General features: G+C 47.3%; 1 protein-coding gene across 3 annotated transcripts; it reads right to left on the reverse strand.

The window, feature by feature from the left end:
* Positions 1-26,512: 26,512 nt before the first annotated feature.
* LOC119973749 lies at positions 26,513-58,408 on the reverse strand. 3 transcript variants are annotated; one of them, XM_038812169.1, is made up of 7 exons: positions 58,314-58,408; positions 53,500-53,778; positions 51,320-51,382; positions 48,561-48,596; positions 44,351-44,752; positions 32,772-33,069; positions 26,513-27,164 (listed from the first exon to the last, which is right to left on the reverse strand). In XM_038812169.1, exons 2-6 carry the CDS (start codon positions 53,750-53,752, stop codon positions 33,008-33,010), a joined length of 816 nt encoding a protein of 271 aa, XP_038668097.1. In that variant the 5' UTR covers positions 53,753-53,778; positions 58,314-58,408; the 3' UTR covers positions 26,513-27,164; positions 32,772-33,007. The 3 variants fall into 3 exon arrangements, with proteins under 3 accessions (XP_038668097.1, XP_038668095.1, XP_038668096.1); XM_038812167.1 differs by lacking the exon at positions 58,314-58,408 and adding an exon at positions 54,022-54,094; XM_038812168.1 differs by lacking the exons at positions 26,513-27,164; positions 58,314-58,408 and adding exons at positions 30,457-30,520; positions 54,022-54,094.
* Positions 58,409-69,878: the final 11,470 nt, after the last annotated feature.

Genomic DNA, 69,878 nt, shown 5'->3' on the forward strand with positions numbered 1-69,878 from the left:
CTCTTCACTAAGCCTGTGAAGAAATATAGTGGCTAGGAAATCATTATTGTTTATACTGTCATTGCCATTTCATTTCTCTGTTCTACACATTTTGCCTCAGGGAGCCCTGCCCACGACCCAGGACCCCCGAAATGGCGGAGACCCCCGCGTGAGGACCCAAACGCGCCGCAAGGTATTCACGTGCCCGCAGAACGCCAGGACCCATCCGGGTCGCAAACATGCCCCTCCTAGCAACCTCTCCACCTCAACCAGCGCCCGGGACCCTACCATACGCAACCCCGGAAACGTAATCAGCACCCTGGTCCCCATCAGCACCCTGGGCCCCACCAGACGCAACCACCTACCTTTCACAAGGTCAGACTTCTCCCATCAGATCCCGGGACCATCCAGCCGCAGCCGCCGACCGAGGTAGCGAGGGAAACACAGCGGTCTGCAGGTTAGACTGAAGCAACGCGGTTTCAAGACCCCTCTCCCCAGCATACTCCTGGCAAACGTCCAAGCGATTGAAAACAAGCTGGATGAACTTAGTACCAGACTTACCTCTCAGAGGGTAGTAAGAGACTGCAGTGTGCTCTGTTTCACAGAGACATGGCTCACCCCTGCCTCACCGGACTGTGCCATACAACCTGAAGGCTTCTCTATTCACCGGGCGGACCGCACGGCATCTTCAGGCAAAGCGAAGGGTGGAGGGGTTTGCCTCCTCATCAACTCCTCCTGGTGCTTGGATGTGTCGACCGTGGCAACCTACTGCTCCCCAGACCTGGAATACTTGATGTGAAGTGCCGCCCATACTATCGTCCACGTGAGTTCACTTCAGCCATTATCACAGCGGTCTACATCCCACCCCAGGCAGAAGTGAGGAAGGCGCTGGATGAACTGTACACAGTTATAAACAACTACAAACAGAACACCCGGAGGCCTTGTTCATCATGGCCGGAGACTTCAACAAGGCCAACCTCAAGAGTGTACTGCCAAAATTCCACCAGCACATCTCCTATCCCACCAGGGGCAACAACACTCTTGACCACTGCTACTCAAAAATCTGGCTACCGTTCCATCCCACAACCGCACTTTGGGAAATCAGACCATAAGACGGTGCTCCTTCTCCTGGCTTACAAGCAGAAACTCAAACGGGAGAATCCGGCTAAGAGGGTCGTGCAGTGCTGGTCCGAGGAAACAGAAGGGTCGTGCAGTGCTGGTCCGAGGAAACAGAAGAGCTCTTATGTGACTGCTCAGAGACAGTGGACTGGTCCATATTTAAGAACTCAGCGACCAACTTAAATGAGTATGCCACCACTGTCACAGACTTCATTAGCAAATGTGTGGACGACTGCGTGCCAAAGAAAGCAGTACGTTTGGGGCCTCACGGTAGCATGGTGGTTAGCATCAATGCTTCACAGCTCCAGGGTCCCAGGTTCGATTCCCGGCTGGGTCACTGTCTGTGTGGAGTTTGCACGTCCTCCCCGTGTGTGCGTGGGTTTCCTCCGGGTGCTCCGGTTTCCTCCCACAGTCCAAAGATGTGCGGGTTAGGTGGATTGGCCATGCTAAATTGCCCGTAGTGTAAGGTTAATGGGGGGATTGTTGGGTTATGGGTATACGGGTTACATGGGTTTAAGTAGGGTGATCATTGTTCGGCACAACATTGAGGGCCGAAGGGCCTGTTCTGTGCTGTACTGTTCTATGTTCTATGTTCTATGTACGTTCCCCAACCGGAAACCATGGCTCATACCCGAGATTGACTCCCTACTGAAGGACAGATCTGAGGCGTTCAAGTCAGACGACCCTGACCTATACAAGAAATCCAGGTACGCCCTCCGCAAAGCGATCCGAGATGCCAAGAGAGAATATCAAACCAAGCCAGAGTCACAGACAGACACTCGGAGGTTGTGGCAAGGACTAAACAACATAACGGGCTACAAAGCGAAGCTGAGCAGTATCTCTGGCAGCAGCGCACCCCTCCCTGATGAACTCAATGCATTCTATGCTCAGTTCGAGCAGGTAACCAACAATCCGCTGTCGAGTGCCCCAGCAGCCCATAATTCACCCATTCCCACCATCACAGCTTCCAAAATCAGATCGGCCTTCCTGAAAGTGAACCCTCGGAAGGCGACGGGCCCGGACGGGATCGCTGGTCGTGCACTCAGAGCCTGCGCGGACCAGCTGGCAGAGGTGTTCGCGAACATCTTTAACCTAGCCCTACTCCACTCCGAGGTCCCTACCTGCTTCAAGAAGACCACACCATACCGGTGCCAAAGAAAAACCAGGCAACGTGCCTCAATGACTACTGCCTGGTGGCCCTAACTTCAGTCGTAATGAAGTGCTTCGAGAAGTTGATCATGAAGCGCTTCACCTCCATACTCCCAGAACGCCTTGACTCACTGCAATTCCCATACCGTCGCAACCAGTCCACAGCAGACACCATCTCCCTGGCCCTACACTCTTCCCTAGAGCATCTCGACAACAAGGACTCCTACATCAGACTCCTATTTATTGACTACAGCTCTGCCTTCAACACCATAATCCCAGCCAAGCTCATATCAAAGCTCCAAAACCTACGACTTGGCTCCCCACTCTGCAACTGGATCCTCGATTTTCTGACCAACAGACCACAATCAGTAAAAATGAATAACAACACCTCCTCCACAATAGTCCTCAATACTGGGGCCCCACAAGCCTGCGTACTTAGCCCCTACTCTACTCCCTGTACACACACGACTGCGTGGCAAAATATGGTTCCAACTCCATCTACAAGTTTGCTGACGATACGATCATAGTGGGCCGGATCTCGAATAACGACGAGTCCGAATACAGGAGGGAGATAGAGAACCTAGTGGAGTGGTGTAACAACAACAATCTCTCCCTCAATGCCAGCAAAACTAAAGAGCTGGTCATTGACTTCAGGAAGCAAAGTACTGTACACACCCCTGTCAACATCAACGGGGCCGAGGTGGAGATGGTGAGCAGTTTCAAATTCCTCCGGGTGCACATCTCCAGAAATCTGTCCTGGTCCACCCACGTCGATGCTACCACCAAGAAAGCACAAAAGCACGTATACTTCCTCAGGAAACTAAGGAAATTTGGCATGTCCACATTAGCTCATACCAACTTTTACAGATGCACCACAGAAAGCATCCTATCGGGCTGCATCACAGACTGGTATGGCAACTGCTCAGCCCAGGACCGCAAGAAGCATCAGAGAGTCGTGAACACCGCCCAGTCCATCACACAAACCTGCCTCCCATCCATTGACTCCATCTACACCTCCTGCTGCCTGGGGAAAGCGGGCAGCATAATCAAGGATCCCTCCCACCCGGCTTACTCACTCTTCCAACTTCTTCCATCGTGCAGGAGATACAGGAGTCTGAGAACACGCCGAACAGACTCAAAAACAGCTTCTTCCCCGCTGTTACCAGACTCCTAAATGACCCTCTTATGGACTGACCTCATTAACACTACACCCCTGTATGCTTCATCCGATGCCGGTGCTTATGTAGTTACATTGTATACCTTGTGTTGCCCTATTATGTATTTTCTTTTATTCCCTTTTCTTCCCATGTACTTAATGATCTGTTGAGCTGCTCGCAGAAAAATACTTTTCACTGTACCTCGGTACACGTGACAATAATCCAATCCAATCCAATTTTGGGCAAAGCGATTCTCCCAATTTAACTGTTAATTCGTTCTTAAAGTAGGACAATTCCTTTCCGCGAACTGAGCGGCACTGAATCCCCTTTATTCTTTCCATCTTTTGTATCCACTTTACACTGCCGTGCTTATCACTGCATCCACCAAGAGCATCTTATTTTTCTCCTACAGTGCTGGCTTTTCGTTGCCTTCACTCAATCTGTCTGCTTGTGACTGTGACGGTGCGCGTCATACCATCTATTTGAAGCTCGGGCCTCTTTGGGGAAGAAAACTCGAGTGAAACTGCGTTATCGTTTGTATCCAGCGCGCAGTCCAATCCCACTTGGGGTTCCAAACACACATTTATTTTTCAAGACGATGACATATTCATTAAAAGGCTCACCCCAGCCTTGTTGTCTTGCGTTAAAGATGCAGCCTTCATAGATTCGCCTCGTTCCTGGTGTGGACAGCCGTCATTCAATCTAATCCTGTCTGCTTCGTATTCTGAGATTTGCCCACTTGCCTCCAAATGTCATTTCTCAGATTGTATGGAGGATTATGAGAGTCTGGATTATGACTTCTTGGCTGTTCTTGTGCTGTGTGAAACTCAAACCCATGTTTGGAATCACTCCAGTTCTCTGACGGGCTACCTTCTGGACGTAGTAGAGTTGATAGTTTCAGCTGATTCATTCCTGCGGTATTTGCAACAATTCCTTCTCACGCCTTGTAATCTTCACAGGTTCCATCTGCTTCCAGTTTCAATCCAAGTTTGTTGCATTGGTTACAGTACTCATTAAATTTTAAACAGTTACGTTCATTACTCTTGATAAGACGATGTGACATTACAAATTCTGCTTATTATGTAGAGGTCTCAATGCTGGACTAGAAACCCAATGGTCATGAATTCAAATGCCACCACGGCAAATTGGTTATCTATAGAATCCCTACAGTGCAGAAGGAGGTCATTTGGCCCATCGGGTCTATACTGGCACTCTAAAAGAGCACCCTCCCGAGGCCCAATCCCCTGCCCTATACCCTTAACCCCACCTAAACCTCACATCTTTGGACACTAAGGGGGCAATTTAGCACAGGCTCTCCACCTAACCTGCACACAGGGGCTGGTTTAGCACAGTGGGCTAAACAGCTGGCTTGTAAAGCAGAACAGGTCCAGCAGCACGGGTTCAATTCCCGTACCAGCCTCCCCGAACAGGCGCTGGAATGTGGCGACTAGGGGCTTTTCACAGTAACTTCATTTGAAGCCTACTTGTGACAATAAGCGATTTTCATTTTCACCTTTGGAGTGTGGGAGGAAACCGGAGCACCCGGAGGAAACCCACACATGCACAGGGAGGAAGCACAAACTCCACACAGACAACCACCCAAGGCCGGGATTGACCCCGGGTCCTTGGCACTGTGAGGCAGCAGTGCTAACCGCTCTACCATCATGCCGCCTGTTGAAGTCAACATATTTGATTACTTGTGGGCGCGAACTAAAAAGGACCAACACCGCTGTGAGATTGTAAAAAGTTCACAACTAGTTCACTGATGTTGCTCAGGGAAGGGAATGTACCCCTAGCACATGCTCTAACTCCATTTGCAAACCACAAAGTTCATGCTTACTGGCCTGGAAGCCACTACGTTGCCTTGCCCATGCCACTCATACCCTGAGAACACATTCTGAAAAGAACATTGGCTCGGAGTCAAATTGATCATTTGGATAGACTATAGGGTAAAATCGGTTGGAACAATGTCCTTTACAGAGCTGGGTTGAAACAGGCAGGATAAAAGCCCTTTCTTTCTCATTAACGTCAATCTGACAATGGAATATTGGTTTGGCCATTCTTAATTGGACTTCTAATGAGCATTAAGGAATAAGAACAGAACCATTCTTAATTTGACTTCATTTTGAGAAAAGCTACCGACAGATCTGGTCTCAGAAATGGATATATCAAACTGAGGCAGTGAAAACAAGAGGTGCAGCACATTGACCAGGTAATACACAGATAACTCTGAAGTACATTTAGATGGTGCTATACCTGGCATGAGAGCGATAAACACTTGCATCCGACCAAAAGCATTCCATTCTCTTAACACTGGCAGTTAATTAGCAGAAAATCCATTTCAGACTATGGAAAAATCGGGAGATATAATTAACGGGGTGAAATATTTCCAGTAATGGAGTGTAAAAGTGCACCGATATTTATAATTGCAGAATCCTTCCCAACACAAGGGCTGGTTGTTATATTTCATATGTGATGTATTTTCTGCTCAGTTAACTTTAGTTAACTCCTGCCATTTAAGAGCAAGTCTAATGATTGCAGAGAGAAAGATCTTGCAGCGAAATCCGGAGCCATTGCTGTTGCTGAGCAAGGTTTTCCGCAGAGTGACAAAAGTTTGAAGACGCCCCATTTCCTCCCCTTTGGCTTCACCAAAATAAGAAGAAGATGCAGCTATTCATTGATACACTCCCTCCCTGCTTAACCATAACCTCTTTGTTGCTGCTTTATTCAGATTATCAGCTGTTAGGAACCACAGACTTGATGGGCGTGACACCAGCAAGTGTGATGGACATGCAAACTGCTAGGTTCTTATTATCAGATCAACCAAACATTTATAATAGATATTTTCTGTTGTAATTTTCTCAGTGAGAGGTTGAGCTTTGGAGGAGGCACGATAGAATTTGAAAGTGATGCTGTAATGTATGTTATATATTGGCCAAGTTGCTTTATATCTTAAATGTATAATTTATCCTCGAATAATGCAGAAATTACTCTAGCCCTATGTCCAAACAGTGCATTTACACTACTTTCACATATCTCAGACTTATAGGATTTGTGCATACACATGGTCTACACCCAGAGCTCAGGCACCTTCTGGAACATTGCCCATGTGGTATCAATACTTAGCTCTTGATCTTCATCCACGGGCTTACATAATCAAGAAGAGTTACAAGGATCAGTTACCAAAGTAACATGATCAAACACAGATCAATCAAACCATTGAATAATACCATGCACATTTCTATTGAAGAGATTTAAGTTTCAACAAATCTATGTATTTCACAGAAACAATTTGATTGGGTCCTGGAGAAATAAATAAATAAACACGTTATGGAAGAGATTTGGTAAGGAGGTCACAATTATGAATATGTTAGTGGAGCAAATAAGGAGAAGGTTTTTCCAGTGGTAGAAGGGGTTTAGGTCGGGCGGGAGGAATCAAAAGACTCCAATTTGTGGTAATTGCCAAAAGAGCTCGAGAGGACCCGAAGAGGCATCATATTACATAGTGAGTTGTGATCTCAAATGGATTGCCTGAAAGAGCAGGAGAAGCAGCTTCAAAGGTATCAGTGAAAGTAGAATTGGACGGGCGGCACAGTGGTGCAGTGGTTAGCACTGCAGTCTCACGGAGATGAGGACCCACGTTCAATCCCCGCCCCGGGTCACTGTCCGCGTGGAGTTCGCACATTCTCCCCGTGTCTGCGTGGGTCTTGCCCCCACAAACCCAAAGATATGCAGAGTAGGTGGATTGGCCATGCTAAATTACCCCTTAATTGGGGGGTGGGGGGAAAGAATTGGGTACTCCAAATTATTTTAAAAAGAAAGTAGAATTGGATAAACACTTAAAAGGGAAATCATTTTGAGGGATTTGGTGAAAGGGGAGGACAATACAGTTAAGACCTTATTAGAAGCAGTAAGGCCATATGAAAATGAAAAGAATTACACACCTATCGATCTTCCACATAATTTAAGTCAGGAGGCATCGTAAGAAAACTGAAAAAAATTGATGAGGAGAAAACTGATGACGAGGGAAAGATGTGGTCATGATAACTTGCAAATTGCTCTAAATATTTACAGCACTTACCTTTATGCTTAATTTATGCTTATTCCACAAAGAAAAACAAACAATGCTAGTTCACACAAATATTTAGACAGGTTTGAGACAGACTGTGATGAAGTTGCCAACAAAAGGTCTGATTTAAATGTACATACAAGCAGAGAATATTTTGATAACAACACCTGCTGTTACTGAGATATATGGCAAAGCAGGGAAGATGAAAACTGGTTTGTTTCTTACGTTTTGTGACGTTTACTATAAAAATCCTTACCCTGAAGCAATGGCCATTATGAAAATCAACAGCTGCTTGTACATATTGGGCAGCACGGTAGCATGGTGGTTAGCATAAATGCTTCACAGCTCCAGGGTCCCAGGTTCGATTCCCGGCTGGGTCACTGTCTGTGCGGAGTCTGCACGTCCTGCCCGTGTCTGCGTGGGTTTCCTCCGGGTGCTCCGGTTTCCTCCCACAGTCCAAAGATGTGCGGGTTAGGTGGATTGGCCATGCTAAATTGCCCGTAGTGTTCTAAAAAGTAAGGTTAAGGGGGGGTTGTTGGGTTACGGGTATAGGGTGGATACGTGGGTTTGAGTAGGGTGATCATTGCTCGGCACAACATTGAGGGCCGAAGGGCCTGTTCTGTGCTGAACTGTTCTATGTCTATGTCAATAATATAAGATATTCATAAATTGCACAAAACAGACCTAGATCTATTTGGCCAATTCTGCCTACGCTGATTCTCTGGAAGTGCTGTCTTCAATGGAAGAAAGGGAGGGGCCAACTTGCAAACAGTAATCTACCTATTGATGGAAGGGCTGACAGAGTCAAGCAAGGTCTCTGAATTCCCAAACACTGTAAACGTAGGTTTGCTCATTTCATATTTATTATTTGTTTGGGATGACGAGTGGCAAGTAACCTTCGTGCCACATGGGTGGCAGGCAATGGCCCACCTCCAACGAGAGAAAGACTAACCACCTCACTGTGGCATTCCATGGCATCCTGGATTTCCGATGTAATGTTCTTATCGGATGGCCTGATTTATATTACAAGAACACATGTAGCTAAAGCTATAAACAATTTAATAACATTAACTGTGGTTCAAATATATACAAAACAAACAGTGTGAACGTGCACAAGCAACCTCTCTCTTCCAGCTCCCTAGTCAGTCTGAGGTCACCCGACTCTAGCATTCACTTATCTACTAGTGAGACTCCTAGTGGTCAGTCGGTAAATTACAACACAACCATGATATCACTACGCTCGACAGCATAGCATCCCTGCAGCGCAGAAGGAGGCTATTCGGCTCATCGAGTCTATACCAACCCTTCAAAAGAACACGCTATCTCGGTCCAATCTCCAGCCCTATCCCCGTAACACCCAACCTACAGACACTGAGGCACATTTTAGCATGGCTGATCCACCTAGCCTGCACATGTTTGGACTACGTACCTTCAACGTCCTGGAGGTCACCCAAACCAGCCACGTAAAGAATAAAATTAGAAATGCCAGAAATAGCTATCATGTCAGGCAGGCAATGTGGAGAGAGCGAAACACACCAGAAAAACTTGGGAGTGAGGAAATTAATAAATAACATTGCTGAGAAGCTGCACTCTTGTTCATGTGCAAACTTGATAGACATTGGTGTCATAATATACATCCATGTATATAATGGAGTGCAGACAGGCTGTGATTGACACACAAGATGACCAGTAAGCACACAGAACAGAGCAGCCAATCACCAGACAGGACACTACCACTATAAAGCCAGAGGGCACCAGGTTTCCCGCTCTCTCTGGACCCAGCCACTGAGACAGTCAGAGTCCACGAGCTAGCCAGTGCAAACACCATGTGGTAGTCAGTAAGTCTGGTCAGGCTAGCACTAGGTCTCCAGTCAAGTCAGCATAGTGTCACCCCACAGTTGAACATGTATAATAGTTAAGACGTTAAATAAAATCGTGTTGCATCTCATCAAGTGTTGGAGGTCTGTCTCTCACTACACTGTATCAAGTGCAGTCCACATCGACCCAGCCTGCCCGACACATCAGTTGGCAGATAAACAGATGTTACACCTGGAAATTTAACATCCTTAAAAGTGAGGGGTTTAATGCACTGAGGAAGTGAACAATATCCTACTTTCGACATCCATTTCCCCCACAACAAAAGGACCAGTTTTGAATACCATATTCTCTTTGATGTCATATTGCATACCAAACACTCATAGAATATTATACTAGGGCAGCACGGTGGCCTAGTGGTTAGCACAACTGCCTCACGGCGCTGAGGTCCCAGGTTCGATCCCGGCTCTGGGTCACTGTCCGTGTGGAGTTTGCACATTCTCCCCGTGTCTGCGTGGGTTTCGCCCCCACAACCCAAAAATGTGCAGAGTAGGTGGATTGGCCACACTAAATTGCCCCTTAATTAGAAAAAATAATTGGGTAATCTAAATTTATATTTAAAAAAATAGAATATTATACTAACACAGCAAGATAACAAAATTCCTTCCAATATTAATTAAAAATGCAAAATTATTAAAGTACCAAATCTGAATTATAATACAACAAAAATATACAACTCCTGTAAGAGATTTTTCCGCAGATTGTTTGGGATCAATAGATATGTTTGTGCATAACACCTCCGTAAAAAAAATCCGATTTCATCCCTATCAGCCTGACTCCATTCCAGTTCAATGGATCAGCCTGCCGTGGTTTTTTTTCAGCTGTATCAATGTGATGGCCATTTTGAGTTTTGAAAATAACAGGATCATGTTTGAGTCTTGTTTGACCGTGATAAGATTTCAATTTTCGTCGTGAAAACAATACCCCTTCTAACCTATGATGAATACCACCAAATCGGATATCAGAGAATGCAAGTTCACAATATGATCGAACGTGCCAAAATGTTAATATTTTAAAATTTGGAATAGAGTCCCTTCGGTGCAGAAGGGGGCCATTCGGCCCATCAGGTCTGCACCGACCCTTCAAATGAACACTCTGCCCATTTACGAGGGTTCACCCTGCCCTATCCCCATACTCCCAAAACCCAACTACACGTCCCAGGACACTAAGGGGCAATTTAGCACGGCCAATCCGCCAAACCCACATGTCTTTGGACTGCAGGATGAAACCGGAGCGCATGGCGGAAATCCATGCAGATAGTCACCCGAGGCCGGAATTGAACCTGGGTCTCTGGCGCTGTGAGACAGTAGTATTTCTGGCAGAGAAAAATGCACATAATGCTATATCCACTAAATCATAGCAAAGGATGATTCATCAGGATGTAGGTTAAAAGTTTAAAAATAGGGATCTGAGGCAATGCACTAAAAATAGCCAGAGGAGCAGGTATTATTAATAATTCACAGATGTAGAGAAACAGTAATTAACCACTGATACATTTGTCTCAAACTTGAATACAGGCATTTAAAGGTGTCCTTCTGCATTAGTGAGTTCCAATATAATTTTTTATCATTCCCCATCACAATCCTCTGGTGATATTTGGAAGAACCTCCTTCCTTTGTGGATCACAACTTAACGTGTTGTGCTCTTGTGTGCTCTGATAATCCTTTCGGCGATGTGGTAGGGAGCTTCATTAGGAACACCTGACTCCTGCCATGGCAACGAGGTTGTGGAGTGGCGCCAGATGAATTGCAGTCCAAGAGACCTCAATGGCAAGATCGTGTGTGGGCGATGACAACACTCCAAGCTCCCCACGTTAATCAAAGTCACTTCTGCCAGCGCCCATTTACCAAGTTATTTGGAATTGGCGACAGGGCCAGGGCTGTGAATCTGGGAGTCTCTCGTCAAGAATCTGCACACAGGCATCGGACGATTGAAGGTCATTGGGCATCTGTGTTGGCGTCTTTGGGCAACAGCACTTATGTCTGAGAAGTCCTGCTCAGGATACCCTCCCGCTGTACACCCGAAATGGGGAGGGGCGAGAAAAGATGCCCTAAAAATGTGCTATCCTACTTTCTCCCAGCAGGGGGCACCGCACTCGGTGGGGTAACATCCCTAAATTTCGCAACTTGGAATGTTAGAACATTCATAAACAATCTCAAATCTGACCATACGGTAAGAAGAACCGCGGTCGTATAGCGCGAGCTCTCCAGACTCCGAATTGACATCGCTGCCCTCGGTGAGGGAGGGGCAGCTGAAGGAACAAGTCGGGGAATACACCTTCTACTGAGAAGGAAAGGCTGTTAGCAACACTGGTGCCCAAGGAGGTGGTTCTGTCTGAAGTGGTGCATGGGGTACACATGGCTGGGGCTCGGATGAGTGGGTTCTTCCCGGGTCCTACGGATGGATGTGAGAAGTGCAGGCGGGGGCCGGCAAATCATGTTGACATATTTTGGGGTTGCCAGAAGTTGGAGAGCTTCTGGGAGGACGTTATTTGAGACCTTAGCTAGGATAGTGGGGAGTGAGGTGAAGCCGGATCCCATGGTGGGAATCTTTGGGGTTTCAGAGGTGCCGGAGCTGTTGGAGAGGAAGGGGGCTGATGTCATGGCCTTTACCTCTCTGATTGCCTGCCGATGGATCCTTTTGAATTGGAGGTCGGATACGCCACCGGGGGAAGGGGGAGGGGGGGGGGGGGGGGGGGGGGGGGGGGGGGGGGGGGGGGGGGGGGGGTTTGTGGCCTGCTTGGGAGACCAGTATGAGTTTCTCAATAGAGTCAATGGATGGGAGGCGGGTTTGCGTGATGGATTGGGCTGTGTTCATGACTCTCTGTTGTTTCTAATGGTGGGGCTGAGCAGTTGCCATACCAGGCTGTGATACACCCAGATAGGATGCTTTCTATGGTCCATCTGTAAAAATTGGAAGTCAAGTGGACCTGCTGACTTTCCTTAGTTTCCTGAGGACTTATAGGCACTGTTGTGCTTCCTTGGTCATAGTGTCAACGTGGGTGGACCAGGACAGATTGTTGGTGATGTGCGCAACTAGGAATTTGAAGCTGTCAACTACCTCCACCTTGGCACCATTGATGCAGACAGGGGGGTGGGTGTATGACTCTTCGCTTCCTGAAGTTGATAACTAGCTCCTTAGTTTCGCTGGCATTGAGGGAGAGATTGTTGTCATTGCACCATGCCACTAGGTTCTCTATGAGTTGAAAAAGATTAAGTTTGCCTCAAGAAGGTCCGAAGACGGCTTCAAGATACAGTGCAGGCCGTTCATGACAATATTTGAGGAGTTGTTTGTCTCGGGGGTGGGGGATGGGGAGGGAAAGGATTAAAAAGGGAAAATTGTACAAACTCTTAACTCTGTTTTGTGGAAATGTGGTTTTGTTGTTATTGTTTACGTTTGGAATAAAGTATCGCTTTTTTTAAAAAAGGAGTTGGTTTTGTCATCGAGAGGAGGATCTTGGATGTGCTGCCAGAGTTCAGCAATTGTATAAATGAAAACTCATAACACTTCACCCACATCTCAGCCATAACCAATGTGCTACATTGGTAGCACGTTGGCTAGCACAGTTGCTTCACAGCTCCAAGGTTCGATTCCCAGCTTGGGTCACTGTCTTGTGGAGTCTGCACGTTCTCCCCGTGTGTGCGTGGGTTTCTTTCGGGTGCTCCGATTTCCTCTCACAGTCCAAAGATGTGCAGGTTTGGTGGATTGTCCATGCTAAATTGCGCTTAGTGTCCGAAACGGTTAGGTGGGGTTACTGGGTTACGGGGATAAAGGGGAGGGGATAGGGTGGAGATGTGGGGCTTAAGTGGGATGCTCTTTCCTAGGGCCGGTGCAGACTCGATGGGCTGAATGGGCTCCTTCTGCACTCTAAGTTCTATGATTCTATGATCAGTGCTTCAACCCCTTAACTCTGGTTAAGGTGGAAAGGAAAAGTTCCATTCTGACCTTTTTGAAGTCTTCACTGCCATCCCAAAAGGAGAAAAAATCGTTCGTCTGGGAGATTTTAATGTCAGTGTTGACTGTAACACTGATGTTTGGATGTAATCATTGGGGGAAAAAGCAGGGTGGGAAAAGCCAATGCAAAATGCATCCTCCAACTGCCAAAATGTGCTCAGCATGGCCTCATTGCAACAAGCATCCTCTTTCGCCAGAAGGACAAAGACAAAACCACATGGATGAATCCGGAGGAATCCCAGATCAAAGCACTGGCTTCTACTGGAATGGTCAGGATCTAAGTGATGCATCACTCAACCCATGCGCTGGCCTGATGTCTTCTGGGCAGATCATCAACTTGTTCGATCGGTGATGAACTGAACGATGACCGAGCACTAAGACTAAGATGAGACATGAAGGTTCAGTTAGGGCGCTCGAGAGTTACAAGTTAGCTAGGAAGGACCTAAAGAGAGAGCTAAGAAGAGCCAGGAGGGGACATGAGAAGTCTTTGGCAGGCAGGATCAAGGATAACCCTAAAGCTTTCTATAGATATGTCAGGAATAAAAGAATGACTAGGGTAAGAGTAGGGCCAGTCAAAGGCAGTAGTGGGAAGTTGTGTGTGGAGTCAGAGGAGATAGGAGAGGTGCTAAATGAATATTTTTCTTCAGTATTCACACAGGAGAATACTGAGATACAGGCCACTAGACTAGAAGGGCTTGAGGTTCATAAGGAGGAGGTGTTAGCAATTCTGGAAAGTGTGAAAATAGATAAGTCCCCTGGGCCGGATGGGATTTATCCTAGGATTCTCTGGGAAGCTAGGGAGGAGATTGCTGAGCCTTTGGCTTTGATCTTTAAGTCATCTTTGTCTACAGGAATAGTGCCAGAAGACTGGAGGATAGCAAATGCTGTCCCCTTGTTCAAGAAGGGGAGTAGAGATAACCCCGATAACTATAGACCAGTGAGCCTTACTTCTGTTGTGGACAAAGTCTTGGAAAGGTTTATAAGAGATAGGATGTATAATCATCTGGAAAGGAATAATTTGATTAGAGATAGTCAACACGGTTTTGTGAAGGGTAGATCGTGCCTCACAAACCTTATTGAGTTCTTTGAGAAGGTGACCAAACAGGTGGATGAGGGTAAAGCAGTTGATGTGGCATATATGGATTTCAGTAAAGCGTTTGATAAGGTTCCCCACGGTAGTCTATTGCAGAAAATACGGAGGCATGGGATTCAGCAGTTTGGATCAGAAATTGGCTCGCTGGAAGAAGACAAAGGGTGGTGGTTGATGGGAAATGTTCAGACTGGAGTCCAGTTATTAGTGGTTTACCACAAGGATCTGTTTTGGGGTTACTGCTGTTTGTCATTTTTGTAAATGACTTGGAGGTGGGTGTAGAAGGATGGGTGAGTAAATTTGCAAATGACACTAAAGTCGGTGGAGTTGTGTACAGTGCGGAAGGATGTTACAAGTTACAGAGGGACATAGATAAGCTGCAGAGCTGGGCTGAGAAGTGGCAAATGGAGTTTAATGCAGAAAAGTGTGAGGTGATTCATTTTGGAAGGAATAACAGGAAGACAGAGTACTGGGCTAATGGTAACATTTTTGGTAGTGTGGATGAGCAGAGAGATCTCGGTGTCCATGTACATAGATCCCTGAAAGTTGCCACCCAGGTTGAGAGGGTTGTTAAGAAGGCGTACGGTGTGTTAGCTTTTATTGGTAGAGGGATTGAGTTTCGGAGCCATGAGGTCATGTTGCAGCTGTACAAAACTCTGGTGCGGCCGCATTTGGAGTATTGTGTGCAGTTCTGGTCGCCACATTATAGGAAGGATGTGGAAGCATTGGAAAGGGTACAGAGGAGATTTACAAGAATGTTGCCTGGTATGGAGGGAAGATCATATCAGGAAAGGCTGAAGACTTGAGGCTGTTTTCATTAGAGAGAAGAAGGTTAAGAGGGGACTTAATTGAGGCATACAAGACGATCAGAGGATTAGATAGGGTGGACATCGAGAGCCTTTTCCCTCGGATGGTGATGTCCAGCACGAGAGGACATAGCTTTAAATTGAGGGGAGATAGATATAGGACAGATGTCAGAGGTAGGTTGTTTACTCAGAGAGTAGTAAGGGCGTGGAATGCCCTGCTTGCAACAGTAGTGGACTCGCCAACACTAAACGCATTCAAATGGTCATTGGATAGGCATATGGACGATAAGGGAATAGTGTAGAGGGACTTTAGAAGGGTTTCACAGGACGGTGCAACATGGTGGGCCGAAGGGCCTGTACTGCGCTGTAATGTTCTATGTTCTATCACAAGGCCCAAAACGTCCAGAGGAAGAAGATTAATGTGTCGGTCCCAAAGCAACTTGACCAGAGATAAGAATATAAGAGCAGAAGTGGACGATTCAGCCCCTTGAGCCAGCCTCACCATTCAATACGATCATGGCTGAACTCCTCTTGTCCTCTGCTCCACTTGCCTCCCCATTCTCCATAACCCTTCAACCCATTACTAATTAAAAAATCTGTCTATCTCCTCCTTAAATTTACTCTACGTCCCAGCATCCACCGCACGCTGGGGGACCGAATTCCACAGATTCACGATGCTTTCAGAAAAGTAATTTCTCCTCATCTCTGTTTTAAATCTACTGCCCCTTATCTTAAAAATATGACCTCTCGTTCGAGATTGCCCCACAAGAGGAAGCATCAAATCTATGTCTACTTTGAAAATATCTTTTATCATCTTATTGTTATGGGCCAGGGTTTAGAGGACATCAAAATATGTCATGGTGTTCACCTGACCCACAACTTTTAATAGATTTTTGTTACGAAGAGCACAAGGGCCCACTTTACCGGTGTGGTGTAACAGAGATCTTCAGTATTTTTAAACAAAACACAATGTTTATTCTATGAATCCAGTTAAAATTTTATAAACACACTGTAATCAACTACCAACACAAATATACAGTACTCTATAGACAACCCGCAATAACTTTCCTAACAACATCCATAAGCCAAACATCCTTTTCCACCAAATAGTAGGTTTGCATTCCTTACAGAAAACAGGTATTACTTTTAAGTTATCAAGTGGTCTGGAGACATTCTTTAGCATGCAGAGAAAGAGAGAGACCAAAAATACACCTTCTTTGTTTGAATGCAGATCCCAACAGAAAACAAAATCAAAAAACCCAGAGCCACAAAGCAGCTTCCAGCTCAAAACGAAAGTAAAAGACAGAATCACAGCCCAGCTCCACTCACACAGTGACATCAGTGCAGCCATTTGATAAAACACACTTTTCTTAACGGGACCCTCACATGACATTATATACCTCAGTTAGATCTCCCCTCATTCTTCTCAACTCGAGAGAGTATAGGCCTAAACTGCTCAAGCTCTCTTCATAAGACAAACCCCTCGGGTGGGTTCTCCATCCCGTTAGACACGTTTTGAGGTGTGGCGCGCCCCCACTGGCAGCAGGACTTTCAATCAACAGCCAGCCAATGGGGTCCTGCATTGTGGCCATGCTCATACATCGGGAAATCTGCTGGTGTGAGTGCGCTGCCAGCAAAGCAGAGTTTCCCCGGGCAGCACGGTGGCGCAGTGGGTTAGCACTGCGGCCTCACATCGCCAAGGTCCCAGGTTCGATCCCGGCTCTGGGTCACTGTCTGTGTGGAGTTTGCACATTCTCCCCGTGTCTGCGTGGGTTTCACCCCCACAACCCAAAAGATGTGCAGGGTAGGTGGATTGGCCACGCTAAATTGCCCCTTAATTGGAAAAAAATGAATTGGGTACTCTAAATTTTTTTTAAAAGCAGAGAATCCTGCCAACAGAGAATCCAAACCCTCATCTCTGGAATCAATCTTTTGTGAACCTCCTCTGAACTTCCTCTGATGCAACTACATCCCTCCTCAAATAAGGGGCCCAAAACTGTGCACAGTGCTCCAGGTGCGGACTCACCAATGCCTTGTACAATTGCAGGAACACTTCCCTAATTTTATACTCTATCCCTTTAGCTATAAAGGTCGACATTTTAGATTTAGATTTATTGTCATGTGGACAAAGGTTCAGCAAAAAGTATTGTTCTGCGTACAGTGCAGACATACATACAGAAAAACATAGGACATACTATAGATGTAAACACATAGACATCGGGTGAAGAATGTGGAGTGTAGAGCTACACAGTTAAGAAAATGTGTGGAGAGATCAGTTGAGTCCATAAGAGGGCTATTCAGGAGTCTGGTAACAGCGGGGAAGGAGCTGTTTTTGAATCTGTTAGTGCGTGTTCTCAGACCTTTGTGTCCCCGATGGAAGAGATTGGAAGAGAGGTTCCCCCGGATGGGAGAGGTCTTTCATTATGCGGCTCGCTTTCCCAAGGAAGCAGAAGATATAGATAGAGTCAATGGATGGGAGGCGGGTTTGCATGATGGATTGGACTGTGTTCACGACTCCCTGTTGTTTCTAATGGGGCTGAGCAGTTGCCATACCAGGCTGTGATACATCCAGATAGTATGCTTTCTATGGTCCATCTGTAAAAATTGGAAGTCACTGTGGACCTGCTGACTTTCCTTAGTTTCCTGAGCTCTTATAGGCACTGTTGTGCTTCCTTGGTCATAGTGTCGACATGGGAGGACTGGGACAGATTGTTGGTGATGTGCACAACTAGGAATTTGAAGCTGTCAACTATCTCCACCTTGGCACCATTGATGCAGACAGGGGGGTGGGTGATGACTCTTCGCTTCCTGAAGTCGATAACTAGCTCCTTAGTTTTGCTGGCATTGAGGGAGAGATTGTTGTCCTTGCACCATGCCACTAGGTTCTCTATCTCCCTCCTGTATTCTGACTCATCGCTGGGGAGACGGTCACCTCTGGTGTTTTCTCCCCAAAGCCGGGGGGGGGGAGGGGGGGGTCATTATAAAGAAACAAAAAGTGGGCAGCACGGTAGCATGGTGGTTAGCATAAATGCTTCACAGCTCCAGGGTCCCAGGTTCGATTCCCGGCTGGGCCACTGTCTGTGCGGAGTCTGCACGTCCTCCCCGTGTGTGCGTGGGTTTCCTCCGGGTGCTCCGGTTTCCTCCCACAGTCCAAAGATGTGCGGGTTAGGTGGATTGGCCATGCTAAATTGCCCGTAGTGTCCTAAAAAGTAAGGTTAAGGGGGGAGTTGTTGGGTTACGGGTATAGGGTGGATACGTGGGTTTGAGTAGGGTGATCATGGCTCGGCACAACATCGAGGGCTGAAGGGCCTGTTCTGTGCTGTACTGTTCTTTGTTCTATGTTTGAGATTCAGCGCACTATGGTCGTGCATCAGCAAACCTGTAGATGGAGTTGGAGCCACATTTTGCCCCACAGTCGTGTGTGTATAGGGAGTATGGAAGGGGAATAAGTACGAAGCCTAGCCGGGCCCCGGCATTGAGGACTATCATGGAGGAGGTGTTGTTGTTTATTCTTACTGATTGTGGTCTGTGGGTCAGGAAGTCTAGGATCCAGTTGCAGAGTGAAGAGCCAAGTCCTAGGTTTTGGAGCTTTGATATGAGCTTGGCTGGGATTATGGAGCTGTAGTCAATGAATAGGAGTCCAATGTAGGAGTCATTGCTGTCGAGATGCTACAGGAATGAGTGTAGGGTCAGGGAGATGGCGTCTGCTGTGGACCGGCTGTGACAGTATGCGAATTGCAGTGGATCAAGGCATTCTGGGAGTATTGAGTTGATGTGCCTCATGACCAACCTCTCGAAGCACTTCATAACGACTGAAGTCAGGACCACCGTACATTCCATTTGCCTTCCTTATTACCTGCTGTACCTGCTTGTTGGACTTCTGTGATTCATGCATTAGGAAACCCAGATCCCTCCAGGCACCGAAGCACTCTGTAAGGTTTCTCTCCATTGCGATGTTACCTTTCCATTTTTCCGGCCAAATTAGATAGCCTCACACTTATGCACTGGACACTTTATCCAGATGGCCAAAACCATCTTCCCTGCAAGTCCCGTTTTCCCAACTCTCACACATTCCAGGGGAGGACACAGAAAATGTCTCAACGACACTCTGAAGCTCTTCTTGAAGCAGAGCAGCATTGACATTAATGACTTGGCAGAGCTTGGTTGCATCTCACGTCGAGTCACGTGGTCTTAATAATGAGGAAGAGCGTTGGCAGAAAAGGAACGAAAAGGAGGCACATCGTTCAGTCAGGATCCCATGATCTTGTGGGACATCCTATCCCATCTACCCAAATATCTGTGGGTCGTGAGTCAGTCTGTTCAGTCACATGACGACCCAAGGCAGAAAACCATGACCCTGGGTGGATGTCAACCTCGAATGAAGAGACAGTTGATGATGACAACAATTTTGAAGAAGACAAGTGAATTAATTCAAAATGAATGAATCCAAAATGTTCCTGCATAACGTCAAGCCTCATATCACTCTCGTGAATCCTCATTACCCTTTCCATGGCTTTTCGCAATTACAAAATTAACCAAACTCAAACACGATTGGAGATTACAAGAGCTTTCCCCGAGCACATAGTGGATATGTGCAATAGACGTCCAACAAAAGCACACTAATTAATATATTCTAGCAAAAAATATGAGCTGGATAAATGTATGAGCAAGGTTGAAGGTTATTTGGATAGGAACAAGTAATGATGAACAAATACTCATGTAAAGCTGTGGTTGTCATATTGCTGGGATAATGGAGATTTTTTCTTTGGAAGGGATCAACCAGTTGGGTTATAAATAGTTTGGTTATAAAGTTCAAAGGAATGGATATATTTGTCCATGTGGGGGCAGACAATACAGGCAACTTATAACAGAAAGTTAATAATAATAATCTTTATTGTCACAAATAGGCTTACATCAACACTGCAATGAAGTTATTGTGAAAATCCCCTGGTGGCCACATTCCGACGCCTGTTTGGGTACACAGAGGGAGAATTCAGAATGTCCAAATGATCTGATAGCACGTCTTTCGGGACTTATGGGAGGAAACTGGAGCATCCGGAGGAAACCCACGCAGACGCGGGTGCAACATGCCATCTCTGCACAGACAGTGACCCAAGCCAGGAATCAAACCTGGTAGCCCTGGCGCTGCGAAGCCATAGTGTTAACCACTGTGCTACTCACTAAGTAAACAAATGCAAAACCTAAATGCAAGACTCATTATTGGATCCTTGAAAAATAATGCATTACTGTAGAGGAACACTTGAACAATTATCCAGCTACAGGTGCGATAACTTCTATTAATCTAGAGTCTTTGGGATAGTGAAACATCCCAGCCTGTTGAGGCCTTTGTTACAAGAGTACAAGAATAAAGAGTTCTTGTTATGGCTGTGCCAGGTTTTGGTGAGACCACATCTGGTGTACTGGGCACAGTTTTGGTTTCCATGGGCGAAATTCTCCGCGGACCGACATGACGCCCATTTCCGGCGGGCAAAAGCGGTGCGGATGACACCGGCGTCGGGGCCTTCTTTTAAGCCGGTAATCTCCGTTCCCGAAAGGGCCAGCAGCGGACTGACGCGATACGCGTCAGTTTCACTCGCTGCTGAAGTGGCGAGTCCCGGCGTTTGTGTGGTGGGGAGAGAGAGACCCGGCGTTTGGGGGGGGGGGGAGAGAGAGAGTCCCGGCGTTTTGGGGGGGGGGGGAAGAGAGAGAGACCCGGCGTTTTGGGGGGGGGGGGGGAGAGACCCGGCATTTTGGGGGGGGGGAAGAGAGAGACCTGCCGTTTTGAGTGGGGGGGGGGGAGAGAGACCCAGCGTTTTGGGGGGGGGGAAAGAGACCCGGCGTTTGGGGGGGGGAGAGAGAGACCCGGCGTTTTTGGGGGGGGGGGAGAGAGAGACCCGGCGTTTTGGGGGGGGGGGGAGAGAGAGAGAGACCCGGCGTTTTGGGGGGGGGGGGGGAGAGAGAGAGACCCGGTGTTTTGGGGTGGGGGAAGAGAGAGAGACCCGGCGTTTTGAGTGGGGGGGGGGAGAGAGACCCAGCGTTTTGGGGGGTGGGGAGAGAGAGACCCGGCATTTTTGGGGGGGGGGGGAGAGAGAGACCCGGCGTTTTGGGGGGGGGGAGAGAGAGAGACCGGCGTTTTGGGGGGGGGGGAAAGAGAGAGACCCGGCGTTTTGGGGGGGGGAGAGAGAGAGACCCGGCGTTTTGAGTGGGGGGGGGGGGAGAGAGACCCAGCGTGTTTGGGGGGGGGAGAGAGGACCCGGCGTTTTGGGGGGGGAGAGAGAGACCCGGCGTTTTGGGGGGGGGAGAGAGAGAGACCCGGCATTTTGGGGGGGGGGGGAAAGAGAGAGACCGGCGTTTTGGGGGGGGGAGAGAGAGAGACCCGGCGTTTTGAGTGGGGGGGGGGAGAGAGACCCAGCGTTTTGGGGGGGGAGAGAGAGACCCGGCGTTTTGGGGGGGGAGAGAGAGACCCGGCGTTTTGAGTGGGGGGGGGAGAGAGAACAACGTTTTGGGTGGGGGGAAAGAGACCCATCGTTTTGGGCGGGGGGAAAGAGACCCGGCGTTTGGGGGGGTGGGAGAGAGAGACCTGGCGTTTGGGGGGGTGGGAGAGAGAGACCCGGCGTTTAGGGGGGGGGGAGAGACCCGGTGTTTGGGGGGGGGAGAGAGAGACCCGGCGTTTGGGGGGGCGGAGAGGGAGAGAGAGAGAGAATGTCCCGGCGTATGGGGGGGGGGGGGAGAGAGAGAGTGTCCCGGCGTTTGGGGGGGGGGGGCGGTTGCAGCGTTGAGTTGAGAGGAGAGGGGGGGGGGTTGCGGCATTGAGTTGAGAGGAGAGGAGAGAGGGGAGGGGTACCTGCGTTGAGAGGAGAGGGGGGTTACCGGCGTTGAGAGAGAGGGAGGGTACCGGCGTTGAGAGAGAGGGGGGGTACCGGCATTGAGAGAGAGGGGACGGGTACCGCCGTTGAGAGAGAGTGGGGGGCGGCATTGGAGGGGGGTAGGGGTGTTGGAGGGGGGTAGGGGTGGTGAGGGGGTAGGGGCATTGGAGGGGGTAGGGGTGGTGAGGGAGGTAGGGGCGTTGGAGGGGGTAGGGGCATTGGAGGGGGTAGGGGTGGTGAGGGGGTAGGGGCGTTGGAGGGGGGTAGGGGCGTTGGAGGGGGTAGGTGTGGTGAGGGGGGTAGGGGCATTGGAGGGGGGTAGGGGCATTGGAGGGGGTAGGTGTGGTGAGGGGGGTAGGGGCGTTGGAGGGGGGTAGGGGTGGTGAGGGGGGTTGGGGTAGGGGGCAGCGGCGTGCAGGGGGGGGGCGACGGTGCGTTGGCCCCGGGAATCCGTCGCCCCCCCTCTGCACGCTGCTGCCCCCTACCCCAACCCCCCTCACCACCCCTACCCCCCTCCAACGCCCCTACCCCCCCTCCAATGCCACCCCCCTCTCTCTCAACGCAGGTACCCCCCTCTCTCCTCAGGTACCCCCCTCTCTCCTCTCAACTCAACGCCGCAACCCCCCCTCTCCTCTCCTCTCAATTCACGCCGTAACCCCCCCCTCCTCTCCTCTCCTCTCAACTCACGCCGCAACCCCCCCCTCTCCTCGCCTCTCCTCTCAACTCAACGCCGTGACCCCCCCCTCTCCTCTCAACTCAACGCCGCGACCACCCCTCTCCTCTCAACTCACGCCGCAACCCTCCCTCCTCTCCTCTCCTCTCAACTCACGCCGCAACCCCCCCTCTCCTCTCCTCTCAACTCAACGCCGCAACCCCCCTCTCTCCTCTCCTCTCAACTCAACGCCGCAACCCCCCCAAACGCCGCAACCCCCCCAAACGCCGCAACCCCCCCAAACGCCACAACCCCCCCAAACACCGCAACCGCCCAAATGCCGCAACCCCCCCAAACGCCGCAACCACCCCCCCCAAACGCCGCAACCCCCCCAAACGCCGCACCCCTCCCCCAATCCACCCCTCTCCAACATTGCTACCCCCGCACTCGCCCTAGGTCATTGAACGGCGTCAACCATCATCAATGGTTGACGCCGTTTTAAAGCTACTCTGTTTTTCGCCGACGTGACCCGTGGCCACGTCGGCGGGAATTTGGCCCATCCGGCACGGAGAATGTCTGTCTGTTAAAAATCAATGACATCCCGCCGGCGCCAGCTGTTTTCAGAGGCTGCCGGCGGGATTTGCACAACGCCGGTTTTTGGCCGCTCAGAGAATTAAAAACCCGGCAGGAGCGGGAATATCGCCGCCGCCGGCCGATTCTCCGACCCTGCGTGGGGTCGGAGAATTTCACCCCATATTTCAGAAAGGATATATTCACATTGGAGATGGTAACAGCAAAGGCTCACCAGATTGGTCCCTGTGATGAGAGGCTGAGTAAATTGGGTTTATATTCTCTGGGATTTGGAAGAACGAGAGGCGATCTCATTGAAATCTACAAAATTCTGAAGCGGCTTGATTGGGCGGGCACTGAGAAATAGTCTCCACTGGTTGGGCAATCTAGAAAGTGGGGGTGGGAACGTACTTCACAAGTGAGGGGCTGGGAAGATCAGAAAACAAGATTTCACTGGCGAGAATCTCGTTTTCCAACTCCCGCGATATTTTGGGGGAGCCGGAAACGTTGCATACACCCATGGCTAACACAAGCTCAAAATCGCCCCCAGTGTGTGATGCATTAGTCCCCTGACATAGCAGCAGCTGTCCAGGTCAGACAGATTCATAAAACTTCCCAGTTAACTTGATCTGTGTATAGCCTCATCTTCAAATAAAGAACTCACATTATTATTTTACCAATCCTTGTCATATGATTGGCACATTTGAGACAAGTAGGTGACTGTAGCACGTTGGCAGTGCTGGTTGCGAATACGACAAGCCCCAACCTTTCACATGCAGCTGAGGAACTGGGTGGAAGTGAAACAGCTGTCACAGGCTAGGCGGATTGGCCACACTAAATTGCCCCTTAATTGGAAAAAATGAATTGGGTCCTCTAAATTTATATTAAAGTAAAGAAACAGCTGCCAAGTACTCACCGGGTATATGCTCTGGTCTTCCCGCTGGCGAGATTTCCCGGTCCCAGCGAGGGTGACCCTCGTGACGGATTCCCTGGCGGGCAGAGCCGGCAAGCCACGCAAAATGCCCTGGACCTCGGTGGGATGGGAAGATGCTGCTGGTGGCCTCTGCCTTCGGAAAACACGCCGCAGGGAGGTCGGAGAATCCCGGCCACAGTGTGAAAGGGATTCTGCAGCAGTGTAGCCATCCGATACACCCCGCATTCATTCTGGGACTTTGCACTTTGCCCCTACCAGAGGGCCTCGGGTCCTGGTAGGATTGTTCAAATTCGGGGAGAGCATGAGTTGTATAAGTTTACCAGCTGCAAAGTTTGATACAGGGACAGATATTAAATAGCCGACTCTTCAGGAGATTGGGGGGGGGGGGGGGGGGGGACTGAGTAAACACTGGGCCAAGAAAGAAGAGTCCATCCAGTAAGAGCTCCTGACAGTTTCGAATATTGAGAAGAGGGCCGTAGACAAAAAATGCCTTTTCAAGTCTGCAGCTCATTTTTGTGCCAAAATTATTGCTTTGTTGGGGAAGCCAGGGACTGAAACATCTCAACAACGCCACCCACTGCAAATCAATTAGCACGTTGTGGCCAGGAGAGGTACTGCAAGTCAGGAAGCCATAAGTCCTGACAGGCTGCAGAACATTGAACATATAATAATACGTATAGAACATATAATCTGTTCCTCAGATTAAAAAGGTAAAGATTTAAATTGCTAAAGGCGATGAAGGCCTCCAACAAACTGAACACTTTAGATCTATTGGATGATGTCCTTAAAAATTTGGATAAAATATGTTCAACACTCGAAGATCAATTGCGAGTGAAGCTTAACTTCTGAATACGTCGTCTGGATTTCTCCGGCCACTGGGATTTCCTTTTCCCGCCGGCAGCGCGCCCCCGCCCGCTGATTTCCTGGCAGTGTGGGATGGCTTCAATGGGAAATCCCATTGACAAGCAGCGGGAGTAGAGGTCCCACCACCAGCGAATGGCACGTTGCCAAGAAACGCGTGGCCGGGGGATTGGAGAATCCCTCCCACCGTCTGGAATTCTTGCTCTTTTAGGCAACAGCCGATGGGGAGCATTGAACAATTCATAAATAGATGCAGAGGCGAGGGACATGATTTTAAATTTACAGCATCAGAGCTAGCCGACAGAATAATCGAGTTTGTGATACCATCTACACCAATAGAACTGTTGCAAAAAGGCCTCTTGGGCCAACCCAAAGATTATAGTATGTGAGAACTATGATAAAGCAAGTATCAAACCAAACTGGATGGACAGAGTCTGTACCACGATGCAGGTGTGCAGTCTCTCTTGCAGTCAGCTAGGAATTGCCCAGCTCCCCACCATGCAAGGCGTGTGGCGCCAGAGGAGACTGAAAGCGGCAATGCAGAGAAAAGGCTGGAATAAGGGTTCAACATCATAAGAAGTTATCAATAAAGGACCGAACAGGCACAGCATTCCAGTTAGCCGGGAACACGTAACAAACATTGCCCAAATAAGATCCATGAGATGTCTAGCCAAGGACAGTGGTATCGACAGAAGCCTTTGCCACCATTCAGATTATCTGCTCACAGATGCAAGGTCGGCAATAATGATATACAAAACTGCATTCCGATGCTGTGCAACCATCCTTGCACATTGCCCACCGAAATGAACAAACTGGCAAACGATGGTGGAAATTGACAGCACGGTAGCACAGTGGTTAGCACGGTTGCTTCACAGCTCCAGGGCCCCAGGTTTTGATGTGTTGGGTACTCAGGATCCGTGGAGACTGCGTTTACCTCAGCAGTAACACATACAGGCTACCAACACTTGAAATAGTACAACACTATTTTATTAAGCTGAACATACTTTCACTGTGGGTTTACACAATGTTAGATTAAAGACCTATGCCTATCCTAACCAGTCTATGAACTCATCACATGGTGAGGATCTGTGCTACAAGCTGTGAGCTCTGTCCTTCTGAGAGGCTGCATCCCGAATGAGCGGGAAAACTGATGCCCTCTGTCTTTATAGTGAGTGTGCTCTAACTGGTGATTGGCTGCGGTGTTGTGTGTGCTGATTGGTCTTGCTGCGTGTCAATCAGTGTGTGTGTCTGCACCATGATATACTGATGTATATTATGACAGGTTTGATTCCCGGCATGGGTCACTGTCTGTGCGTTGTCTGCGTGAGTTTCCTCCGGGTGCTCCGGTTTCCTCCCACAAGTCTAAAGATGTTCAGGTGAGGTGGATTGGCCATGATAAATTGCCCTTAATGTCCAAAAAAGGTGAGGTGGGTTTACTGGTTACGGGAATAGGGTGGAGGTGTGGGCTTAAGTAGGGTGCTCTTTCCCAAGGCCCGGTGCCGACTCGATGGGTCGAATGGCCTCCTTCTGCACTGTAAATTCCAGGATTCTAAGACATTCCTGGTTTTGCTTCTGTCACTATCCAAATGACAATGAAGACTATTCAGGAAGAACTCAGAGGAATATTATTTGCTAACATGGGACGCGGGACAGGGTTTGAGGCCAGGGGGAAGCTTTATCTCTTCAGCTTCCTCCCATTGGGCAGGCTTACTCTGGCCAAAAGCAACTTCCGCCATTTTGTTCTGGGGTTTTGTGTCCCCTGCATTCTGAATGATATTCATGTCTTGCAGCATTGTGATCTGGGTGCTTGTCAAACACACCAACACGGCATCTGGGACAGTGAAATTAAGTTGAGCAAATGACCCATATTTCTTCCTCACACATTTCTCAAGTAGGTGGAAGTACACATTAGACTCCTTAAAAGCAAGATGCACTTTTTGATAAAAGCCATAATATTCACGAACATCTTGTATCCTCAGTATCAACTCTGCGTCAAGGAACATCTTGCCACATCCGTAGCATTTCCTCGGCTTAGGCCTCAACTTTTCACGGATGAGAACTTCAAATGTTTTCCCCTGCTTTTCTGAAATTTAAAGTGGAATAGGATGTCAATAATATATTCATCCAGCAGAACAGCTCACAGAAATACAGAGGGGTTACAAGTGGTCAATCAGCCCAACACGTCCATGACTCTGTTTAATCTCCATGCTCAAAAATAGTTTTGATCACATTTCCTCACCTTGTCCCCTTTTCCCCTCAACCCCTAATCTTTAGGGTATTCTTGCTTTAGAAGAAGTGCAGAGAAGGTTTACCAGACTGATTCCTGGGATGGCAGGACGGACGTATGAGGAGAGGTTGAGTTGGTTAGGATTGTATTTACTGGAGTTCAGAAGAATCATAGAATTTACAATGCAGAAGAAGGTCATTCAGCCCATCGAGTCTGCCCCGACCCTTCAAAATAGCACTCTATTTAAGCCCACGCCTCCACCCTAACCCCACCTAACATTTTGGACACTAAGGGGCAATTTAGCATGGCCAATCCACCTGACCTGCACATCTTTGGACTGTGGGAGTCCAAAGATGTCCAAAGAATGATGGGGGATCTCATAGAAACCTATGTTCCCATGGGTTTTGGGACCACTAGCCCATGCTACCATCTTCCCCTGACCTTTCGGTTTTTATGACCTGAAATTCCGTTTTTTGGTAATGTTTCCCTTTTCTTTGCAATTTGTTTCATTTCAGTTATTAGTCTGTCTGTAACTTTGCATCCTGCCCTACTTTCTTCAGTCCTGGTGGTGTCTTGTACAAAAAGCATAAACTCTCACTGAGCTTTCTCAAGTTAAGCGTCTACTCACTTCTGTGATACATATTTGATTATATCAACCCTTTATAGAAACAACAATGATCGCAACAAATATCGAGGTTTAGATGAAGAAAGATCTTTAAATGTTTGATCTCTTTTCAGAACATCAAGCCTAATGTCTACTTGTTGTAGCATCCAGCATTTTTGTTAACATAAGTCCAGTGTTTTCCCTTGACCCGTCATTGCTGGTGCTCTCATCAGCCATCTTCCCTCAACTCCCCCCTCAAACTCTCTGATTCTAGTTTTAAAAAACACATCCGGTTTGCTAATGTAGAGGGTACACACGGCTGCGGGGGTGTGTTGGCGGTGGAGCGAGGGAGTGAATGTTTAAAGTGGTGGACGGGCTGCTTTACTCTGGATGGTGTCGAGCTTCTTAAGTTTTGTTGGCGCTGCACTCATCCAGGCAATTAGAGAGTATTCCATCACACGCGACCAATTTATACCAGGAATGTTTCTCAGCCCCCTTCCAGGGACAATTAATTCACGCCCTCATTAATACAACAGGGGGGTGTCATAGATTATTACAGAATTAGAGAATCATAGGGCTGGATTTTACATGCCCCCACCAGCCATGTTTTTGGCAGGGGGGTAGGGTGCACACAAACCAGGCTGGATGCCCAGCCAACCATCTTCCCAACCACCTCCAGTTCACTCCCATAACAGTAGGTGGGCAGGCAGTACAATCCACTGCCCATCATATGTAAATAAATATTTAAGGACAATTGAGCTTGTTATCTCGCCAATTGACCCTGATAATATGCTGCCCACATTATATTATGGTTGGCATGGGCAGGAGGTGGGAGTGGGCAGTCCATTCAAAATAAAAACAATTTAAAGTGCGGGAAGGAAGTGGGGGGGGGGGGAGTTCTACTGTCTTCAGGGTGAGCACTTTGTGTATTGAGAGAAGCCCCCACTAAGATGCCCCCCCCTTACTTTCTACCCACTACTTTCTAAAACGAACCACCCTATCACCAGCCCCATCTGCCACTCAGGGGTCCATTGGGCCTTCTTCTTGGGACTAGTTGCAGTCCTGGCAGTGCCCACCGCTGAGCTCTTGGTCCTGGTGAGACTGGTTGGCTGGTCACAAGATTGGGACTTGCTCCCCAGTGAAGGGCAGAAGTGTGAGCCCATTTTCCACCTGCGGCGTGCATCATCCAGATCAGCCATTCCAATTACTCTCAATTCTTTGCTGGGCCCCTATTCTCTACAAATAGAGACACTAAGACTAAGTATTGATGCCAACGCAGAATCCGTGGACATTCATGACAGAGAAACTAGCGGCAAACCTGGACCGATTCCGCTACTATTAAGGGGCTAGCACCGGTGCCACGTGGAACACAATCGATTCCAATGAGAAACGGTGCGGGATTCCCCGGGTCACTCGGGAAACTGACAAACTGCAGCCGCACAGACACATTACACTCCCCACGCACACTCATCCCAGCCAACAAGATGGCACTGGTTGTGCTGCAGCACGCCCACACAACTGATGGGTCGGCTGGGGCCAGAGAGCACCTGGGGGGGGGGGGGGGGGGGGGGGGCGATACGCCTCCTGGCACTACGTTTACGGTGGGCTGTCAGCGGTGTGCGTAGCTGCATGGCTGCCTTGCCGGCTGCGGCAATGGTGTTCCATGCCCGTCCATCCCCACCCCAGAGCCATCCACCGCTACTCTCCCCCCCCCCCCACCGGGCCCTGGCAGAAGCCCCCCAGCCAGCGGGACAACTTTCAGCAAACTATGGCGATGTTGGACACTTTCTGTACCCCCTCTCTCCCCTCCGGCTTCACCACTTTTAACAGCACAAGTGAACCGCGCAGTAGGGTACTCGGACCATCGGAGGCGGAGCATGGTGCAGACCCCACAGAAAACCGGGTCAGGCCCGCAAATGGCATGGTAACGGTGTTTACAATAATGTGCGTTCCGGAACGCATTGACACCGCAGTGGAGGTGATGGAGAATTGCGATTTCGGGTCAATCCCGATTTTGACGTCGGCCCATGGAGAATCCCGCCCAATGTCCAGCAAGATCTTCCAGGTGTTCATGCCAGCGGGATCTTCCAATCCTACTGATGGCGCACCCCCACCGTGAATTTCCTGGCGATGTGAGGTGGATTTAATGGGAAATCTCATTGACAGCAGTGGGGCCGGGGAATCCTGCCTCCGGTCAACAGTCTTTCTGATGAGATTGCGCAGTCTTTGTTCTATTGGATAGGTTGGGAATGAATTTGCCCACAATGTTAAAAAAACCGAGCGCTCTCCAGAATTGCTTTTTTGTCAGTTTTGGCATTTCACCTATGGCATTGATTTTGTCTTGATTTGGTTGAACTCCTTCCTGCGATATGATATCGCCTAAAAAGTTCAGTTTGTGGATCCCAAATTGACATTTGTCATGACTGAGTTTCAATCCATTGTGATGAACCCTGTTGAGCACTTTCTTGAGCCTATCACAGTGTTCCTCTGGAGTAGTAGACCAGATGATTACATCATGAACATTTACTCCAAAACCAGATATCCCTTCGATCATGGTTTCCATTGCACGATGAAAATTTCAGATGCAGATATGATCCTGAAATGTAACCTATTGAAACAATATTGACCAAAAGACATGTTGAAGGTACAGAGCTTTCTCCTTTGATTGTCGTGCCTTAGTTGCCAAAATCCTTTACAGATGTGTAATTTTGTGACGTTCTATGTTCTTCTCTCTTGGGTATGGGATAGTGTTCCCTCGTAATATTATTATTCAGGTCTTTAGGATCTATGCACATTATTAGTTCTCCATTAGGTTTGCGTATGCATACCAACTGACCCAGTCCATTGGTTTAGTCACCTTGGAAATGATGTCTGACTGTTGCATTCGATCAAGCTCAGTTTCGAGGCGATCTCTCAATGGACCTGGCACTCTTCTGGGTGCATGTATTACAGGCTTGGCATCCTTTTTCAGTTGGCTACTGTATGTAAATGGTAGGGTGTCCATTACAGAGAATACACGGTCAAATTTACCCAAAATTTGTTCAATTTCATCTTTAAGCGTGATATTTGAATTATTGGTTGCGTGTATTCTTTAAACCAAGTTAAGTTTGCTGCAATCATCCACCCCAAGTAGTGATGATTTGTCATTTTCTAGTATTTCAAAGTCTATTGGCATGCTGATGTCACCATTCTGAACGATGAGACAGCAGGAACCTCTCGTGGCTATGGCATTACCATTATAGTCAGTCAATCGACAGGTTGATTTCTTTATCTGTGGTTTGCTATGCACTTGTCTTAAATCCCTTTTCTGTTATTAAATTTGCGTGTGCACCTGTATCTAGTTTAAATGGAATTTCAGACCCATTTATATTGGGTTGTACAGTCCACTTGAATAATTTTGGAGAGCAAAAAAAATTCTAATATATCGGCTTATTTTTACAGTCCAGAGCATTGACCCTAGTAATCACATCGGCTATGAAAGTATCTTTCAGTGCATATTGGGAGAAATCATCATTTTCAGTTAAGACTATTTTTTTCTGTTCCTTCACTCTGTATACTCTGAATCTCCCTTGAATCATTGTGGGATCCTTTAAATTTCTTTGCTTCTAAAGCTGTTGCGAAACGGCACTGTGCTGGACAGTTTTTTTTTATGCTGTGGGTGTGGCCACAGCGCATGCACATCATCACGTTCATGACGTCATTCTCAAAATGGCTGCCTGCCATTGTACACAGGAACGGCCGGAAAGTGTCAACCACCATCGTTTGGATGATTTCATGATGCCCACTCAAATAAATGCAAAAGATCCCATGGCCCCTATTCTGAAGAAGTGTATGTGAGTTATCCCTTATGTCCTCAAACAACAACACAAAAAAAAGACTATCTTGTCATTTTCATATTGGTGTTTGTGGAATCTTACTGTGATAAATTAGTTACCCTGTTTCCTACATTTCATCAATGACTACTGTAAAGATGCACTTTCACAGACTTTATTACTGAACACTAAAGGTATTTATTAATTAGAATTATACAACAGTCTCATGGCTGCAGGAAGCTCCTAAAATGTCTCTGCATAGGAGCCTTTCTCACCACACTCTGTGTCCTGATTGGTCTCAGAGGCCATGTAATCACTACGGGTCACAGGTAGGAGCGAGGGGCTGGTTTAGCACAGGGCTAAATCGCTGGCTTTGAAAGCAGGCCAGCAGCACGGTTCAATTCCCGTACCAGCCTCCCCGAACAGGCGCTGGAACGTGACAACTAGGGGCTTTTCACAGTAACTTCATTTGAAGCCTACTTGTGACAATAAGCGATTTTCATTTTCCATTTCATTACTCTGCTGTGTTGCCCTTAAAGAGGCAATCAGCACAAGTACATTTCAAAACCTACTGCATTGGCTGTGGAGCACTTTGAGTGTCCAGTGGGTGTTCGCAGAACTTGTTAGCAAGTGTCACCCCTGACAATCATTGCATTAGCCATCACTTTGTTTTGAGAAACGCTTTGAAAGTTCCGATTCCCCAAGGGGATTAGGGTACTGCGACCTGGACATTACGTCAAATAGGTCCCAAGCCAGGCTATGTAGGATTAAACTAGACACCAATCCTTTCCTTGATAATAGGTTTATTTATAGAGTGCAGCATTGCATTCTATCCATCACACCTGTGTCCCAGCAGTCTCTCTTTATAAGTGCTTAAGGTGCACAACTAAACAATGACCTTCATCTGTTTTGCTTAATACTATAATTAACATACTACAAACTCATTAAAGCATTAGAATCCTCTTATCAGAGCAACGGGTAAGATGAACACAGTCGACCGCACATTTGGGAGCTTCATCTCAATTATCCTTATCGTTCGTCCCTTACCTGGGAGCTTTTTAACTTCATCCTTCCTGGATAACTGTCCGTGTCCTTCATCAGGGATGTTTGGAATGTTGTGGAATAATTCACAAATAAGTTTGGAATCACGTTGGCTGAGTGTCTGGCCTTCAAACAACTTTGTTTTGAGTTTCTGTAATTCCCTCTGCCGCTGCTTCACAAATTCGCTCTTCAGATCACTGAGGGTTGTTTGTGGCACAGTTTTCATATCGACGCACAGATAATCAAGATTCTGGCATTGTCTCCGTTTTTTTTAAGATTGGGAGCATATCGTCAATGGCAAACCCTGATAAACAGAAAAGAAAGGCAGGAAAGACTCTCAAGGCAGACTCGAAAATATTGATGTAAATGTTGTGATTCAAGAGTTAAAGCTGATGGGAGGGCTACTGTGAACAAGGACCAAAGGAGCTTTTACTAAGAACATAAAAACTAGGTGCCGAGGTAACCCAGCCATTCACTCAGACCTGCTTTGTCACTCAGTAAGTTTGCAGTTGTTTTCCCACCTCAGCTGCACGTCCCAACACTCTCCGAATTGCCTCCTCCTGCTTCTACATTTCTATTTATCCATTGATTCCCTTTGTATCCACAAATATGTTGTGTCTCTCTTGAATATACCCAATGGCTGAGCAACCTTAGCTTGCTGGGGTAAAGGCAGCACGGTAGTACAGTGGTTAGCACTGTTGCTTCACAGTGCCAGGGTCCCAGGTTCGATTTTCGGCTTGGGTCACTGTCTGTGTGGTGTCTGCACGTTCTCCCCGTGTCTGCATGGGTTTCCTTCGGGTGCTCTGGTTTCCCCCCACCGAAAGACATGGGGCGCGATTCTCCGCTCCCCAGGCCAGGTGGGAGAATCGCGGGAGGGCCGCTCAGGCACCCCCCACGATTCTCCCCCCCCCTCCCCGCGCAAAATGGGCTGTTCACGGCGACCCGCGATTCTCCGGCCCGAATGGGCCGAGCGGCCTGACATTCCCGACCGGTTCACGCCGACGGTAACCACACCTGGTCGCTGCCGGCGTGAACATGGCGCGACAGGTAAGTTTGGGGCCTGGGGGGGACGGAGAGGGGATCGAGCACCACGGCCGTTCTCGGGAGGGGACTGGCCCATGATCGGTGCCCACCGATCGTCGGGCCGGCGTCTCTAAGAGACGCACTCTTTCCCCTCCACCGCACCGCAAGATCAAGCCGCCTCGTCTTGCGGGGCAGTGGAGGGGAAGACGGCAACTGCGCATGCGCCAGAGTCAAGGCCCAGCGGCCGGGTTCCCCGCAACGCCGCTCCTAGCCCCGGGGGGGGAAGAATCGGGGGCGAGGAGCGGCCTCCGACGCCGTCGTGAAGTACTCCGGGTTTCACGCCAGCGTCGGCTGTTGCAGAGAATTTCGCCCATACTGTTAGGTGAATTGGGCATTCTGAATTCTCCCTCGGTGTACCCAAACAGGGGGCAGAATGTGGAGACTAGGGGCTTTTCACAGTAACTTCATTGAGGTGTTAATGTAAGCCTGCTTGTGACAATAATAAAGATTATTATTATAAAGAATTCCAAAGATTCACAATGCTTTGACTGAAAGAACAGCTCCTCTCCTGAGTCCCAAATGGCCAAGTCCTTATTCTGATCTCCTTGTTCTAGATACCTGAGAGAAGGGAAGCATGATAGTTATATATATATATATATATATATATATCGCAAGGGAAACTCATATATAGTATGTAAATCATTGAGAATTTAATGAACTCAACTGGATAACATCTGATCTATTGACTTTAATGGAACACGCTGAGTGTAGCACCATTATTTTTGCTCGGAAAATTGTGACTTGCATTTTGCAATATATTGTAATTATTTGTAAACTTAAATATTCAAAACTGTGCAATTAGTTTTTTATTTTATACTTTATTTTTAGTCTCATGATTGCTGATAGCTATGTTTTATTTGTATTGTCATCACAATTCAGCAGCTGCTGCGATGACTTTTCAATAACCAATTATCTATTTTTCCATCTATCTATCTTTCTGTCATCAATCCCCATTATAATTTCTCCTGACTCTGCCTCTTAGAGGCCCACATATATTCTCACTAATGCATACCTTTTTACATCTTTATTGGAGCTTTATTTCCTATTTTCTCATTTGTTTTCAATTAATTTGTCATCATAGAATCCCTACGATGCAGAAGGAGGCCATTCAGCCCATCAAGCCTGCGCCGCCTCTCTGAAAGAGCACCAACCTATTCCTATGCCACCCCCTTCCCCCTCCCCGGCCCTATCCCTGTGACCTCCCCTAACCTTTGGACACTAAGGGGCAATCTAACATGACCAATCCATCAAACCTGCACGTCTGTCATCCTTTGCTGAATCTTGGAATCTTCCTAGTCCACAGGTTCAGGTTTCTCAGATGGGGGCCGGTTTAGCTCAGTTGGCTGGACAGCTGGTTTGTGATGCAAGAGGCAAAGCCAACATCGCAGGTTCAATTCCTGTACCGGCTGAGGTTACCTTTGAAGGCCCTGTCATAACCTGCACGGGTCTTATGAATACTAACTCCCCTGTTAAAGGGGGTGGGAAACCTGAACCATGTCAGCCAGTTTGGGTACCACATAGAGGAGAGACCTGGCTGGGATCTTCTGTGCCATGTAAATAATAGTTAGTGTAATGAAACTTTATTTCTTTCTACAACTTAGGTGTGGATTCCCTTCGAGGTCTACTAAAGCCCCGCCTTCTCAACCCCACCTCTCGCCTGACGCGTGGTGACCCTCAGGTTAAATCACCACCAGTCAGCTCTCCCCCCTCAAAGGGGAAAGCAGCCGATGGTCATCTGGGACTATGGCGACTTTACTTTTACTTACTTACCCTCATGATAAAAATATACAACTAAGGATAGAGTGGGTGACTTTCCAAACGGAACTTTGGCATGCTTTGCCCCCTAATCATATACGCCTCAAGACTATATTTTAGCTTTTTCTGCAACGGTGATAAGAGAAAAGAGAAGGATGGTGGGGCGAGAGAGACAGAAAGACAAGAGGCCTGAGCAGATGGGAGGAGAATAAACCGACAGATTGGAAGCAAGGGGAGAAAAGGAGTGCTTTATCCATCTCATTGAACAAGAATTGAACAAGCCTTTGACCTTGAAATTATGCTGTGGAATTCTGAAAAGTTTTTCTCCCTGCTATTCGCACAGGGTCCAAATCCTGGAACTCCCGTCATAACTGGGCTGTGGTGTAACCCTGCCAAATGAACTGTGGTCAAGACCTTCTCCAGGACAATTGGAGCCACAGTTTCTGGCCTTGCCAATAATACTGACATCCTGTCAAACGGGTCAAGTAGCAACAAGAGGAAATTTCGTAGGAATGCGTCATCCGTCCATGCATCCTATCGGGCTGCATCACAGCCTGGTATGGCAACTGCTCGGCCCAAGACCGTAAGAAACTTCAGAGTCATGAACACAGCCCAGTCCGTCACGTGAACCTGCCTCTCATCCATTGACTCTGCCTATACCTCCCGCTGCCTTGGGAAAGTGGGAAGCATAATCAAAGACCCCTCCCACCCGGCTTACTCACTCTTAGAACATAGAGCAGTACAGCACAGAACAGGCCCTTCGGCCCTCGATGTTGTGCCGAGCAATGATCACCCTACTCAAACCCACGTATCCACCCTACACCCGTAACCCAACAACCCCACCCCCCCTTAACCTTACTTTTTAGGACACTACAGGCAATTTAGCATGGCTAATCCACCTAACCCGCACATCTTTGGACTGTGGGAGGAAACCGGAGCACCCGGAGGAAACCCACGCACACACGGGGAGGACGTGCAGACTCCGCACAGACAGTGACCCAAGCCGGGAATCGAACCTGGGACCCTGGAGCTGTGACGCAACTGTGCTAACCACTGTGCTACCGCACTGTCCAGGCTTGAAAGGGAGATAGGTCTCAGAAGATTTTCTTTTAAATTGGAGTTAATGTCCCTCTTTGAACCTCAGATTCTGCTCGAGTAGGTCTGCAGACATGAGAGACAAATTGTTGGCCACAACCAGGTCGTCTCCGGCAGCAGGGTTTTCACGGCACGATTACCATCACTACTTACCCGCTAGTGCCCAGGATTGGCAGTACAGCAACGGACAGGTAAGAAAATCAATACTTCTCTTGTTTTGCCTCACACCGCATGGTTACAGCACAGCAGGATGCAATTCAGCCTATCATATCCATGTCAGCTCTCTGCAGGAGCAAGTCACCTCGTGCCTTTTCTCTGCAGATCTGCAATGTCTGTTCTCTTCAGATAACAATCCAATTCTCTTTTGAATGCCTCGATTGAATCTGACCTCAAAGAGTTCTGGCTGCTCCGGCACCCCGAAGGCCACCACAAGGGGCGTGGCTCCACCCTCACCCCCACAACTTTGGACATGGCTTCAAAAAAGGTGGAGCAGAACCAGTCAGTTTGGGACACGACCCGACCATGTGGGAGTGATTGTCCGGACCCCGCTAGCACAATCAAAGACCCCTCCCATCCGGCTTGCTCACTCTTCTAACTTCTTCCATCGGGCAGGAGATACAAAAGTCAGAGAACATGCACGGACAGACTCAAAAACAGCTTCTTCCCCGCTGTTACCAGACTCCTAAATTACCCTTTTATGGACTGATCTGTTCACACATCTTCTCTACTGAGTAGCACTACACTCCTGTATGCTTCGCTCGATGCCTGTGTCATTGTGTATTTTATGTTTGCCCAATGTGTTTTTTTCACGTAAGGTATGATCTGTCTGGACTGTACGCAGAACAATACTTTTCACTGTACCTCGGTACACGTGACAGTAAACAAATGCAATCCAATCCTTTACAAATGAGCTTCTGATTCTTAATGCAGTAATCTCTCAAATTAAACTTTCTCCCACTCAAAAATGTGGGTATTTTGCCACTGAAACTGACAAGAGTGAAATCAATGTAGGTCTACATAGAAGGTTGACAAAACGCTGGGGAGGCAGTGTTGTAATGGTCTAGTCTTCCAGAGACCTTGGGTAATGCTCGAGAAATCCTCAACCACAGGGTGGTTTGAATCCCACTCTGGCAGATGGTCAAATTATAATTCAATAAGATATCTGGAATTAAAAGTCTAATGAAGACCACAGGGAAGGAAATCTGCCACCTTACCAAGTCTGGCCTACATGTGACTCCACACACACAGAAACATGGTTGACTGGTAAATGCCCCCTGAAATGATTAGGGATGGGCTACAAATGGTGACTGGGCCAGCAAAAATAGCATCATATGAACTAATTGTTTTTTTAAATTTCAGACAGACAAAGTAAGAGTCGGTGCCTAACTGTCCATACAAAGAATATGTTGGCACTGACAGGGCGGCAGAGCACTACCCAGCCCAGCCATAACTCTGATTAGCCGAGGGCTACAATGACTCTAACTCTACCTGTCCTGCTATCCTTTGAGATCTTTGAACATGTATCTCAAGGGCTATCTGGTCCTCTATACTTCCTGGTGCCCGGCCATTCATTGTGTATTCCCTTGCCCTGTTAGTCCACCCAAAATGCATCACTCTATCACGTCAGAATAACTTGTGGACTGCAGCGGTACAAAAACAGCTCCCCACCACCTTCTCAAGGGCAATTAAGGATGGGCATTAAATGTTGGCCTACCCAGTGATGCCCACATGAATGAATATTTTTAAAAAAAAATAATTTATTCAATGGGGGTGATTCTCCGAAGCCACTAGACCCAGAGCGGGCGAGAAAATGCAAACTCCTCTTTCAATTCATTTGAATGTAATTATCACGCATGAGGTTCAATTCACTCACCTTCTGGGATGCGCCCACCCCAACCCCAGTCAGGAGTCACATGGGCATGTGACCAGGCGCCTTTGACCCTGATGGGGGGCAAATAGGTGAGTACCCTCTCTACCCGTACCTCCATGATGGCGTTTTTGTGGTAAGTCTCCCTCTGCAGCTCTGAAAATCCTTAAACTTTCAGCAGGTCAAGTTGTAGTATTAAAGTCTTCCCTGTGATGTGGTGGAACCCTTTGATGTCTCTCTCAGCATGTCAAGTTCAAAACTGTCTGACGAAGGTAAAAGTGTTCCCTTTGATGTGCTTTTTTCCCGATTAACTTTCCCAAGCCTCTAAGCATGCTGAGAAGCCTAAAAGCTTTGAACTGCATTGGTTACATTCAATTTCACGGCCCATTATCTTTTACAAGCCTCTAGACTGAGAGGTCCACGCTATTTCAAAGGAGGGATTAGCATTGTTTGGTTCTATAGCTCTTCACATCCATTAATTCTGAAGTTCCCAGGCAGCACGGTGGCACAGTGGTTAGCACTGCTGCCTCACGGTCCCAGGTTCGATCCCAGCCCTGGGACACTGTCCGTGTGCAGTTTACACATTCTCCCTGTGTTTGCGTGGGTTTCACCCCCACAGCCCAAAGATGTCCATGGTAGTTGGATTGGCCATGATAAATTACCGCTTAATTGGAAAAAATGAATTGGCTACTCTAAATTTATCTTTTTTAAACTCTGAGGTTGAGCAGGTGTCCTTTCTACCTGCATTTTGTTTTTCAAGAGGCTACATCTTTAGAGCTTCCTACCTGCTCTAGGTACACAAATTCCACCCCGGGAAAGACCCACAACCTGAGACCCTCCAGCCCAGCCCGAACCCCCGAATCCCACTTCCCGTGAAGGATCCCTATCGGCACCTCTCAGTGAGTGTATAAAGAGTACTCATTGCCTTTGCACCCCTCATAGTCCATGGCACAATGTTGGCACTGGCAAGAGGCAGGGCCTGAAGGGGAGTGGGGTGATGGGCCAATAGGGGAACTGAGGGGAAGCCTAAAGGGAGGGACTGAGTGGGGGACTAAAGGGAGGAGAGGCCAGAACGGGGACTGATTGGTAGGGCCTGAAGGGGGGAATGAGGGGTGCCTGAAAGAGCTGAAGGGGTAGTCATGAAGGGGTGCTGGGGGGGGGGGGGAGGGGGGGGGCTTGAAGTGGTGGACTGAGGCAGAAGTGCTGAAGGGGGGGGGGGCTGAAAGTGGGAGGCATTTGGTGAGTCCGTAATGGGATATCGCTCATTAAGGGAGGGGGATGTGCCAGTGTTTCAGGCATGGGGGTTCCCTTGCCAGCAATTTTGGAGGGGGCCTTATCAGTGATTCGGGGGGGGAGGCCATTGCCTGCAATTATGGAGGATGGGGAACTTGCCTGCCATTCCGAGGCGGCGGGGGGGGGGGGGGGGGGGGGTCTGCAATATTATTCTGACATTGGGGTGCCCTTTAAAAACCCCACCCTGATTTCTGAAGAGTGTGACCCAACAGCGGGTTTAGGCCCCTCCCCTCTCAAGGCCAGTGCAAAACCCACCCCTCTCCAAAAAAGTATCCTTTAGTATCTTTTTATCGTAAATGTGAAGCCTTCAATAATCCCCATGCGGTCCTATGCCTTGGAGGATTTATGACGCAGTGAGTAGCGTCCCTGCCTCTGAGCCAGAAGCTCCCGGTTCGAGTCCCACCCCAGGACTTGATGGCCAAGGAAGGTGCATTCATAATGCGGCCAAAGAGGTCGAGTGTCAACCTGTAAAATCCATCCAAACATACCAATGGCTGGCGGTAAGAGCGGGAGAGACTCCTGGTCAGTCACGTTTGATGTGGGGTGGAGCCCCTCAAGCATTAAGCCCCTGGTGACAGACTAGTGACCAGTTCTGGGAATTACTAGCTCTGGAAACAGGTGACAGTCTCCCTTAGTGTGCACTAAGTGTGGGGAGAGAATTGGAATAACAGGCCTTACTCTTTCTTTGGAACATAAGAACTAGGAGCAGGGGTAGGCCATCTGGCCCCTCGAGCCTGCTCCGCCATTCAATGAGATCATGGCTGATCTTTTGTGGACTCAGCTCCACTTTCCGGCCCAAACACCATAACCTTTAATCCCTTTATTCTTCAAAAAACTATCTATCTTTACCTTAAAAACATTTAATGAAGGAGCCTCAACTGCTTCACTGGGCAAGGAATTCCATAGATTCACAACCCTTTGGGTGAAGAAGTTCCTCCTAAACTCAGTCCTAAATCTACTTCCCCTTATTTTGAGGCTATGCCCCCTAGTTCTGCTTTCACCCACCAGTGGAAACAACCTGCCCGCATCTATCCTATCCCCTTCATAATTTTAAATGTTTCTATAAGATCCCCCCGTTTCCTTCTAAATTCCAACAAGTATAATCCCAGTCTACTCAACCTCTCCTCGTAATCCAACCCCTTCAGCTCTGGGATTAACCAAGTGAATCTCCTCTGCACACCCTCCAGCGCCAGTATATCCTTTCTCAGGTAAGGAGACCAAAACTGAACACAACACTCCAGGTGTGGCCTCACTAACACCTTCTACAATTGCAGCATAACCTCCCTAGTCTTAAACTCCATCCCTCTAGCAATGAAAGACAAAACTCCATTTGTATTCTTAATCACCTGTTGCACCTGCAAACCAACTTTTTGCGACTCATGCACGAGCACACCCAGGTCTCTCTGCACAACAGCATATTTTAATATTTTATCATTTAAATAATAATCCCTTTTGCTGTTATTCCTACCAAAATGGATAACCTCGCATTTGTCAACATTGTATTCCATCTGCCAGACCCTAGCCCATTCACTTAGCCTATCCAAATCCCTTTGCAGACTTCCGGTATCCTCTGCACTTTTTGCTTTACCACTCATTTTAGTGTCATCTGCAAACTTGGAGACATTGCACTTGGTCCCCAACTCCAAATCATCGATGTAAATTGTGAATAATTGTGGACCCAACACTGATCCCTGAGCGACACCACTAGCTACTGATTGCCAACCAGCAATCACCCATTAATCCACACTCTTCGCTTTCTATTAATTAACCAATCCTCTATCCATGCTACTACTTTACCCTTAATGCCATGCATCTTTATCTTATGCAGCAACCTTTTGTGTGGCACGTTGTCAAAGGCTTTCTGGAAATCTAGATATACCACATCCATTGGCTCCCCGTTATCTACTGCACTGCTAATGTCCTCAAAAAATTCCAATAAATTAGTTAGGCACGACCTGCCCTTTGTGAACCCATGCTGCATCTGTCCAATGGGACAATTTCCATCCAGATGCCTCACTATTTCTTCCTTGATGTTAGATTCCAGCATCTTCCCTACTACCGAAGTTAGGCTAACTGGCCTATAATTACCCGCTTTCTGCCTACCTCCTTTTTTAAACAGTGGTGTCACGTTTGCTAATTTCCAATCCACCGGGACCACCCCAGAGTCTAGTGAATTTTGCAAAATTAGCACTAGTGCATTTGCAGTTTCCCTAGCCATCTCTTTTAGCACTCTGGGATACACATTCCATCAGGGCCAGGAGACTTATCTACCTTTAGCCGCATTAGCTTGCCCATCACTACCTCCTTAGTGATAACAATCATCTCAAGGTCCTCACCTGTCATAGCCTCATTTTCATCAGTCACTGGCATGTTATTTGTGTCTTCCACTGTGAAGACCGACCCAAAAATCCTGTTCAGTTCCTCAGCCATTTCCTCATCTCCCATTATTAAATCGGCCTTCTCGTCCTCTAAAGGACCAATATTTACCTCAGCCACTCTTTTTTGTTTTATATATTTGTAGAAACTTTTACTGTCTATTTTTATATTCTGAGCAAGTTTACTCTCATAATCTATTTTACTCTTCTTTATAGCTTTTTTTGTAGCTTTCTGTTGCCCCCTAAAGATTTCTCAGTCCTCTCGTCTCCCACTAATCTTTGCCACTTTGTATGCTTTTTCCTTCAGTTTGATACTCTCCCTTATTTCTTTAGATATCCACGGTCGATTTTCCTTCTTTCTACCATCCCTCCTTTTTGAACCTTATCTGACGGACGTTTTTCATTCTTTCTCTTAGCCCTTCTGATCTCCTCATCACACTGTCAAAATGTCTCTATAATATCTTCTGTATGGTTAGCCCTAATTGGATAATGTATCCCCTTTAGGTTTTAGTGTAGTTCTGTTCTTCTTAAATTCTTTCATTGATATATAGAATTTACAGTGCAGAAGGAGGCCATTCGGCCCATCGAGTCTGCACTGGCTCTTGGAAAGAGCATCCTACCCAAGGTCAACACCTCCACCCTGTCCCCATAACCCTAAGGGCAATTTATCATGGCCAATCCACCTAACCTGCACATCTTTGGACTGTGGGAGGAAACCGGAGTACCCGGAGGAAACCCACGCACACACGGGGAGGATGTGCAGACTCCGCACAGACAGTGACCCAAGCTGGAATCGAACCTGGGACCCTGGAGCTGTGAAGCGATTGTGCTATCCACAATGCTACCGTGCTGCCCTTGCTGATTGAATATTGTTATGCCAACGTTTGTTGCTCATCCCGAATTGCCCTTGAACTGAACGACTTGCATAGCCTTAGTTACAAGTCAACTACGCTCTGTGGGTCTGCAGTCACATGGAGGCCTATCTCCACCCCCCCCCCCCCCCAGACTGCTAGTGTTTGATTTACTAGCACAGTGACATTACCACTATGTCACAGTCTCTCCACCCCTCATTGTCATTTGTAATGTTAAAGGAGCTACACAAATGTAAGTTATTGTTGAGGTGGAAAATAGTGGTACAGTGGGGTTAGCACAGCGCCAGGGACCCAGGTTCAATTCCAGCCTTGGGTGGCCATGTGAAGTTTCCACGTTTTCCCCGTGGCTGCGTGGGTTTCCTCCAGGTGCTCCGATTTCCTCCCACAGTCCAAAGACATGCAGGTTATGTGGCTTGGCCGTGCCAATAAAATTCCCCCTTAGTGCCCAAAGATTAGGTGGGGCTGCGGGGATAGGGCGGGGTCATGGGCCTAAGTCAAGTGCTCTTTCAGAGAGTCGGTGCAGACTTGATAGGCCAAATGGCCTCCTTCTGCACTGTAGGGGTTCACTAAATCTATGGGGAGGTGTCAAACAGATATTCTAGAATCCAGATAGATTAGGTTGAAATGGGATGCTGGATTTTCTTCATTCAAAGCTACCTTTCAAAACTGTAAAGTTTGAACCTTTCTAATAATAATAAGAATAATAATCTTTAATAATAATAATGATAATAATCGTTTATTGTCACAAGTCAGCTTCAATGAAGTTAACTATGAAAAGACCCTAGTTGACACATTCCGGCGCCTGTTCGGGGAGGCTGGAACAGGAATTGAACCCGCGCTGCTGGCCTTGTTCTGCATTACAAGCCAGCTGTTTAGCCCACTTTGCTCAACTAGACCCTTATTGTCACAAGTCGGCTTACATTAACACGGCAATGAAGTTACTGTGAAAAACCCCGAGGCGCTATATTCCGGCGCCAGTTCGGTACATGGGGGGGAGAATTCAGAATGTCCAAATTAGCTAACAAGCACGTCTTTCGGGACTTGTGGGAAGAAGCTGGAACACCCGGAGGAAACCCACGCAGACATGGGGAGAACGTGCAGACTCCGCACAGACAGTGACCCAAGTTGGGAATCGAACCTAGAACCCTGGAGCTGTGAAGCAGCAGTGCTAACCACTGTGCTGCGGTGCCGCCCCTGGGCCTTGCTGCCTTTACTTCTGTGACTCAAACCTTCCCACTGACCTACCTCCACAAAAGAATTCCAGTGCACTTCTGTAAGATCCACCTTTGAAATAGTTGGTGAAAGAAAGTTTCGGCGTCATTATCTTGTTCGATGATAGCTCTTCCATTATCGCATCCTGCAGCTTCTGGTGTAGAGGAGGGAGCTGTTTTATCCCTTTAGGCCCACCTGTTTCAAACTGCAGGCTAAGATTCAACAGAGCAGAGTATGACAGTGCTTGCAGCTGGAAGTCTATACATCCTGATGCAATTTTCAGAATTTTAGACTCCGTAGAATTAACAATTTTTAGAAATTTGATACGTTTTTCGATTTTAGATTTGAATAATTCTTCAAATAGCTTGTCAAGGTTGTTATTAGCTTTTTTCTGGACATCAAGGACATTTGAGATAGTAACTTTAGTATTAAAACCTGTAGTTGAAAGCAAAAATAACACTTTAATAGCATGAATTACTGCACAACAGACGACTCCCCCTTATTTACTCCTTTTTTATCCTCGGATAACAGGGCATATTTTCTTTTCCAGACCTCCACCGGGTTCCCAACTGACCTATTTCTCCCTCTTAAGGTGAAGGGACTGAACTGTTTTCCAAACACTTTGCCAGTGTAGGCCCACCTCCTGGCAGAGTGGAGATGGTACCACTCAGTCACCAGATTTAGGGCCACCTGATCAAGTTGCACGAAGGTGCAACTTCATCAGAGTGCAGCAATGCTGAGTGCTTAACTCTGGGAATTTGGCGAGTGAGGGACTTTGATGCAGTGTAGGGAAGAGGTGCTGTCCGCCCTTTTCCAAAGAAGAGCTCCGAGAGAGGGAGCTAAAGGTAGTGAGACCTGAGAGATGATCCACAGAGGTGAGCAGGAAGATGATTGGTGAGTTTTCGGTTTTATTTTCTCTCCCTAAACTGGGATTGTAGTTTAAACTGGTACTGGCGAAATAAAAGTTAAATTCCATCACAAAAATCACTGGGTGGCACGGTGGCGCAGTGGTTAGCACTGTTGCCTCACGGCACCAAGGATCCGGTTCACATCCCTGCCCCGGGTCACTGTCTGTGTGGAGTTTGCACATTCTCCATATGTCTGCACAGTCTCACCCCCACAACCCAAAGATGTGCAGGATAGGTGGATTGGCCATGCTAAATTGCCCCTTAATTGAAAAACAAAATTGGGTACTCTAATAAAAAAAACTACCAAAATCACTGAGTAATACTTATAAACCTGGAACTTATTAAGGTGACTAAAACAAAATAAAGATGTTACAGCAGGCTGATGTGTTGCAGGTGTCGCATGTGGACTCTGATGGACACTTCTGGGATCCATGGCAACCACATCTGCCATAGATATCTGCGGCTTGAAGAACCTTGACTCAGCGTTAATGAACGGGAGTCTGAGGGAAGGGGAACGTTAGCTGGACAGAAGGCAGTCAGACCCCTTAGGTTAGTTAGTTAAGATTTGTTCTGTGGTCAGGGGCAGGAGGGCGAGGCAGGTATCAGAATCCAGGGGAAGCAATGTAGGGGCTCGGCCCCAGTAATTGTCCAAACGTTTTGAGGTTCCTGCAGCTGGTGTAGATGAGAGCAGCTGCAAGGAGGTTCAGAAAACTGGCCACGATACCAGGAGGCAGGGAGTAGAGGAAGTAAAATTCAGTTGCAGTAGGTGACAATATAGCTAGGGAAATAGATACTGTCCTCTGCAGCCAATCCCTGAAGGCTGTGTCAGTGTTCAGGAAATTTCTAGAACTGGAGAGAAACTTGGAGCACGGGGGGGGGTGGGGGGGGGGGAAGAATCCAGTCGTTGTGGTCCACATGGATACTAACAATATAGGTAGAATAATGTTCGTGAGCAGCCAGGGGCGAAATAAAAAATCGGAATCCCAATCATAATACATAATATCCGTCAGATGACCTCCGGTGACGGCGGGCGAGAGGCAGCTGCACGTTGGAGGGCTCCCGCTCGGGAATAGAATTTTCAGAGTTTTAATGCCCGGTCCCAGGGGCAACTGATGCTGAAAAAGTAGTAGGAAGACACAGTGAGGAGAAATGTCCAAGTAGTCAAAAAAAGCGGGCGTGTAAAAGGGGGCGAATGAAAGTCCGCCGGTGAGTGGAAAAGTCAGCGCGGGAACTGTCAGGAAAGCGGAGGCTGGGGCTTCGGGGAGGCCGCATCGCTCACGACAGAAGGAATGACCAAGGTGATGGCTGTGGAACTTGAAAAACAGTTCATAAAGCACATGGAAGCGATGAGGAAGGAGATGGGGGTGGCATTGAAAGTGCTGGTGGAGGAGGCGATTGCCTGTGAGGGTGGCGGTATCGAGCGGAGGTGCAGGAGCAGGGTGAGACACTGAAGGAAGTGGAAGAGGCATTATCGCAGCGCAGTGATCAACTCACCTCAATGGGAAAGGAGCTGCGGCGGGTGATAGGGACCAACAAGGATCTGCGAGCCAAAATGGAAGAACTGGAAAACAGATCCAGGCGACAGAATCTGAGGATTGTGAGTCTGCCCGAAGGGGTAGAAGGCCCGAGGCCGACGGAGTATTTTTCCACGATGCTGGCAAAGCTATTGGGGGAGGGCAACGATCCCTCTTGATACGAACTGGATTGGGCTCATAGGTGGTGGAGGCCTGTACCAAAGGCAAGTGAGCTGCCAAGAGTAGTGACTGTTTGTTTGCGTAGGTGCGTGAAGGAGAAGGTCCTGTGCTGGGCAAAGCAGATGCGGGTGGTGCAGTGGGCTGGAGCTGGTATACACATATACCAGGACTTTAAGGTGGAGTTGACGAATAGGACTGAAAGCTGGTCTTGTACTGATGTAGCCTCATTTAACTTTACTTTTTCACTGCTTGTTGGTGTATGTACTAAATGAGTCAACACTGTATATTTGGACAAAGGAAGAGTTGGGACTTTCATTTGCAATGATGGTTCTTTGGGGCTTGAGTGTGTATGTTGGGGTTGTGTGTTAAAGGGGATGTCTTCGTTTCCCTGGGGCCGGGCGAGGGGGAAGGAGACCCGGGCGGGGGCCTCCACGCTGGCTTTTTTAAGCCGGCCAGTGAACGGGAGTGAGGTGGAGGGAGGCGCTGCGGCCATTGGAGCCTGGTAGAACAGGTCTGTATGAGTCTAGCCGGGGTGAAAATTTGGGGGAAGTAACCAATGCTGGGGGGGTGAAGATTACAAGAGGAAGTGGAGGGGAGGATACTGTTTGGGGGGGGTTCTACAGTTCATGGGTGTCATTCACAGTATTTCGGGGATTGGATGGCGTTCGGAGGGGGGGAGGGGGTTGGGGGTGGATGATATAGGTTAATGGTGACCAGAGGCGATTCCTTTCTCCTTTTTCTTTTATTTTCTTGGGAGGGTCTGTTTTATTTGATGCTTATATTGCCATGCGTTTGGGGGTTGGTGGGAGGATGGGATCGTTATTGTTAATAAGGGGATTGACATTTTATTCGTTACTGCTTACGGTTTGTTGGAGGGGTGTAAATTTTGAAGAAAGGGTGAGAAAGGAGAATAAAAATGTCTTTTTTTTAAAAGAATAATATCCGCCAGATTACTACCCAAGCCTAATTGGCATCGGGTAAGTAAGATCAGAGAGTTGAGGGTGTAGCCCAGTGATGGGTTTCAATTCATGGGGCATTGGCACCAGTACTGGAGAAAGTGGAAGCTTCACTGATGGGTCAGTCTACACCTAAACCGCTCTGGGACCGGTGCACTGTATAAGTAAGGGTGTAGTGAGGACTGTCAACTATATAGTGTGTGGCATGGGGTGTGGGTGGTGGAGGAAGGTGCACATAAATAGAGGTACATGGGGGCCCTTTCGCAAAAGGTTAGAATGAAGGCGGAGCAGGAAGGCAAACAGAACGTTGGTCTTTACTGCAATGGGGTTGGTAATTGATGTGGGGTATTCCTGCTGCACAGCACACTGCTGAGACCCACCTAGAATACGGTGCACAGTTTGGTCTCCTGATTTAAGATGGGAAGAAGTTTAGAGAAGGTTCATGCCACTGATTCCCGGAATAAAGGAGTCGTCTTATGTGGTTGGTGTATTTTTGCAAGGCAAGAAACACGAAGCCACCTATTCAAGCACATAGCAGATGCTCTGAAGAAGTCATATGGACTCGAATGGACAGATGCTGCGAGACCTGATGAGAATTTCCAGCACGATCCGTTTTTATTCCAAATTTCCCGCATCCGCTGTATTTTGTTTTTATATAGATGTTCTGAGCTGGTTTGTTACTTACAATATCCATCAGCATCCGGGGTGGAGAATATAATTTCTGAGGGACGATAAGAAGTTACATGTTATCGATGACTTTTTTTCATCAAAATACTGGTAGTTAAAAATTTGCATATCATAGAATTTTAGAATCATAGAATTTACAGTGCAGAAGGAGGCCATTCGGCCCATCGAGTCTGCACCGGCTCTTGGAAGGAGCACACTACCCAAGGTCAACACCTTTCCCTATCCCAATAACCCCACCCAACACTAAGGGCAATTTTGGACACTAAGGGCAATTGATCATGGCCAATCCACCTAACCTGAACATCTTTGGACTGTGGGAGGAAACCGGAGCACCTGGAGGAAACCCACGCAGACACGGGGAGGATGTGCAGACTCCGCACAGACAGTGACCCAAGCCGGAATCGAACCTGGGACCCTGGACTGTGAAGCCATTGTGCTATCCACAATGCTACCAAATTGCATATCAAATTGAATTCAAATTTCACCATCTACCGCGGTGGGATTCGAACCTGGGGCCCCAGAGAATTACCCAGGGTCTCTGGATTATTAGTCCAGTGACAATATCACTACATTAGCACTTACCCACCATTATAATGCTGCTGCTCCCATATTGTTCCAACCAAAGTGCATCACTTCACATTAAATCCACATTAAATTATATGTGTCTGCCCAAGCTCATGTCATCATTCTTTACCATGTCTGCCAGGTTTTACATCTTACGCCACCATATAAATTGTAATTCCCATACCCTCTCAAGAGTTTATATAGAAAGAATGGTAATGGTGCCAATACCAACGTCTGTGTGACCCCACTGTGTAGATCTTCCTAACCAGAAAAGATCGATTCACTACAGCTCTCTGCCTCCTTTCACTGATCAAACATGCACTCCAAGTTGCCTGGGTCCGTTTGGTCCTATGTGTTTCTAGTTCTCCAATTAAGTTGGTCATTTGGCGCATTATCATGTGCTTTTCGAAAGTCGAGAATACATCCAATATCTACAGCATCTTCCCACTTTATTGTCTCTGCAAAAACTCAGTCACGTTAATCAGATGTGGCTTGCCTTTAATCATTCTGTGCTAGTTGCCACTTACTAGCCCATGCTGCTCCAAGCGAGAATTGATTTTGGCCTTGGCAATTGTAGAGAATAAAATAAAAGCGGAAAATGCTGAAAGGTTCAGGAGGTCTGGTAGCATCAGCGGAGAGAGAAACAGAATGTTTGAGTCCGTATGCCTGGCAGAAAACTGGCAAGTCATGCTGCAGTTGTTTAGACCCTTGGGAAGGCCGCACTTGGAATATGGCGCACAATTCTGGTCACCGCACTACCGGAAGGACGTGGAGGCTTTGGAGAGGGTACAGAGGAGGTTTACCAGGATCTGACCTGGTCTGGAGGGTGTTATCTATGCGGAGAAGCTGAATAGACTCGGGCTGTTTTCACTAGCACAACGGAGGTTGAGGGGTGACCTGATAGAGGTCTACAAGATTATGAGGGGCAGGGATAGAGTGGATGGGCAGGCACTCTTTCCCAGGGTGGAGGGGTCAGTCACCAGGGGACATAGGTTTAAGATCCGTGGGGCAAAGTATAGAGGAGATGAGCGAGGCAGATGTTTTACACAGAGGGTGGTGAGTGTTTGGAACGCACTGCCAGGGGAGGTTGCGGAAGCAGATACATTAACGTGGTTCAAAGGGCCTCTTGACAAATACATGGATAGGATGGGTATAGAGAGATACGGCACAAGGAAGTGCTGAGGGTTTGGGCCAAGGTTGGTATCAGGACCGGTACAGGCTTAGAGGGCTGAAGGGCCTGTTCCAGTGCTGTATTGTTCTTTGACTCCTTGTCCTCAGACCCATTTCATTCTTTATCTGTCATTAACTCTGTTTCTCTCTCTCCACAGATGTTGCCAAACCAACTGAGTTTATCTGTTTTTATTTCAGATTTCCAGCATTCACAGTATTCTGCTTTTATTTTAGCGTATGGAATGAAACTCATTAATCGCTCGAAGTCTCTATTAGAATTTTTGTAAGACAAACTTTGCAAGTTGATTCCTAATAGTAATAATCTTTATTAATGTCATAAGTAGGCTTACATTAACACTGCAATGAAGTTACTGTGAAAAGCCCCTAGTCGCCACACTCTGGCGCCTGTTTGGGTACACAGAGGGAGAATTCAGAATGTCCAATTCGCCTAACAAGCATGCCTTTCTGGACTTGTGGGAGGAAACCGGAGCACCCTGAGGAAACCCACGCAGACACGGGAAGAGCGTTAAAACTCTGCACAGACAGCGACCCAAGCCGGGAATTGAATCTGGGACCCTGACGCTGTGAGGCAACAGTGTTAACCACTGTGCTACTGTGCAGCAGATTATTCCTAGTCCACAAACATCATTTCTTGTCTGAACAAATTCCCCTGTTTGATAAAGCTTCAAGTAAATATCACTGATTGATGATGTTTACAATATTGTGCACTAATTTTCCTGACTATCTTATTATTGTACCATAATTATTAAGCTAACATTTTGTCGGGGGGGTGTCAATTATCTATCCATTATAATTAACCAAGAGGGATGGGGTGTGGGCTTGGGTGAGGTGCTCTTTCCAGGGGCCTGTGCAGACTCGATGGGCCGAATGACCTCCTTCAGCACTGTAAATTCTATGGTCTATGGTGTGGACACTCCATTGTTTTTGCGGGGGAGGAATAAAAATGTGAATAATAACTTGTGGATAAAGCTAAGAAGAGACTGAGAACATAAAGGTTCTTACCTTGAGCAAGATTACATTTGCAGTGGCAGCCCATTAACTGTTGACAGCATTTGCATCTCGAATCTAAGGACAAAGAAACTTGCAATTGTTAGTGTAAAGACCCTCAGGTACCTGGTTAGGTTTAAGGAGCTGCATCTATTTAATTTATTCTTTCATAGTATGTGAGTAACAATGGCAAAGTCAGAGTTTGGAGCCATCCCTAATTGCCCTTGAATTGAATGGCTTTCTAAAATACATCACAGGCCAATTAAGAGTCAGCTATATTACTGTGGGTCTGGAGTCACATGTAGGCCAGACCAGGCAAGGGCAGCAGATTTCCTACCGAAAGGACATTAAGTGAAACAAGATGGGTTTTTACAGCTACCCATATTGGTTCCTGGGTCACGTGAAAATACTTCAAAATTATGAGGGGGCTGGACAGAGTAGATGGGGAGCAACTGTTCCCTCCCGAAAAGGCAAGAAGTCTTACAACATCAGGTTAAAGTCCAACAGGTTTGTTTCAAACACGAGCTTTCAGAGCACTGCTCCTTCCTCAGATGAACGGAGAGATATGTTCCAGAAACATTTATATAGACAAAGTCAGAGATGCCAGACAATCCTTGGAATGCGAGCATTTGCGGTTAATCAAATCATTACAGATCCAGAGATAGGGGGTGATCCCAGGTTAAAGAGGTGTGAATTGTCTCAAACCAGGACAGTTGGTAGGATTTTGCAAGTCCAGGCCAGATGGTGGGGGGTGAATGTAATGCGATATGAATCCAAGATCCCGGTTGAGGCCGCACTCATGCGTGCGGAACTTGGCTATAAGTTTCTGTTCGGCGATTCTGCGTTGCCGCGTGGCCTGAAGGTCGCCTTGGAGAAAGCTTACCCGGAGATCAGAGGCTGAATGCCCTTGACTGCTGAAGTGTTCCCCGACTGGAAGGGAACATTCCTGCCTGGTGATTGTCGCACGATGCCCGTTCATTCGTTATCGCAGCATCTGCATGGTCTCGCCAATGTACCACGCTTTGGGACATCCTTTCCTGCAGCGTATGAGGTAGACTACATTTCCCAACTCTCAGCATTTTCCGCCCACCCCACCAATCCCGCCAGATGGCGAGTGCGGTCTCAAAATCACACCCCTCCCCCCCCCACCCCTCCCGATTTTTTAGTGAATTCAAATTTCACCATCTGCCGTGGTGGGATTTGAACCCAGATCCCAGAGTCGCTAGTGGCGATACTGCTTCACTGTGAAGTGACAGCAGTTTATTCTTTCAGAGAATCGTTGGTGTTGGAATTCTATTTCCCAGAAAGTAGCGGCAACTGGGACCATTGAATATATTCAAGGCCAATTGGACAGATTATTGATAGACAAGGGAGTCAAGAGCTATGGGGGGGGGGGGGGGGGGGGGGGGGGCATAGACAGGAGGTGAGACCACAACCTGATAAGCCATGATGCTATTGAATGGCAGAAGACGCCCCCCACCCCCGCCCAACGTAGATCTGTCAGCTAAGTAATTAAGTTGTTGAGGTGTTTTTTGGGGCTGCTTTGTCTCTGAATCTTGGATTTCCTAGCCATGGAACATTTGTAATCCCAATCTTTCAGCAATTCATCAGGGTCACCAAGCTCCCGATGGAAAGAGCTTCAATGAAACTGGAAGGCTGGGAAGGCTTTCAGGTGAATTGGACATTCTGAATTCTCCCTCTGTTTCCCCGAACAGGCGACGGAAGGTGGCAACGAGGGGCTTTTCACAGTAACTTCATTGCAGTGTTAATGTAAGGCTACTTGTGACAATAAAGATTGGCATTATTATTTATCACTGAAACTGAAGAGATCCAGTCTTAGTCATTGAGAGGCTGCTGCACATTTCTTCTTTAAGAGAATGCTTTGACTTGTTGGAAGACACTTTATCTATCCTACTCTTCATTCACCTTCAGGTGCACTTTGCTGCTGCTAACCTTCACCATAGCATAGTAGCTCCACCTTGCACCTCTGAGGGTCAAGAGCAGAGGCCACAACACCGTCAAATACTCCAGCAGCAGGGGCAATAACAGCTGCCTTCTCTTCGGCTACACAGCCCCTTCGCAGAGCAGATAGGACTAAGACCCAGTCGGAAAGGAGTGAGAGTCTACAGATAGAGGATCAGCTCTCTTGACATGTCTGAGCCCCAGTGCCTCAGGAGACACAGAAGTACACTTACCATTAAAATCATTATTTTTGGGATCAAGAAACGCCCATACATCTGCGCCAATATTGGCACAATCGAGAAGACGGATCTGGTTTGTGACTGTTGGGAATTTTTCTCGACATTTCCAAGCCGTTAGCATTTTAAATGCTCTATCTTTGTTATTGATCCCATCAGACTCAAAGTTGTCAGTTTCATATCTCTTAAAGTCGAGAAACTCGATTGCGAAGAACTTCCACTGGTTCCCCAGTTTTCCAGCGAGTTCCATCAGCTGTTGGTCAGATATGATTGGATCTGAAAAAGAAAGGAAGGAATTTTTAATATTTGCAGCCAAATGGGAAAATCTTCAAGAGGAAATTCCCAGCACTCGAACAAATAGTTATTTCCGAGGTTCCAAAAAAAAAAGGCATGGGTTCTTCTTCTTCATTTTAACTGTTCTTTGTATTTCTTTAAAGATTCAAATGTCCAGGCGTCAATTCAACCCCAAAAATTGTGAGGAGTACAATAAATAATGTACATTCAGCCACCCGACTGTACCTTTTATCTCTGAATTGTTCATGTCTTGCTGTTTACTCAAAGGGTTATTGAACTCGCATGCTCAGAGCGTGAAGGGAAAAAGCAGAGGCAGAATGGATAAATCACTGGAGAACAATTTTTAAAATATTAATACAAGAGGTGCGCCACAGGGATCAGTGGTGGGGCCGGAGATTTTTACATTTCCTCGAAATGCCTTGGATGAAGGGACAGGTGGTACGGTTGCTACATTTGCTGACGACACAAAGATAGATAAGAAAGTACCTTGTGACGACGCCGTAAGGAGGTGACAAAGGGGCGTAGATAGGTTAAGTGAGAGGCCAAAGGTCTGGCAAGTGGGGTATCATGTGGGAAAATGTGAAATTGTCCATTTCGGCAGATATAGATAAGAAGCTTATCATCTAAGTGGTGAGAGATTGCAGAGCTCGGAGGTGCAGAGGGATCTGGGCGTCCTAGTGCATGAATCACAAAAGGTTAGTATACAGGTACAGCAAGCAATTAGGAAATTAAAAGAATGTTATAGTTTATTGTGAGGGGAATTGAACACAAAAACACGGAGGTTACGCTTCAATTGTACGGGACATTGGTGAGACCACATCTGGAGTACTGTGTACAGTATTAGTCTCCTTATTTAAGGAAAGATGTAAATGTGTTAGGAGCAGATGAGAGAAGGTTGACTACATTATGGGTGGGTTGTCTTATGAGGTACGGTTGGACAGGCTAGGCTTCTATACACTGGAGTTTAGAAGGGTAAGATTCTGAAGGAGCTTGACAGGAAGGATGTTTCCTCCTGTGGGAGAATCTAGAACTAGGGGTCATGGTTTAAAAATAGAGGGTGGCTCATTTAAAACAGAGATGAGGAGAAAGGTTTCTCTCAGAGGGTCCTTCAGTCCCTGGACTTGTCTTCCTCAAAAGGCAGTGGAAGCAGAGTCGTTGAATGTTTTTAAGTCAGACGTAGATAGATTCTTGATTAACAAAGTGGGTGAAAGGTTATCGGGGGTGGGCAGGAATGTGGACTGGAAACTACAATCAGATCAGCCATGATCGTATTGAATGGTGGAGCAGGCTCGAGGGGCCGAGGGACCTACACATAATTCACATATTTACGTGTTTTGGACAGTGCATCTGGAGCAGCAGACCATTATGGCAGATATCCGATGGCACTGTGTGGTGTCCAGCTCACATGCAGGGAACAACCAAGTGGACGGTGGAAAGAACTACCGTCGGCAGGAGTCAGGCGTTGTCAAACGATGCAGAGCACCAGAGCTCATCGCAGAGCGGGTTGTCATTATCCTCCAACCCATGGACCCAACCCGATGTTACAGCCTCTGGGTGGATAGGCATCATCATCCACGGCCGTCATGCAGGAGTCAACCTCCCAGCAAGGGGGAGGAGGGGGGGGGGGGGGGGCGTCACAAACATGTCAGGAACCATCGGGTGTGCCATGATGAAGGTGATGTGCACACCGCCCGGGTATCAGACGCAGAGGTGAATAATGGTCACATATCAGCTGCATGTTCATCGACATGTTAGCATGGTGCGTACCCCATGCTCAACCAGGTCCAACGGCTACATGCTGGCCCCGGTTGGCACTGCGGGCTACGTCTCCGCATGTCAATCCCCGCACCCCTGGCCCTGTCAGTGCCTGACACGGTGGGGGCCTCTGGCCCGAGCGCCTGTCCCGACTGCCAAGAGTAACGTCAGCTGGCACTTCCCTCCGCAGCCCCCGCCAGGCTCCCCCTCGGGGCCTACAGTGGGCGTTGCCCTGGGTGGGCCGCCTAATGCCCTGCCGGCAGGAGACAGCCTCCCTGTATCTGTCTCCCTGTGTACACAGGGGCTGTTTAGCACACAGCTAAATCGCTGGCTTTGAAAGCAGACCAAGCAAGCCAGCAGCACGGTTCGATTCCCGTAACAGCCTCCCCGAATAGGCGCCGGAATGTGGCGACTAGGGGCTTTTCACAGTAACTTCATTTGAAGCCTACTCGTGACAATAAGCAATTTTCATTTCTAGTATGTCCAGCCCTGTTAAAATTTTATATGTTTCAATCAGATCTCCCCTCATCCTTCTAAACTCCTAGTTAACCTCCACTGCACTTCCTCTATACAAGTATATCCTTTCTTTAGGTAGGGAGACCAAAACTACACGCCAGGTGTGGTCTCACCAAGGTCTTGTATACCTGCAGTAAGACAACCTTATTTCTGAACCCTCTTGCAATGAAGGCTAACTTACCATTTGCCTTCCTAATTGCTTGCTGCATCTGCCTGCCCACTTTCATTGACTGGTGTACAAGGACACCCAGATCCCCTTGTACATCACACTTCCCAATACATCACCATTTAAATAATACTCTTCCTTTCTGTTTTTCACACTAAAGTGGATAACTTCACAATTAGCCGTGTTGTAGCACATCTGCCATGTGCCACTCACTCAAGGGGCAGCACGGTAGCATTGTGGATAGCACAAATGCTTCACAGCTCCAGGGTCCCAGGTTCGATTCCGGCTTGGGTCACTGTCTGTGCGGAGTCTGCACGTTCTCCCCGTGTCTGTGTGGGTTTCCTCCGGGTGCTCCGGTTTCCTCCCGCAATCCAAAGATGTGCAGATTAGGTGAATTGGCCGTGCTAAATTGCCCTTAGTGTCCAAAAGAAAAGGTTAGCTGGAGTTACTGGGTTATGGGTATAGGGTGGAGGGGTGGGCTTAAGTAGGGTGCTCTTTCCGGTGCTGACTCAATGGGCCGAATGGCCTTCTCCTGCACTATAAATTCTATGATTCTATGACTGCCGAGGCAGGTTGGTTGCTGTCTCCTATCTCCATGCTGACCTGGTTGTCATGGACAGCACCTTGCTGCTGGACCCATGGACCCTCCCGTGTCACTGAGTCAAAGCAGTGCAGTGTTGGGGGTACAGGGGTCTCCTTCCCCTTGGTGACACACCTCACTGTCTATCTGGACAGCACTGTGCTGCAGGACCCGTGCGTCTACTAGAACAAACGTCTGAAGTTTAGGGTCTCATCTCGCATTCCACCCCCAGTCGAACTGCAGACCTTTGTTACCGTGGCTGCACAGTGCTGTCCAGATAGACACTGGTGTCAGGCACCAGGAGGAAGGAGACCTCTGTATTCCCCAACCCAGGACAGTACTGCTTCGACTTGGTGGCACAGGAAGGTTCATGGGTCCAGCAGCACGGTGCTGTCTATGAACCGGACTGGCCTGGCAGAGTGGGGAACAGCGCATCAGGAGCATCGCAACACTAAGACAGAAACGCTTTGTTGCACTCACCTCGAAGTCTGGCGAACTGTGGGCCGCCTTGTGCACGCAACTCTTCAGCAACTGGGTTTGGTGCAAGATTACACAGCCTGACTGGATGTCAGTGGGCACCTGTTTTAATGAGCAATCGTGAGGTGTCTACATCACCAGACAGTGGGAAGACCGACCCACCATTGGGAGAATTACTCCGCAATTCTATGCAAGCGGGTTTCCTACCTGTTGACTAGATTCTCCACTCCCGCCGGTCACCAAACCCGCCATGAACGGGATGGGAGACTTCTACCCATTGTGTCCATTGCATAGGTTGACGCTGGGTGGCCCATCCAGTTTTATTCCTATTGGACTTTCTCAATGCGGTTTGATACAAATTGCTGGACCATTTCTGAGATCAGTTCAGAATCAAGCGCAGTACTACTGAGTCATGCAGGGAAGGATGGCAGATCTCCTTCCCTGAAGGACATTAACAAACCCGGTAGATTCTTAACAACAATCCAGTCATTTTGCAGCCACCAGTACTGATGCTAGCTTTTTATTCCAGTTGAATTTAATTAACTTAATTTAAATCCCGCAGCTGGCAAAGTGGACTTTCTCATGTCCCTGCATCTCTGAGCACAAGAACAAAGAGCAGAAGTCGGCAATTCAGATCCTTGAGCCCTCCCTGCCATTCAGTACGATCACGGCTGATCCCCTCTGGGCCTCATCTCCAGCTTCCTGCCCGCTCCCATAACCCTTCATCCCGCTACTCATTCAGGACCTATCCATCCCCTCCTTAAATTTGTTTAGTGTTCCGAAATCCGGTGCATTCTGGGGTACAGAATTCCACCGATTCACCCACCCTTTGCATGAAATAATTCCTCCTCATTTCTGTTTTAAATCGGCCAACCCTCACGCTAAAACTATGGCCTCTCGTTCTAGAATCTGGACCAGAAACATCTGCAAAATTCCAACTGTTAAAAAACATCAGCCAAAGGGTTAATGTTTAAGCCAACGAGCAAAAAATATTGATCCTTACATTAAATATCTGTAACTCACCCAGCTCTGTTCCGTGATCAGTAATTGGCCTCAGTTTTGACAAGGGAACGATTGCAACTTATATTATTTCCTAATACCTTTTCTTTGAGGAGGATAAGGAAATGACGTTGAGATAAATCGCTGAGGTAGTCAGGAAGTCTGATCGGGTGACAATTACCACTGCTTTCAGGTGCTGCTGCCTTAGTTGAGTGTCTGAGTATCACCAAGTTCCTGACTAAAATATTTGACTGTTTTGTACTGAAATGTAGAGCATCATTGACAAATTAAAGACCATACTGAAAAGATTAATATTTAAATGTTTAAATAGAAACTATTTCTGTGATGTTTCTACAATATTGACTGCAGTGGGAAACGCAGATTCACAGAACCTTTACAGTGCAAGGAGGAAATTCAGCCCATCATAGAAACATAGGAAAAAGGAACAGGAGGAGGCCGTTCGGCCCTTCAAGCCTACCCCACCATTCATTACGATCATGGCTGTTCCCGCTTCCCCCCCGTACCTCCACCACGCCCCCTCCCCCCCCCCCCCCCCCCCCCCATATCCTTTGAACCCTTTAGCCCCGAGAGCTATATCTAACACTCTTTCTTGAAAGCATACAGGTGTGGTCACTGTAATAATGCAGGAAACAGGGCGGCCAATTTATGCACAGCAAGATCCCACAGACACCAATGTGATCATGACCAGATATTCTGTTTTTTGTCAATTTGAATGAGGGCCAAATATTGGCCAGGGCACTGGGGAAAATCTCCCCTGCTCTCCTTCGAAGGAGTGCCGTGGGATTTTTCTATCCCACCACCCGAGCAGGCAGCTGGGGCCTCCAATTTGTCATGAAACTTGAGTCATTTGAAAGTTTTTTCGGGCTGCGGGGCGGCGCAGTGGTTAGCACTGCTGCCTCACGCCGCAAAGGACCCGGGTTCGATCCCGTCCGAGATTGCACATTCTTCCCGTGTCTGCGTGGGTCTCACCCCCACAACCCAAAAGATGTGTAGGATAGGTGGATTGGCCACTCTAAATTGCCCCTTAATCGGGAAAAAAAAAGTATTAAAAAGTTTAATTCAGAAAGTACCTTGGGATGCAGAAGGTTTGAGATTGAGGACAGGCCACATGGTAAATGTGGCAAACATGAAACTTCGGCCCTGAGATTCCCAAAGCGCCCCTCCACTGGGATTTGCCTCATGTCCTGCCGGGTGCAGACGAATTGATGACGATTCATCGTTCGATTATCACTGCATCATGCAATCACAGGGATTGCCGGAGCTGGTCCCAGTGGACCTTGGTCGATGCCTCTGACCAGGAAATTCCAATGTCCCGATGAAAATCGTGGATTAGGCAAACCTCCGAATTCCAGTTAATTCCCAAATGTGTTCGGATCTCCGCTCCCAGAGCTACAAATACCAAGTTGTACTTTCAAATTCCGAACTGCTTTTCCTTCCCAAGGTCGCAATGGGCAAGCCAGGAGTCACAAAAAGGTCTGGCCAATCTGGGAAAATTCAAACTCTTACACAGAGAGAGAGAAAAAAAAAATCTACATATTAATGAGACATCAATTCATCCCATCAATATTTCATTAGAACAACCAACTTGCTGATGATTCTTTATTAAAATGCACAGCCTTTCACTCCCTCCCAATTCGTCAAGCTCATGCATTGGATCAGGGTGGCTGAGAAAACTGCTGCCACGGTCCGTTTGAATAATATTGATTCTCTCTAAGTAGTTTTGGCCGTCGGCCAGAGAATTATTGTAGCTGTGTTCGTGAGTTGTTAAGTGGCTTCGAATGATTAAAGGACGAAAGCACCTGCATTTACATGGTGCCTCCCATGACCAGGAGCACCCCACAGTGCTTTACAGCTGATGAGATAGTTTGGAAGTGTAGTCGCTGTTGTAGCTCACTCGGACCCGCAGACATGTAACGTAATAATGATGAAATTCTGGTTTAGATGCTGTTTGAGAGGTCGAGATTTGTCCACGTCGCGAGGAGGATTCCACGCTTGCATACGCTTAAGAGGGTAAGTGAGGCCTCAGATGATTTGCTGATGTCTCTGGAATTGTTTTTTCATTATTCTTTGATGGGATTTGGGCGTCATTGGCAAGGCCAGCATTTGTTTCACTTCCCTAATTGCCCTTGGACTGAATGGCTTACTAGGCTATTATGGAGCTGTGGTAATCACCACTGTTGTGTATATTAGGAGATGTGTGGTAAGACCCTGTACTACAGGTACGGGGGTAGTCCTGCCTGCTGGCTCCGCCCAGTAGGCGGTGTATAAATATGTGTGTCCCCGTACAGCAGCCATTTCGCCAGCTGCTGGAGGAGGCCACACATCTTAGAGTAATAAAGTCTGAGTTGTATTCAACTCTCGTCTCTGTGCAATTCATCGTGCATCAGGAGCGAGGGCAGCTAAGGGTCAACCATTTTGCTGTGGGTCTGGACTCACGTGTAGGCCAGACACAAGTAAGGGCGGCAGATTTCCTTCCCTGAAGGACATTAGTGAACCAGACGGGTTTTTGCAACAGTCAGTGATTGTTGACGTGGTCACCATTACCGAGGCTAGCTTCAATTTCAGATTTATTACCTGAATTTAAATTCCCCCGGTGGTGGGGGTTGAACCCACGTCCGCAGAGTGTCAGCCTAGGTGACTAGTCCAGTGATTGTACCACTACGCCACCGGGCCAGGTCTTCCACTGTTCAGGCCGGAGGGATCTTCTCCGATAGCGCAGTCCCGCCATGGGTTTCCTGGAGGTGTGGGGTAGAATCGATGGGAAATCCAACTGATAGCAGCGGGACCAGCAGACCCCACCACCTCCCGCCACGGAGAACCATGCATGAGAGACCACAGAATCCCACCCACCGTCTTGAAGCCTCAGCCCTCTGACTCAGAGGCAAGGAGCCACAGAATCACTTCAGCTGCGAAGGCATCGCCTCGAGCTTCATGTTGTTTTGCTGCCAATCTACGGGAGTGTGTCCAAGGTTCCTGCACTCATGAAAAAAATGAAATGAGAAAAAATGAAAATCGCTTATTGTCACGAGTCGGCTTCAATGAAGTTACTGTGAAAAGCCCCTAGTTGCCACATTCCGGCGCCTGCCCGGGGAGGCTGGTACGGGAATCGAACCCGCGCTGCTGGCCTGCTTGGTCAGCTTTAAAAGCCAGCGATTTAGCCCAGTGAGCTAAACCATGATCTAATCCTGGCCTCGTCAACATCACTGATCTTAATTGCTCCACTATTGACGACCGTCCCTACAGCTGCCTCGGCCCTCAGCTCTGAATTCCCTCCCTAAATCTCTTCACTTTTACACCCATTTTCCCTCCTTTAAAACACTCCTTGAAGCCCATCTCTTTGGCTAATATTTTAGCCATTTGTCCTAACCTTAGTTGATATGGTTTGTTGTCCAACTTTGCTTTGTAACACTCGTGTGAAGGGCCTTGAGATATTTTAGCATGTTAAAGGCACCAATACGGTTGTTGGGAAAATGATTACAGGGCTATGTAGAAGTGGCAGGGGAAAGGGACTAACTGGATACAAACGGCCACAATGGCTGAATAATCTCTTTGTTGTATTGTTCTACAGTTCTAATAACTTCCTCTGTCCTCCCATCATCCTTTTCTGCGGCATCCTCTGCCCCCAACTGAGAAGTTTGATCTGCACGTGTCCCAGGGGAAGGTCAATAATGGTTTCTCCCTGGTCCTCATGGAGGTTATGACATTTATATCGGGCAGCACGGTAGCATTGTGGATAGCACAATCGCTTCACAGCTCCAGGGTCCCAGGTTCGATTCCGGCTTGGGTCATGTCTGCGCGGAGTCTGCACATCCTCCCCGTGTGTGTGTGGGTTTCCTCCGGGTGCTCCGGTTTTCTCCCACAGTCCAAAGATGTCAGGTTAGGTGGATTGGCCATGATAAATTGCCCTTAGTGTCCAAAATTGCCCTTAGTGTTGGGTGGGGTTACTGGGTTATGGGGATAGGGTGGAGGTGTTGACCTTGGGTAGGGTGCTCTTTCCAAGAGCCGGTGCAGACTCAATGGGCCGAATGGCCTCCTTCTGCACTGTAAGTTCTATGTAAGTATCTGTTTTTCATATTTCAATAGCCAATGAGTGATATAAATGGCACTGAGATATTTTGCCAGAGACTGGGTCTAAACATGTTGATGATTCAACATTCCACGGGGAAGAACATTTGGCAGATATCCTGCACATTAAAACTTGATGCAGCGATTTGGACAGAGTTAGGACGAGCTGCAGGATTTCCATTAATGAGCTGCTGTGCTCGAAGGGTCACTCACCGACATCAAAACATCCACAGCTCAGTCGTGCGGCCAGCGGTCGGCGTTTGTGAACCCAGAGAACAGCGTCGAGAATGTAATTGTGTGTACGTCTTGGGGTCATGAGAGGTGCTGTCTAAATACTCAGACGGCGAAACCCAGCTACTGGCGGTGGTAGAGCAGGCTCGGAGCGCAGTCCCAGCAATGAGGCAGCAGCATACCGCGCGATGTTGAACTCTCTGGTAAAACCCAGGTGCAGCGGCCTCAGTGACTGCCAGCCCTCTCCGGCAGAAAAGTCAGGAAAAAACGAGTTGAAAATTCACTTTGGTTCTTTCTCTTCACCGGGGAAGGTTCTTCGGAACAATTCCGTGAAGGAATGATGTGTGATTGCGTGTGAGGTTTCCTCTGCCCCCATCCTCTGCAAACAAGCAGCTCCGTTAACCCCTTCCACTGACAGTTTAAATCCACCGCACAACTTTTGTTTCGCTAAATGCATAGACTGGGCATTATTAAATAAGTTTTTTAAATTTACAGATATGTTTGGACAAATTAACCCCTTGGGATCAGAGCCAGAGTGGATCTGGTTTTTAAACCGGTGGCAGTAGTTTCCGGGGCCACGCGAGGACTGATACCAGGGGCTGGTTTAGCACACTGGGCTAAATCGCTGGCTTTGAAAGCAGCCCAAGGCAGGCCAGCAGCACAGTTCAATTCCCGTACCGGCCTCCCCAAACAGGTGCCGGAATGTGGCGACTAGGGGCTTTTCACATTAACTTTGTTGTAGGGAAAAATCCCTTGTGCCAGTGCATTCACGAGGTCGAGTCTCAAGGCAAGGTTCAAAGCGTTTTTACTGTATTGTACAAGTCCTGAAGTCCTTCAGGGAGACCCACGCAGCCAGCTCCTAACAATGGCTTGACCACGGTGATCTCTCCGATATGCAGACGAGGTTCAATATTTATAGAGAGTACAAGCATTTGCAAGGTTTTGGCGGGCTTTTGCCGTTTTACATTTGAATAGTACAGATGAATAGTACAGATACATGATTTCCTGGGCTTCCTGACTCTGACGTCAATGTCTCGTTATCTGCTTAGTTTTAACAGGTGTTCCCTTGGCTTACAATGGGGTCCCATTATCTGTATGCTGTACCTTGATTAGGTGTTGAGTGTGGTTCCTGGGTTAACCTGGGAATCTATTGTGTCAGCCTCCTGTTTGATAGGATTTGTGTCTGTGTGTAAAACTAATCTAATCAAAATATTTAATCCTTAGGTTTCTTTTGCCTGCCTGGGTCATTTTGGTGTTACAACTTTTCATTTTATAACATTTCATTTTATAAGTCTTAGTTTTAATCTATATAAATATATATATATTCGCCCCACTGTCGGGGTCTTGAATCGTAGATATCCCGATCTTCTGGCCATGGTGCCGTTTTAAGATGCAGCTTCGTGCTGTTGCTAAGCAGATTATAGATTCTCCATTTTGTTCGAAAAAGGTTTCTCAGCTGTGCAAAAATGGGATTCAAACGAATGCCCATCCCTTTACATCATAAATGGTGCCAATCAGTCCAATAAATGAAGAATGCTTTGATGATGTAAATATTAATACGAATCCAATATAGCCTTAAAAAATGTCCTACTTCAACTTCATTATGAAGCCTACTTGTGACAATAAGCCATTTTCATTTCATTTCATTTTCTTTCATGCCACACACAGGGGGAGGCGTTTTGACAAATTCGAGAGCTTATCTGCAGGCATCAAACTTGAACGCGAGGCTTTGCAATTCAGACACTTTCTCTTAACCATTCAGGCCATTCGCAATGTTTCGAGAGAAAGTGCTTGAGAACTGGATATACATACCGGCACGGTAGCACAGTGGTTAGCACTGTTGCTTCGCAGCTCCAGGGTCCCAGGTTTGATTCCCGGCTTGGATCACTGTCTGTGAGGAGTCTGCACGTTCTCCCCGTGTGTGCGTGGGTTTCCTCCGGGCGCTCCGGTTTCCTCCCACAGCCCAAAGATTTGTGGGTTAGGTGGATTGGCCATGCTAAATTATCCCTCAGTGTCCAAAAGAAAAAGGTCAGGTGGGGTTACTGGGTTACGGGAATAGAGTGGAGGTGTGGGCTTGGGTAGGGTGCTCTTTCCGAGGGCCAGTGCAGACCCGATGGGCCGAATGGCCTCCTTCTGCACTGCACATTTGTGTCCGATGTGAATCACCATCTAAAATTAAAACGTCTGGGCATTATTGTTTCCGCCATTGGAATTGATCAAATAGATTGATCAAAGTTGATACTTCAAACACTCAAAGGGAAATTTACTTGAAGTGTAAGGGCGATAAACACCTCTCCATTTAAAAAAAAATCCAATAGGAAAATAGACTAGGTAGTTCCTGAATATTATAAAGATAAAGGGCAGATAGTGAGGGGGGGGGGGGGGGGGGGGGGGGGGGGTGGAACATAGGGTCTCTATGCGGACGATTTGCTTCTCTATATAACAGACCCATTGGGGGGGGGGGGGGATTGCAGGAATTATGGGGATACTGGAGGAATTTGGCCGGTTCTCAGGTTACAAACCGAACATGAGCAAGAGCGAAGTCTTCGCGATCCAGGCAAGGGGGCAGAGAGAGGTGACTGAGGGAGATGCCGTTCAAAGTGGTGGGATGGAGTTTTAGGTACCTGGGGATTCAGGTGGCAAGGGACTGGGGTTAGCTTCATGAACTAAATTTGGGAAGGATGTGATTGGGCAAATGAAAGTGGACTTCCGTGGGTGGGAGGTGCACCCGCTGTCATTGGTGGGGAGTATACAGACTGCGAAGATGACAATCCTCCCGAGATTGCTGTTTGTGTTTCAGTGTCTCCCAATCTTTATCCCCAAGGCATTTTTTAGGAAGATGAACGCGGCGATCTTGGGTTTTATATGGGCCGGGAAAGCCCCGAGGATGAAGAAGGTCCTTCTTGAGCGGGGGCGCGGGGAGGGGGGCTTGGCCCTTACGAACTTTATTAACTGCTACTGGGCGGCCAATATTTCGATAGTTAGGAAATGGGTAGTGGGGGAGGAGTCAGTGTGGGAGCAAGTGGAGCCGGCACCGTGCCTCCTTCCGTCTGAAGGCTCTGTTAACCTCTGCCGTTCTCGGCGACTCGGTAATCCACAAGCCCAGTGGTAGTGGCAGCCCTGAGAGTGTGGGGGCAATGGAGGCAGCATATGAGACTGGAGGGGGTGTCGGTGTGGTCACCGATCTGTGCTGTTAGCTGTTTAGCGGCTGTTGTATTAAGAGTCAAAAGTTCTACTCCTTCTCGCAAATATCTTTATTTTCCTTCAACACAACTCTGTACAAAAACTCTATCATCACATCACATGCCCAAAGGCCACCTGAAGCTTCTTTACATATCAGTATCAATTACTGGATAGTTAACATAAACGAGACATTTAATTTGAATGTCTCTTAACCAATTCCTTAACAGTCTCCCCTTCCTTGGAGAAAAAAAATAATTTGGTGAAAACAAAATTACAAGAAACTCAAAAACACACACGCAATTTCCCCCCTTCTTTTTTTTTAAGTTTTGGAAGGAAAAAAACAAAGTCACAGAAACAGGCGCCCTTCATTAACAACATCCAAAAGATTCTGTGAACTAGCCCCTCTTTTCGTAAAACAGTCGGACAATTGATAGCCACTGTCGACCCATTTAATTTTTGCCATTTCCCCTCTGTCCATCATCTGCTTCAAACTTGAGATGTCTATCCTTAACCTTTTCTTATTGACACTTTTTGTAGAGTGCACATTTTCCCACAGGGATTTATTGTCAATGTGACAGTCAATAGGTATATTACCCAAATCCCCTAATCCCAAAATTTCTGTCAATATCCGAGATATACAAAATGCCATATCCACCGCCTCGACAAGGCTTAATGTCTCAGCAGCCAAAGTGCTTTTGACCACTCTCTTTATTTTCTTTGTTTTCTACACAAGAGAGCAACATTTACCATTGTTCCCCAAAAGGAAAATTATAAAACCTCCTGCGCTTGAAACCCCATCACATAAATTTGTATCGGACGCATCACTATAAACTCTGAGTTTCATTTGCCTACGGTCACCTAAAACCGGGAACCTCAAAACACACTCCTGCATTTTTAGTTTAACCAACGCTTTATTTGCTCTTATTGTGGCTTCCACTTTGGGATCATTAATTTTTGTACTCAACTCAAAGACATCAAAACTAACATCCAGTCTAGTCTGTCTACCTAACCAATTCAGTTGCCCAATTAAAGTTTGCAGTTGCTCTTTTTCGATCTTTGAACCCACTGCGTCTTTTTGTGAAACCCGACCACAACTAATTGTTATTGGGCTCTCCAAATAAGATTGCTGACGTAAAGTTGCCTCTAACTTAGTCTGTCCGATTTCTAATCCAATATATTTAAATGCACCGGAAGCCTGACTTCCAACCCTGAATTCTTTCCTCAAACCAGAGATTATAATAGCTTTGAAATCACTACTCGCACCCCACAAAAAAATCATCGACATGCATCATAAAGTTCCATCTGTTTCCATGCAAATCCATCTGTGAGATAGAGCTCTTTGTCCCCTATTCGGTAGTTCCGTGTATACCCCAAATTCACTCCAACTATGCAGTTCTTGCTGTTTGGCATCTTTGATAACTTTTTCATCTAATTTATTGGAAGCCACCAAAATCTCACGTGCATGTGGGCTTCTCCTCCTAGTAGTATTTGTAGTCTTACCCATGTTTCGAGACCTTGATAAACTACGTCCCCTCTCCCGCCTGGTATCTCGTTCTGTACTGCTACTGCTTGATTTTTCCCTTCTGCTATGGGATGTCCTTTCAATAGTTCTTGACCTTTTCCTGCGAACCTGTTCACTATCCGATGTACTATCTGAACTGGCACTGCGTTTCTGTGCCCTCCACTTCTGGACGTCATGTTCCCAATCCATTGTCTTGACACCCTCCCCTGAATGCCGTACATTCAACCAATGTTTATACTTTCCAGTGGCCTTCCCTGCTCTACTAATAACGGTTGCATTCTGGCATTGACTAGACCCTTCAGGCAAGTATGTTACTTTGGTACCAACTTTTAGCAGTTGTCCTTTCGGAAAAATGGTCTGTTCTAATTCATCAGAAGTATTGTGTTCCTCTACAGAAACCCTTTCTATATCAATTAACTGGTCCTCATAGTTCTGTAACATGTGCGTACCAGATGACCCTGGTTCCTCATCATGTCTGCCTGCTCTGTCTAAATTTGAAAATTTGTAATCTTTACCCATTATCCTTGATGAATGTACCCTAACCGTTTGATTGCCATGCTGCAAAATGATGTTTTGCCATCTTTGCCTATGATCTTCCCTAGACCTTTCCATTCATTAATATTATCTCTCTTATGGTATACTATGTCTCCTTGCTGAAAAACGGTGTATTTGATGGCCGTCCATTATGCCTTAAAGCTCTGCGAATTCTTTCAGAGACTTTGGCTTCCAAAAAAGCTTTTCTACTGCTATGTCATGCATTTAAATGCTCAGCAAAGGCAGAGCTAATTCTAGTCCCTTCTAAAGCTGGAGGCTGGTCATTCAAAATGGATGGAATTTTAGGATTTCTATCAAACACTAATTGATAGGGACTATAGCCCCCAACCATCTGCAATTAATTCTTTGCATGTACCGCCCATGCTAAAGCTGAATTTAACTTGCAGTTTGGTCTATCTGCCAATATTTTCTAGAGCATGTAATCTATTACATGGTTTCTTTCACACACGCCATTACTAAATGGGCTTTCCACAGTCGTATTCATAACTGTGATATTCACGTTTTCACACATATCCCTAAACTCAAAATTCTCCCCCATTGTCCATAAGGAATTTTGCCGGTGGGCCCATTCCTGTCCCTATCCATTTTTCTACGATTTGATCCAGAATTACTCTCTTTTCTTTACTGCATACAATAGTTGATTGACTAAATCTGGTTGCTAAATCTACAAAATGAAAAATAAATATATTGTTAGCTTTATCCCAGATCTTAAGGTCAATGGCCACAATGTTGTTAAAATCCTTGGCCAAAGGTAAGGTTGCTATCAGTCGTGATGGTGTCCTTCTGTACTTCCTACAAACTTCACAGCGATCACTAACCTGTTCTATCAGCTTTGTATAATCTTCATCCCTTACCCCTGCATCCTTTAATAAACTTTTAAGCCTCCGAGGAGACGGATGCGCAAATTGTCTATGCAGTTTTAACACACTAAGCTTTTTAATCAGCTAAAGTCCCATCTTCAACTGCCATTAACACATCCCTAACAACTGCACCTGAAATATAATTTGTCAGTAATAAAATACATTAGTGTCCTGACTGTGTAAATTGTAAGTCTTTCCAAAAACTGTTGCCTTATCCTGTTCCATATCCAGTTTCAAGTGTGCTTTCTTCATTGACGGTCTGCTCAGAAATAAAGGTATCTCACTTGATACAACATCCGTGCTAAGGAAATGATTCACTCCTGCAATATTGCAAGGGATCACCACTCTTTTCAGCGACTTCAGACTGTTATTATCCCCAAACCTGAAACTTATGGAACTTTCAAATTCCTTAACCTTGTTATGATTTTCAGCATTCAAAGAGTCCAGGTAACATTTTAACCAATCAATTCCACACACAGTAGATGTGGAGCCACTGTCCAATACAGCACAATTGAAGGATTCTGCAACCAACACCCTCATTACCGACGTAAAACTGCTTGTTAATAGGACAATTCCTTCTTTCTGAACTATCTTTTTCCTCTTCTGATTCTTCTGTGTCATGTGTCGCTTCAAACACTCTATTATAACGTGTTGGACAGTTGAAAGCATAATGGTATTGAGAGTCACACCGCAAACATCGATTTATCATACCCCGGTCATTTCTGGGGTTCATCTTCCTATTTCTATTCTCCATGTCCCTCCTCCTAATATAGGTACTAAATGGGTTTCTGTCTTCATAATTTCCGGGTCCCAATCTCCTTCCATACTCTTGCAACCTGTTCGTAGCTGTACAATTTCGCCGCCCTGTCATTAGTGTATCTTCCATAGTCTGCTTTATTGCTGACTGACCTATTTGGGTCATCAGAGCCATAGGAATTGAATGTTTCGCCAGAAAACTTTTTAAAGGCCTCTGTCATCTGATTGAATAAGGTATCCGTATCCGCAAACTGAACTCCTGTCAAAACCAGGAGCCTATCCATGTTGCTCACTCTAGCACAGTCCAGTAATTTAAATGCCAACACAGACTGTGGAAATTCCAGGCTGTGTTTCTTCAGCCTTTTATATAGTCTGCTAAATTCCATTATATAGTCT

This window comes from Scyliorhinus canicula, chromosome 11 (genome assembly GCF_902713615.1).
Source record: "Scyliorhinus canicula chromosome 11, sScyCan1.1, whole genome shotgun sequence".
NCBI classification, from domain to species: Eukaryota; Metazoa; Chordata; class Chondrichthyes; order Carcharhiniformes; family Scyliorhinidae; genus Scyliorhinus; species Scyliorhinus canicula.

What these genes read in the sequence shown, in the direction of transcription:
- LOC119973749 (XM_038812167.1), bottom strand. Translation starts at nt 54,043, where the DNA reads ATGAACAATTCAGAGATAAAAG. An exon ending in CAAATGTAATCTTGCTCAAG is followed by an intron (nt 48,597 to 51,319) that starts GTAAGAACCTTT and finishes ATCGTCCCTCAG; the next exon opens with AAATTATATTCTCCACCCCG. An exon ending in ACTGGAATTCTTTTGTGGAG is followed by an intron (nt 33,070 to 44,350) that starts GTAGGTCAGTGG and finishes TCTGTTTATCAG; the next exon opens with GGTTTGCCATTGACGATATG.